This window comes from Callospermophilus lateralis, unplaced genomic scaffold, assembly GCF_048772815.1.
Source record: "Callospermophilus lateralis isolate mCalLat2 unplaced genomic scaffold, mCalLat2.hap1 Scaffold_289, whole genome shotgun sequence".
In the NCBI taxonomy this organism is placed as follows: domain Eukaryota; kingdom Metazoa; phylum Chordata; class Mammalia; order Rodentia; family Sciuridae; genus Callospermophilus; species Callospermophilus lateralis.
Window position 1 is genome coordinate 26,416 of NW_027513563.1, and position 72,089 is coordinate 98,504.

General features: G+C 36.8%; 3 pseudogenes; 1 reads left to right on the top strand and 2 right to left on the bottom strand.

The window, feature by feature from the left end:
- Positions 1-208: 208 nt before the first annotated feature.
- Positions 209-56,047, bottom strand: LOC143637788 (recQ-like DNA helicase BLM; annotated as a pseudogene).
- On the top strand, positions 45,136-45,213 carry LOC143387420 (small nucleolar RNA U3; annotated as a pseudogene).
- Positions 56,048-62,611: 6,564 nt separating the features above from the next.
- On the bottom strand, positions 62,612-64,955 carry LOC143387417 (recQ-like DNA helicase BLM; annotated as a pseudogene).
- Positions 64,956-72,089: the final 7,134 nt, after the last annotated feature.

Here is a 72,089-nt window from a genome sequence, read left to right on the forward strand (position 1 = left end):
GGATGTGGCTCAGTGTTTGAGCACCCCTGAGTTCACTCTCCAATTAAAAAAAAATTATTCAAAAAATAAGAATGATCTCCCCTAAGCATTTATTTAAATATTAATATATAAGTAAAAATTTCAAAATGGCATAATAAGACTAACAGCTCTATATTCACAGATGGTCAGATGCTGACAAACAAGATCTATGTACATCAAGACTTGGTTGTTATGAGAATGCATATGAAGGCCTAAGAAATGGTCTATTTATAGGCTTTGGTGGCGCCATAATTCCCAATTTTCTTCTGGCCCCTGATGCTGCCTGAGAAACATGCAAGGCTGAACTGGATCCCATTATGTTGGAGGATTTACTTTTATAAGATATCTTTCTGCACGTGGTAGTCCCCCTAAAAATGTGACAAAGGAAAAAAAAAAAGAAAATTAAAATGGTAAACAAAAACAAAAGTGACCAGTCTTTTTCTTAACCTGCTTGGAGCCATGATCCATGATTTTCCTTGGCTTCATGTTTCTGTAACCCTGGGTAAGGTAAATTTCCTTTATTAAATATACAGAAAATTGAGGATGTGTTTTTACTACTACTGTAGCTAGGAGTAAAAACACATCCTCAATTTCTTGAAGGAAAAAAGGACCACTGCCCACCATATAAATTTATCCTAAATTTGTCCTTCTAAATATCAAGGATTCTTTTTTAATTCTGTGATTTGTGACCAGGCCTCAGACCCTCTCTCTCCCTACTCCTTCTTCTGCCTACAATCAGAGCCACTCTGCAGAGAACAGAGTTGAGATCCATACACCCAGATCTATTCTGATCAAATAAAAGAAATCTTTCTTTTTTTTTTTTTTTTTTGGTGGTACCCGATCCCAGGGGTGGTCTATCACTGAGCCACATCCCCTAGCCCTTTTTATTTATTTTTTTAAAAAATAATTTTTTAGGGGCTGGGATTGTGGCTCAGCGGTTGAATGCTCACCTAGCACCTGCAAGGCCCTGGGTTCGATCTTCAGCACCACGTAAAAATAAGTAAATAAAATATATTGTGTCCAGTTACAACTAAAGAATAAATGTTAAATATATATATATATATATATATATATATATATATATATATATATATATATATATATTTATATATATATATATATATATATATACATATTTTTTTTTTTTTAGTTGTTGATGGACCTTTATTCTAATCACTTATTTATATGTGGTGCTGAGAATTGAACCCAGTGCCTCATACATTCGAGGCAAGTGCTCTACCACAGAGCTACAACCCCAGCCTGTGCTTTTTATTTATTTATTTATTTTTTAAAACTAATATTTATTTTTCAGTTTTTGGCAGACACAACATCGTTGTTTGTATGTGGTGCTGAGGATTGAGCCCGGGTCGCACGCATGCCAGGCGAGCGCGCTACCGCTTGAGCCACATCCCCAGCCCTGCTTTTCATTTTTTGAGACAGGGTCTCAATACGTTACCCGGCCAGCTTTGAATCTCTGATCCTCCTGCTTCAGCCTCCACAACAGTAGCTGGGATTATAGGTATGGGCCACCATGCCTTGCACATAAAAATACTTTAAAAATCCCTGACCAAGAGATATCCTGGAATTATCATACTTGTTCAGTCTTGACCAAGGCAGCTTTGTGGGCGAGTGGAGATGAAGCAGAGCTGGGCTCCTGTTCATGGTCCTGCTACCACAGCCCCTTGGTTGGCCAGGAGAAGCAGGGATAAGCCTCTTCTCACCAGACTTAGCCCAGAGGAAGGCTGAAGATGTGGTTCCCTGGGGAGGGGCAAGCATCGCCTCACCCAGTGGTGTCTGCTAGGACCACATAAACCAGAAGCCACCTTGCTTACACCTAAAGATCTGCCAGTCTCTCCTCCCACTCCACTGCCCCTTAAAACCTGGTAAGAAGCCCCTGAAATAGCCTATTACAAAGTCCTTCCACCACATTGCTTCTCTTGCTGATAACAACTTTCTTTCCCCCAAATAAAATCTAAACCAAACAACTATGAGGTGAGGCCTGCATAATAACAGAGCAACACAAGCAGCATTATCTAGAGAAGCCCTTCCTGCTGCTCGGCAACCCACCCAAGTGCCAAGTTTGGCCCACCACTACTTCCATGGCACCAGGGCAGGCGGTAGGGCTCCCAGCTCTGATTTGGGGGCCAAGAATCATGGCCACAGGCTCTAAGAGATGACATTCTCATGGGGCTGGATGAAAAGTGATTTTTCAACGTTTTAAATCTTCCTCTAGGGCAGATCTGACAAAGATCTGCTAAGGCAGCAGAGAGCAGCCTGAAGTTTTCCTATGCTGATTTCCTGCTGAGAAATTAAGCCCGGAGGAAAAACCTGCTGTTTATGTTGATTTACAGAATGAATCTGCCAACAGCAGCCTCCATTTCACTGGGGCCATCCATTTTCCTCCCACTCAGACATCCAGGAACACAACTGGCTCATTGTGTGTTATCCTGGAGATGTAAGACTTGGAGGGCAGGATGGAGAGTTAAGGTCTCTGGCAAAGAGCCAAGTTTATTCTCTCTCTGTGCAGGGAGGGACTCTCAACCAGGTGAGCAGACTGGGAGCTCAGAAACCACCTCTCAGAGAAGCCAGTAGAAACCAGGAGAGTGGAGTGCAGATACAATGAGGCTGTGGCAAGGGGGAAGAGAGTTACAAAACGCACTGGTGTCAGCCAGTGAGGATTACAAAGAATCCCATCTTAAACACACAGGCTAATTAGAACCTGGCATGGAAACTGGAACTGGCTTTTGAACAAGTATGAGTTTGACTACTTCTTAAGTTAGGTTTGAGGTGACAGAGTAAAATGCTTCACTCTAAGAAACAAACTTTGTGAAAATTAATTAAGGGAGTCAACAGCGGTGAATAATATAACAGGGTTTTGCTTTGTTCCAATAAGTAAAATTGAGAGAAGAGATCATGCATGTTTTTGAGGAATTTCCATAGACTAAGTGCAGAAATGAAAGTCCTCTAGGCTTGCCTGGTCCTACTTCTGAAACTGAGACCTGGCTGGACCTGCCTCAGGCAAACCCTCCCCACGTCAGCCAGGCAACAGCTTCCCTACCATAAACCCGCTGGGGTTGGACCAGAGGCTTTTTAAGGTCTTCTGTTCTGTGTGAATGAGGAAATGAGTATTTCCCAAGGCAGAGGAATAAATGAAGAAAAAAAGAAAATGTCCTCAGTAAAGGATATCTGCCGGTCACTTGCACATTAAAACCCACAAAATTAAACTAACATTTACAAATTCCTTCAATTTTTGTACTCTGGCAGAAGGATTAGCACATACAAGATGTTTGTTTATGAACTTAACAAGAAATGACAATTGGGTAACATTTGCCTTCCTTTCTCTTCCCCCATTCCACTTTTGTTTTTTATTATACAGAAGGAAAAGAGGTAGAAAAACCACAAAAGCAAGCACAACAGATTGCAAAATTTGACTGCAGACTGGTTGCCCTCTCTCTCTGCAAGCAATTCTGTTACAATATACAGTCATTTTGGAGCCACAATCAGCCAGACTGATTGGAATTGTTCATCCTGCGAGACCTTACCTACAAGGCAGAAGGTGGAGGTGCCCTGGCAGAAGTCAGGAAAGATGCTACTAAAAACTATGCATTATAAGCATGCTGTCAAGATATGACCATACTAGCTTTTGTTCTTTGCTTGGCATACAGACAGCCCTCAGAGAAGACACATCCCAGCAGAGCAAAGTGGGAAAGGGAAGATAGAAGTCATTTATGTGGACCGCCCCCAAGACGCCTGGCTTGCTTGACCTTTTGGTTTCCCCACTGTGGTCTCTTCTCTGCAACTCTTGCAGTGGCTCATTGAATGGCAGTTAAGAATAGTAGGGAGCATCTGCATATCTCCAGGTGGAGGTTCATAGAGTTCTGCTGCCATGAAAAGCAGTGTAACAAGTACTGGCAGAAACATAAAAGCCAGAAGGGCACAAAACCCTTTTCTATTTATTTAACCGGAACATGATTTATGGTACTTTTGGTGGAAAAATCTCTTAAGAAGCACAATTATCCAAAAACAAAAAAGGTTTCTAAGGCAAGGTCAAAATTGGAGAAATTTTGTTGGGCACAGTGGTATATACTTGTAACCCCAGCTGCTTGGGAGGCTGAGGCAGGAGGCCAGTCTGGGCAACTTAGTAAGCCCCTGTCTCAAAAATAAAAAGGGCTAGAGGGCTGGGGTTGTGGCTCAGTGGTAGGGCACCTGCCACCCATGTGTGAGGCCCTGGGTTCGATCCTCAGTATCACATGAAAATAAATAAAAATATTGTGTTCATCTACCACTAAAAAAATATTTAAAAAAAAAAAGGGCTAAGGATGTGGCTCAGTGGTAGAGTGTTCCTGGGTTCAATCAAACAAAACAAACAAATTGGAGGAGCTGGATGGGAGGGAAAAGGAGGGGGCAGGGGATTAGCAAGGATGGTGGAATGTGATGGACATCATTATCCAAAGTACATGTATGAAGACACGCATTGGGTGTCAACATACTTTATATACAAACAGAGAGATGAAAAATTGTGCTGTATATGTGTAATAAGAATTGTAATGCATTCCACTGTCATTTATTTAAAAATAAATTAGAAAACATTAGTCATAATCAATTTAGGAGTAGATGGTTTAAAAAGTCTGGAATAGGGCTGGGGATGTGGCTCAAGCGGTAGCGCGCTCGCCTGGCATGCGTGCGGCCCAGGTTCGGTTCTCAGCACCACATACAAACAAAGATGTTGTGTCTGCCGAAAACTAAAAAATAAACATTAAAGAATTTTCTCTCTCCTTCTTAAAAAAAAAAAAAAAAAGGTGTCCTCATTATTAAATTGGCTTGAATTAACATTGGGTACAAGAACCAAGCTTTAAAAAAAAAAAAAAAGTCTGGATTAATGTTTTTGTTTTGGATCAGACCTTAACCCTCAGTTCATTAGCTGGAAAGGCAACATTTAACAATGGCTAATTTTAATAAATGCTTCAAAGCATTTATATATACTTGTCCTTTTCTCCCTTATACTCTATGTTGTAAAAGACATCAAAGAACATACCCTTTTGGCTTGAAACCACCGTAACTACTTTTTCTCCTCTTAGACTTTTGGGAGATTGGCATCTTCTTCCTCTTTCTTTCATTTCTGGTTTTATTTGTAAAGTAGTGAGAAGACACAGGTTCTTCCTCATCGAGTTCCTCAGGATCATTCTTTCTGGGGCCTCTGTTTTCTGGAAGGCTTATCCCTGGAGAACTGTCCTTGGCTACAAACGGGAAATGCAGACATTTACAGGTGATATGGAGCTGGCCCATGTGTTCTACTGTCTGTATGAAGATACACAGCTTCACAGTTCAGACACACAGATACACAGTTCAGTCGATCCCCAGCTGCTTTCCTGGTACCTTCCTGCCATATTGATTCAACAGTTCAATCAGGTTTAGCTCATATTCTACCTTTTGCAGCCTGCACTCCTATGATGAACTGGGCAGTTAATCCTGCTATAAATGTTAAACAATTTTATCTATGATTTTAAACATGCTGAAAAAATAAGCCCAAAAAAAGGGAAACATAAATTATATTCTGCCTTGGCTTTGAACAATAGTTTCTTAATAAATGGGTATCAGAAAATTCTAAACCATATTTCTTCATAGACAAAAGCTACTTCTTTGCATTATTGTTGTGAATATTTCACATCTTCTGCAGGAAAAGGGCCTGTATGAAAGCACACATTTGCAAAGAATACCTATGGTAGTTTCTATAGGTATCTGTATTTGAATGCAAGGCATCCTTAAAGGAAGCTGCTCTGGTGTGCCCTCCAGGCCACCCTGCTGCCTAGTCGGATGGGTAGCATGGAGGGCTTGGGATTCCAACCCTGGTTCATATGGGAAACAGATACAGCACAGGGGAAAAAGCACTGTCATACTAGTTGTGTGACTCTGGAAAAATGAAAAGTTTCACTCTCCTCATCTGTAAAATGGGGGTTGTAAGAATGAGATGGTATAAGACAGTGAAGCTCTTGTCACAAAGTGCTTAGAAGAGGGAGTAATAGTCACCACGCTGTTGGGATGTTTCCCTGAAGCAGCCCTGTCTGTGTGCACAAAAGCCCCTTCCAAACTAGTTATGACATGAAACAAATGTGAAGCTTCTACCAAGGATCACCAAATATAATTAGAGCATGGCTTTTATTTTATTTTTTTGTGAGGATGGAATCCAGGGTCTCACACATGTTAGGCTGGTGCTGTACCAATGAGCTACATCCCTGGCCCCAGAGTGTGGCTTTTAATGAAATAATTATCATATAAAGGAATTTATGAGGAACCTACTTTTTAATGGATAAAAAACATTGTAAAATGAAAGCTTAAAGTACATGTTCATTTATTTCTCTTTTTGCTCACCATTTCATTAGCCTGGAGAAGATTTTCCTTTGCTTATTACAGAAAAAGGAAAACGTTGAACTTGGCTGGTCTGTGAGGTCTTATTGAATGGCAATATGTTAGTGGAGGGCAGACATCTGCCCTTTTTCTATTTCCTGCAACAAAATATTTCCTTGTTCTCTGTTTTTTTTTTAGTCAGTACATTCCACAGCCAGTGATGAGGCCCTACAGCACATGCCTAAAGCGACTTTTGGGAGCATCTGTTAATGATGCCCTCACTAGGGCATGTTCTTTCAATGACTAATAACAGTAGCATTCTGAAGATTTGTTCATTTTTTCCAAAGCATTTGAACCTCTACATTTTATCTCCAGATATACTTGTTACATAACATGTTCCTTCCTCAGATAAGGACACTGAAGCACAAAGAGGTTGCTGGTGGTTTGCCAAAGATCACAGAATAAGATAGTGACAGATATGAGATGGGCACCCAGGGCTGCTATTTCTTGGTACTCACTTTACCAGAACCAGCAATGACTGGGCCTAATGTTCCCTTTGGGGCCCTATTAGCAAGTTTAATAACTGAATAAACACTAGTGTCCTCTCAGAAGTGCCTCTATACCACTGGGGCTGTTCTGAGGACTTGAACTTCAGTGTAATAAGGTGTAAGAATCATTAACAGAACCCAGAAACCACATAATTCTAATCCAGAGAGATATATCGCTTAACATTAAAACAGGTTTTATAAAACACACATTTGCTGAATACCGAACCTGGCAATGTCCACTCAGAGTATTTCTGTAATATTGGAATCACTTCTGCACCATATTTTTCCAGCTTGTCTTCAGCAACACCATCAATTTGAAGTAAAACCTCAGGATCAGAAGATAAAGATTCTGTGCATGGGTATAAAATTAGGAATTTAAATTACCACCCATAGAAAATCCACTGAATTCATGCTCATTCACTCTTTCAGTTCATGTCTGCTAAATGCCAGCTAACTGCAGAGCACTGGGCAAAAAGCACATGGGTCGATTTTCTGTTTTCTTGTTGTGGTGCTGGATATTGAACTCAGGCCCTATGCATGCTAGGCAAGCACTCTACCAACTGAGTGATATCCCCAGCCCACACAGGCCGCTTTAGGCAAAGTTAGTATCACAGAGGCAGCAGACAGGCCCAAAGGGCAGAAGCCATCATCCAATTCCAGCAGGGAGGACACATAAACCAGGGCAGTGAGTGGGAGAGGGCCATGGGCTTGGGGGAAGCTGGAAGGTAGGATCTGGGCAATGTACTCAGACTTTAAACAGACTCTGCTCTTGCCACTATTCCCACTGCCAAGATTTGCCCAGCTGCAAGACTGATGTCCCCTGTATTTGCTGAGAACACCCACATTTCTATTTCCAGCTCTGACTTCTTTCTGGCACTCCAGACTTGTACACCCTGCCCAAGAGACCTAACCAAATGCTATTGCCCCCAGCCCAAATTTGTTCTTCATCCAGTCTTTCCCATGTGGAATGCAGCAATGAGCAGGCAGTTCAAAATCCTCTACAGACAGACAGCACATCCATCTTGCAACTGGACAAGTCTGTCATTTTAAAGGTCACTCTGGCTGCTGTATGGAATATAGACTGTGAGGGAAAGATCGAAACTAGGAGCCTGGTGGGAGCCAGTGCACGAACAAGTAACGATAGAACAATCTAGAATGTAGGAGTGGAGTCAGAGAGGAGAGACTTGGTTAAGTTTTGGAGGCTGAATCTGTAGCATTTGTTGTGTGGCTATGGGGAGTAAGGGAGTAATAATTCCTATTTATCTGACTTGAGCAAAGGATGGATTTCAGATCCTTTCCAATCTGTGATTTTCACATCATTCCTATGTTTAGAGGAAAAGCGATAGACTGTGGGACAGAACAGAAGGTTTATGAAGGGGGCTAGTGGAAGATGAAGTGGGAAAGGCAAGTAAAATGTAGACCCTTGATAGAATTTATATTTTATCTGTAAAGCTGTTGTAGTTTTAGTGGTTTTTGGAAGGATTAAGATGTACATAGTGCTCACATCTGGACATAAGGAGACCAGTTGAGAAACTACACTAATAATCTTGGGAAAAAATGCTGTTCTTCATTGATTCTAAGTCACATATTTTTTCACATAGTAGCATTCCGGAAGTCAAGATGCATCCTACAATTGCTGATGGCCATTGGCAGCTATCTTTTGGTTGTTGCTGGTCCAGGTAACTTGGTCCCAGCTATTAATACTGTTGACAGGTTAACAAAGTCACTCTATTATTGGTATCTTACATATATCACTTTGCTACATAACATCTTCAAAAAGTTTGTACTGTGATTAGCATTAAAAAAGCAACTATTAAAAAAAACTATGAATGCAGAAAAGCTGGAGACACAGTAATCGGGAATAAATTTGGCATTAATTTACTGAGTCTTTGAGGAAATGACCACAATTTCAGTTTCTTTCAATTTTTTTTATGTGACCTAAAAAAAAAGATGCCTAGGGGTTGGGGTTGTGGCTCAGACGAAGAGTGCTTGCCTAGCATGTGTGAGGCACTCATCACCACATGAAAATAAAATAAAGGTACTATGTTCACCTACAACTATAAATAAATGTTAAAAAAAAAGAAAAAGAAAAAGAAAAAAAATGCCTAGAGCAGACGAAGCAGTATTACATTTTTGTTTCCAGAAGATGTGCAACCTTTTGTTGATACCTTTTGGTGGGCTGGGGTGTAGCTCAGTGGTTGAGCAGGTGTTTAGTATGGACAAGACCCTGGGTACAACCCCCAGTACCATAGCACACAACAAAACAAACCAGAATGAGAAACATTAGGACCTGGACACCTGAGTGAAAGAGTGATTTGGCAGTAGGGGTAAGAATGGAAGAGAGAGGTGATGATTAAGAAACTCAAAGCAGGAAGAAATGTGCACCAGTCAATTATATGAACAACTTATTTTTCAGAGACTTTACTACTGAAATTCTAAGTTGATCTATTTCAATCCATGGAAACAATCAGTAAGTACTTCTTAACTAAAGACACATCAGTATGCTAGATCCAGATTCAAAGAAGCATAAATCATGATTTCTTTTTATAAAAAACTTAGCTCTTCACAACACTGTCTTTTGCACATGGAAATGAAGCTAAACATTATAAGGCAGGTAAATAATCAGCACAAATAATCGACACCTGACTTTACATAATACAATTAACCTCATCTTTTAACATCTAGCATTAGAGCAAAATATAAATTTAAAATCATACCACACACAATATGATATTTATATCAAAACACACACACAAACACACATTTTTTTTTTGGCAGTGCCATGGGTAGAATCTGACCACTAAGCTCTCCCCTAGTCCTTAAAACTCTATTTTGTGTGTGTGTGTGTTTGTGTGTGTGTGTGTGTGAATCCAGTGTTTTTTTTTTTTTTTTTTTTTTTATAAACCACTAAGCTACATCCTTAGTCCTTTTTATATTTTTTGAGACAAGGTTTTGCTAAGTTGCTGAGGCTGTCCCCAAACTTATTTTCCTCCTGCCTCAGCCTCATGGGTCCCTAGGATCACAGATATGCACCACTACAGACCTGGTGGAACTGTGTATGTCTTCAAGAATTATGATTTTATCTCAAGAATGAGTTTAAATGGTTAAAGAGCTTTCAAAACAGAGATTAAATAAAATAATTAAATAGACTGGACATATTTATCACTCAAGAAATTCCTTAGTAAGGTGAATTTTACCTTATTAATCTGTGCCATGTAATGAAAGGTACACATGCACCTACCTGCAAGCTTCTTGAGAGTAGCAGTATTAAAAATATTGAAGTAATGGACACCAAAAACTTTCCCCAGAGATTTGCAGACTTCTGTAAGTTCTCCAAGACATTTCTTAACCATCTCTTCCCTCTCAGATACTTTTGCCACTAAAGCTTTTTGTTTTTTCTAATTGCTGAAATTTTCCATTTCCATAAAATCTACCTTTGTGAGAAAGAAATCATAGTAGATAAATGAACACTTGCTTCCAAATAGGGGCTTTATTCAATGATTAACTGCATTTATTTATTTATTTTTGCATTACTGTTCTTCTAAGTAGACAATAAGCCCCTTTGGAATAGGGGCTATGGATTCTCCATTTTTCTGTCTCCAGGATCTGGTATAGCATAGTTTCTTAAAAAAATGCTTATTAAATGATTATAGGAAGATTTAGTGACCCCAAAACCCATTAAATTCATTTTGACAGATGTCAAATAACTTGAATTCAATTTTAAGCTCTTTCCAATTAAGAAGTTCAGAATATGTTCCTATAGGACAGCATCTAGAAATGTGGTATTGGTAAGCCTTGGGACAGACACTGCACTTTGCAGTAATATACTTTGGTCCACTCACTGTGAGATAATAAAATAAAACAAACATTTAAAATGGCTTACCTTTAAATGCCCATTTAGTACACTCTGGGCTTTAGTTCCCAGCATTATATAGGCAATTGGTTCGTCATTGGCATTGATATATAAGTCTTCATCCAAAATCTTCTCAAGTATTAGCTTTTTAAAAAGTCTTTCAGCATTGTGACGTGAATAAGCAGATCCCTTTCCAAATATACCTACTGAATTTTTGCACTCTTACTCCCTAAAGGCAGAAGAAGTTAGATGAGTAAATATAGATATACCAACATGCTTATAAGAAGCTTAAAAAGTCATAGATCATCTATTTCATAGGAAAGTCTGTGGTACAAATCAACACTCATTTCTGTATAAGAATATCTGAGTGAAATTCTAAAATTTCTGTGGTTGCATGTACTTTTTATTTTTGGTGCCAGGGATGGAACCCAGGGCCTTGCACATTCTAGGAAAGTGCTCTGCTACTGAACTACACCCTAGTTCTTTTTATTTTGAGACAGGGACTTGCTAAGTGGTAGAGGCTGACCTCAAACTTGCAATCTTCCTGCCTCAGCCACCCAGGAACTGGAATTACAGGCATATGACATTGTGCTTGGCAGCTATCACTTAAAATGTTTTTATTTTCAGCCAGGGTCACCATTTGAAATTTATCTACTGAATCCCCACTATGAAAGACCATTTATGTTATTCCTTTCACTTTCTCCTTCCCCAAAATTTGTTAGTAATATCCTATTTATTGGTTCATCTTTTTTATTTGGTACCAGGGCTTGAACCCAGGGGCACTAAATTGCTGAGGCTGGCTTTGATCTTGTGATTCTCCGGCCTCAACCTCCCAAGTCACTGGGTTTAGAGGCATGCATGCCTGGACATCTATTGATTGACTATTTCTGTACCTTTAGAAAGAACTCCCCACAAACATCCTCCCCTCTATAAGAGGTTATGTGCACACGAAGCCCTTCCATACTCCTTTTATCCTACTTTTATTTTAACACGTTGAGATTAGCATTTACATGCTGGCCTGTCTGTAACCATGGTTAAGTCTATATGTGGATTCTAATTACTTATTTTATGACAAGTTTCTTCCATATTTGGAACAATGTCCTGGCTCTTATGCAATCCAAAGGAAAATGTTTACTTCATCCATGTAAAATGGATTATTTTTTATAAGTTTTATCAATTATTCAAAATCAAGTTATGATTTCTTTTGTTTTATATCTGATCTTGGCTCTTATATAATCTCCCCCTTGGAGTTTCCAGACCCTTCTCTTTTGTTGGTCAAGAAGTAATGTTTGGGGCTGGGGATGTGGCTCAAGCAGTAGCGTGCTTGCCTGGCATGCGTGCGGCCCGGGTTCAATCCTCAGTACCACATACAAACAAAGATGTTGTGTCCGCCGTAAAACCAAAAAATAAATATTAAAAAAAAATAAGAATGGGATATTGAACTCTCCTACTATTATTATAAAAAAAGAAGTAATGTTTGTGTTAATCACTATAAACAATAAAATTTTTTTTTTAATTCTTTCTATATACTGATGGAGACTCGTTATTCTTGACCTTCTGTTACAATTTGTACAGATTGCTACTGGCCGTATAGCATAGCCGTTATGATGGGATTTTTTCTCAGTGGACTCACAGGTCCGTGCCACTATCTAATGTCTTGTGATGTGTGATCATTTTGTTTAGTTCCCATGATTGCTGATATTAATCTGATGTTAGTCTGGTTTTAGTTCCTGTTTTTTCTTTTGAAAGCTTAAGATTGTCTTTGACGAGTTTTAGATTATGCCACCGTGGCATAAAAATTATTTTGAGCAGAAGGCATTTGAGTTCCTGAAATCTTTTATCTGCTAAAAAGAAGAGTCTGTCCAAAGAACCCCAAAGAACTCACTTGTCATCAATTCCCTCCCTGGGATAAACCAGAGAAGGTTGATCTTATAAGCAAAGATGAGAAGTCTGTACACCATACTTAAACAGACATGGCCACAAAAAATGTCCTATCTCCCATCTAATCTCTGAAGGGCCCATTTACCTACCTTCTTTCCTTTGTACCAGGGTCTGAACCCAGGGGTGCTTAACCATTGAGTCATATACCCAGCCTTTTTTATTTTTTGGGACAGGGTCTCACTAGGTTCCTTGGTGCTTCACTAAGTTGCTGAGGCTGGCTTTGAACTTGCTATATCCTCCTGCCTCAGCCTATGGAGCTGCTGGGATTAAAGGTGTGTGCCACTGGTCCTTTTACCTCTCCTTTTTAATTTTTTTACATTTTTTATTAGTTGCTGATATTTATTTCTTTATTTATATGAGGTGCTGAGAATCAAACCCAGTGCTTCACACTAGTATGGCAAGTGCTCTACCACTGAGCTACAACCTCAGCCCCCAATTTTCCAATCATTTTGCTTGGATCTTAGAAGATTTTTTTTTACTTTATTTTCCAACCGTTCTTTTAAATTTACTTTGTCAATTCTGTTAAGTGTTTAACAGCTCTTTCTTATGCTTTCTTTTCCATAATATCAAATTGCTATTTAAATCTTTGTGGTAATATTAATTTGGAATCTTCCCTTCTCTCTCCTTAAATTACTGCCTATTTTCTAAATTATCTCTGTCTCCCAGGGAGAACTATTTTTCTTATTTATTTCCCTCTTCCTTCCTTCTCTCCCTTTATTCCTTCTCTCTCTCTCTCTCTCTTCTGTACTGGGGATTGAACCCAGGGCTATTCTATCTCTGAGATACATCCCAGCCTTTTTAATTTTGACAGGCATCACTAAATTGCTGAGGCTCGCCTCAAACTTTCTTTCTTTCTTTTTTTTTTAATTTTTTAAAATTATTATTATTTAAAAAAAAATTTTTATTGTTGGTTGTTCAAAACATTACATAGTTCTTGATATATCATATTTCACACTTTGATTCAAGTGGGTTATGAACTCCCATTTTTACCCCGTATACAGATTGCAGAATCACATCAGTTACACTTCCATTGATTTATATATTGCCATACTAGTGTCTGTTGTATTCTGCTGCCTTTTCTATCCTTTACTATCCCCCCTCCCCTCCCTTCCCCTCCCCTTCCCTCTTCTCTCTCTACTCCTTCTACTGCAGTTCATATCTCCCCCTTGTATTATTTTTCCCTTTTCCCTCGCTTCCTCTTGTATGTAATTTTGTATAACCCTGAGGGTCTCCTTCCATTTCCATGCAATTTCCCTTCTCCCTCCCTTTCCCTCCCACCTCTCATCCCTGTTTAATGTTAATCTTCTTCTCATGCTCTTCGTCCCTACTCTGTTCTTAGTTACTCTCCTTATATCAAAGAAGACATTTGGCATTTGTTTTTCAGGGATTGGCTGGCTTCACTTAGCATAATGTGCTCTAATGCCATCCATTTCCCTCCAAATTCTATGATTTTGTCATTTTTTAATGCAGAGTAATACTCGCCTCAAACTTTCAATCCTCCTGCCTCAGTCTCCAAATCACTGGTATTACAGATGTGCACCACTAGGCCCATCTGAATTTTTTAGATGTTTAATTTCAATTAACTAAAAAAGAACAGATGACTTACCCAGGAAAATATCAACCAGCATGTTCATAGTAAATCTTCCAGAAGGACCTACATGTTTTATATTTCTTGTTCCTTGTGATGAACTATACTCTTGAACAAAACTTACAATATTTTTTACATCATCAGTCACATCTCTTGTTTTATAATCCTATGAATAAAAAGATTACTTTCTGCTATAGTTAATATAATTACAGATAGATTACGACAGTTTAATATTAACTGTAGTAGACTCATAACTCATTTCTAGACCAAAACTAAGACTAAAAATTAAGGAAGTTTCAAATGTTTCTTCTTGCCAAAGTTCTAGTACAATTAGTATTCTATCTACTTTATTACTGTTTCACAAACATATCTTGTCTTTCAACTATCTGCCAGCACTCTGTGGGTTAGAAAAAAATTATAAATATATAAAATCCTTCATACCTCCTGAAACAGTGCTCTATTATTTCCCATCAGTTCACTGTCTCATTTCCCTCACGTGCCCCAACCTTGCCCACTTTTTGAGTCCCCATTACTGATGATCTTTCACTTCCACTTATCCTAGTTTTCTGTACTAGCAATACTGAGCACACTTGTAATTCTGAAAATCTACTGTCTTTGGATACATGACTTCATGCATGCTCTAGGCAAGCACTGTACCACTGAGGTAGGCCCTAGTCCTCTCACTCCCTTTAACCCTTGTTCACTTGCCACTTCCTGACAACCTGAAGTTGAACAAGTTTCTTGTGTTATATCAACAATCAGTAGTCTTTCTGAGGTCCCATCCAGAAAAGTCCAGAGAAACCCCTCACTCTAATATCATCCCTGCCTTAATTCTTGGTGACTTCAGTATGTAGAGATGACTCTCCAATTTCTGGCCGTAGGTATCTGGATTTCCTCTGCTCCAATGATTCTGTCTTCCAACTACATCAGCCACTTGTTCTCATGTCACACCAATAATGGCAACTCTTCATTCTCAGACTATCTATCCTATCTTTTAACTCATGCCATCTAGCACTCTGACTCCAACAAGCCACTGGGGCAGCCTAGCCAATGATCCTCCACCTCAGATGTCCTCCAAACTCAGCTTAAATTTCACAACAGTTCTTATTATCATTACCTCATGTCCATCCACCTGCTTTTTGGTCAGTTCATGGCATTACTTGGCAATACACGTTAGGTCCAACACACCTGTACCTGTGTCTGAACTTAGCTGGTCAAACACATAAATTATGTAGAATATCTTTATTTTCATATATGACCACAAATCTCAATTGGACCTTTAATGTTGTAGGTAATTATTATATATCCCTAGTGTATTATTCCTCATTTTTTTTTCTTTTCTTTTTTTCCTTTGGTACTAGGTATTGACCCCAGGGGCACTCAACCACCGAGCCACATCCCCAGGCCTATTTTGTATTTTATTTAGAGACAAGCTCTCTCTGAGTTGGATAGGGTTTCACTATGTTGCTGAGGCTGGCTTTGAATTTTTGATCCTCCTATCTCATCCTCCTGTGCACCACCATGCCTGGAGCTCCATTTTTTTTTAAATATTTTTTTGTTATACATGGTCACAATATCTTTATTTTTATGTGGTGCTGAGGATTGAACCCAGTGCCTCATGCTTGACAGGTGAGCACTCTACCCATGAGCCACAACCCCAGCCCCTAATACTCTTTTTTAAATACCTGTATTTCATTTGTTTTATTTTTAATGTGATGCTGGGGATCGGACTCAGTGCCTCACGCATGCTAGGAAAGTACTCTATCACTGAGCCACAACTCCAGCCCAGACCTCCATTTTTTTAAACCATAGAAACCCACAAACTATGGCATATCATCTAGGTGTGTTGTGTTTTTTTTTTTTTAATTTTTTGGTAGTTGTGGATGGATAGCATGCATTTATTTTATTTGTTTATTTTTATGTGGTGCTAAGGATCGAACCCAGTGCCTCACACATACAAGTGCTCTGCCACTGAGCCACATCCCAACCCCTGGATGCATTTTTAAAAATAAAATTTAACTGGCACAGTAATAGAACATGACTGGAAAATTGATATATTTATTATGGATGCTTTTGGGTTACAATGGCAGAGTTGAATAGTTCTAGCAGAAATCAGGTAGTCATAAAGTCTGAAGTATTTTACTTTCTGTCCCTTAATATAAAGTTTGCTATTGGCCATGGTGGTGCACACCTGTAATCCCAGCTACTCAGAGATCCTGTCTCAAAAATTTTTTTTTTAAAGTTCTGGGGATATAGCTCAGTGGTAGAGCACACCTGGCTTCAATCCTCAGAACAGGGGATACGAGGTCACTTGGAGAGTTGTCTATATTCAGTCTCCAATTTTTGCCTCATTTTACTGAAAACAGTCAAGTCAAGGTCATTAAGATTTCTGCAATGCTAAATCCTATGCTGAATTCTCAGTCCTTCCTGTACTTGACTTAGCAGCAGCACTTGACATGATTAGCACTTCCTCCTTCTTGAAACACTTCCTGTACTTGGTTTCCTTGGCTTTCCTCTTACTGCTGCTCTTTCTTGGTTTCCTTTCATAGTTCTTCCTCTTTTCCTCAACCTCTTAGGAGCCATGGTAAGTCTTTGGTTTTCTTATGTTCTGCCTGTTTTTTTTTTTTTAAAGTGCTGAGGATTGAACCCAGGGGCACTCTACTACCACTGAGCTACATTCCTAGCCCTTTTTTATTTTGAGACAGGGTCTCACTAAGTCGCCTAGATTGGCCTCAAACTTGTGATTCTCCTCCTTCAGTTTACCGAGTAGCTGGGATTACAGGTGTGTGTCATTTTGCCTGGCCCTTCTGCCTCAGTTTATACTCATGAAGATATTAGTCTCGTGGCTTTAAGTATCATCTATTAATTAATGCCAACCACTCCCAACTTTACATGTATCACCAACCTCTTAATAAAATTCCTGAATCAAAAAGACCTATGTCATTCATGTCCAAAACTGAACTCTTGATCTTCCTTGTCAAATAGCCTTCTGTATTTTGACTAAAGGTAACTCCATTCTTGTAGTTCCTCCAGTCCTTTAGCCTTCATTTTGCTCTTCTGGCCCTCCATTATACCTCTTCCTGTCACAGACTCTCAACCCTGCTCAGACATGGGGCTTCCTGTGGTCCCTCTAGTGCTCCAGGACTACTCTCCACCTCAGGGCCTTGGCTCTGGCTAATGCTTCTGCCAATATGCTCATATTCAGAGAGCTGTTCAGCTAACTTTCATTTCAAGTTTTTGCTCAAATGGGCCAACTTGTCTAATATTGCATTTTGGACCCCACCCATTGTTTTTGTCTTCTTACTCTGCTGAACTTTTCACCAAAGTTCTTTTCCTTAACATATTCTTGTTGTGTATATTACTTGCTATCAGCCTTCCCCTATTAGAATGCAAGCTCTACAGGGCAGGTATTTTTATTTATTTTGTTCAATAATGTGTCTTAAATTCTTAGAAAAGTGTCTGCTATAGAACAGGTCCTCAACAGATATCTATTGATAGAGTAAACTGATTAGCGCTGTTTATAGGGTGGAGTGGGAAGAGACTTGTGAATCTGCAAATTCTACACTGAGAGAGTAAACTCCCCTGTTTTGGTCAGTGCTGCAAATCTCAATTGCAGCAATTACAATTATATGAACACATATGTCTCTCCCTTCCAGACTATGAACTGGTCTACAATGTGTTCATTTGGGAGTCTCCAACATTTTGTAAACATTTTAAAAGATATGAAATGTGAAAATATTCTATCACCAGTCTTGTAGACATTAAAACATAAAATTGCCATGATAGGTACAATACGTACCTAATGATTAAATTTAACAACCTCCCAAGGTTATTTGAAGACAGATCATACTGAACTCAGAAGCCATTGCCATTATTAGTATTATAATTGTTTTTAGTACTGGGGATTACCTGGGGTGCTTTATCACAGAGTTACACCTTTAGTCCTTTAAAAAAAAAAATATATATATATATATATATATATATATATATATATTTAGTTGTAGCTGGACATAATACTTTTATTTTATTTGTTTTTATTTTTATGTGGTACCAGGGATGGAACCCAGTGTCTCATGCATGCTAGGCAAGTGCTCTACCATTGGGCCACAATTCCAGCCCCCAGTCATTTTTTATTTTGAGATAGGGTCTCATTAAATTGCTGAGACTGGATTTGAACTCAAGATTCTCTTGTCTTAGCCTCTCTGGGATTACAGGTGTGTGCTACTGTGCCAGTGCCATTCTTTGAGGGTTAAAAAAAAGAGTAATTTAAAGTACTAGAGTATAAACACAGTACCTACTAATGCTACTCTTTCAAGATTTTTTTTTTAATTGTATTTTTTGTGGACTGGAGGTTGAAACCAGGACATCACACATGCTAGGCAAGTGCTCTACAACTATGCTATAGCCGGGTGCATTTTAAAATTTTATTTTGAGGCAGGGTCTCACTAAGTTGCCTGCCTCAGCCTCCCAAGTAGCTGGGATTACAGGTGTGTGTCTTCCAACTGACTGAGATCTTTAAATATAGGTTATTGTTGATTTAAAATATTCTACCTGCCCATGTTAGATCATTTGGCATGTTTATGAATTAATGATATTTCTAAAATATTCTGTAAATATCAGTGCACATATGTAACCTCAATATTTTGAACAGGTGGATGTCTAGTATATTTTCTTAATAGTCTTCTAATTCTAAAAAATGATATTCTATAAAATATTTTAAGAGGGCTAGGGTTGTGGCTCAGTGGTAGAGTGCTTGCCTAGCATGTGGGAGGCCCTGGGTACAATCCTTAGCACCACATAAAAATAAATAAATAAAATAAAGGTATTGTGTCCAATTACAACTAAAAAATAAATATAATATAATATAATATGTGTGTGTATATAAAGAATTTTTCTTTTCCTAATTATGATATGGAGGACAAGCCCTTTCTCTTGTCTTTTGTGGCCCATATTCTGGGATCTAACTTGTGTTTCCTTTTTTAAGTTTTAAGAGAAAAAAAAGAAAAAAAAAAGCTGGCAATTTCCTTAATTATTAAAGAATTAAAAACAAAACTAAACTAAACAATAACTCATTTTACCTTTGTTTTACAGCAGTTATCACAAGAAACATCCGGGTATTTCTTACAAAAATCAGGGTTAAATCCATTTTCTCCGAAGTAAGCTAAAAGCTGTATTCTCCTGCATTCTGTTATATTTTCACAGTAATGTACCATGCTATACAAATTATTGAAATGAGTCTCTCTTGTATGATGGTTTCCATCTTTTTCCACTAAAAGGGATGAAAAGCATAGTAAAACATACTTATTACATTAGAAATGTAAAGAATAGCACAGAAATACTTAGAATTATAGAACTTTAATACTAAATAAGAAAATTGTTATTATTGGCATTCTATTAGTATAACAGTTTCTTATTACAATTAACTGAGATTTATGTTTATCTCAAGATTTCAATTTAATTTTATAGAATTACATTTTAGATTTTTGTTTTCAAATTAAAAAAATTTTTTGGTGGTGGAGACTGAACACAGGGTGTCCGTGTTCTTACCACTGAACCATATCCTCAGACCCTGAAATGGAAAGATTTTTTTTCAAATTTTCATTATTTCCAATGATGAAGGCTAGACTTATATTTCCTATATTATCAGATAGGCATGTACTCAAGTTAATATCCAAAGAAAGCATGGCATAGAACTATGGCAGTGGGTTGTACACCTTCTTGAGTCTGTGAGGTCTAAGCAGTTAAGCCAGTGGCTCCACAACTATATGCCGAGGACTAGAGGTGTAGTTCAATGGCAGAGCTTTGGTCCAGAGTGCACAAGGACCCAGGTTCAATTCCTAACACCACATGTAACAAAACCATTGTGCAATGAAGCCTGGAGTGCTGTAGTGAACTCTTAGGTGTAGGTTATTTTAAATTTAAGGCAAACAACAACAACTGACATTGTCGAATACCACACAAACAATTTGAGGTACTTCATGGTTTTAACATTAGATTCTGCTTTACTTTTTCCAATAACATCATTATCTTTGTGAAGCTAAAAATTTGACAGTTGCTCTAATAAAAACAAGTACCTCAAGAAAAATGAATGTTATCTTGTTTTTCTTTGTCTCCATGCTGGGCTGAGGACAGAACCAAGGGCCTTATGCATGCTAGGCAAATGTTCTGCCACTAAGTCAAATCCCTGACTCAAGAAAATGAATGTGAAACAGAAAATGAGAGTGGTAGTGCTCAATTTGATTCTAAAATTTAAAAACAGCAAGTACATACTTTCCATTAGTAAGTGATATAGTTACTTAAGAATAAAATAAAAATCAGATTTCTTGGGCTGGGGATGTGGCTCAAGTGGTAGTGTGCTCGCCTAGCAGGTATGAGGCACTAGGTTTGATTCTCAGCACCACATGACACATAAAAAAAAAAAAAAAGTGAAGATACTGTGTCCAACTAGAACTAAAAAATAAATCTGATTTCTTCCAGTTTATTAGTATTATTCTTCAAATAATTTAATATTTAATATTAAATAATATTTCAAATAATTTAAGTCCTAATTATGAGTCAAAATAATTACAATTTAAATATTTATACTAAACTATTTGAATTTAACAATATAGATGCTCCCTGACTTATGAAGAGGTCACATCTTGATAAACCCATTGTAAATAATTTATATAGCTTTCATACCATTGCAAAATCGAAAAATTATCATTTAATCTATCACAAGTAGGAGACTGTACGGGTTTTGTCTAAAAATACAAGTGGGCAAACCAAGTGTAAACAAGGGATTTTTTTGGGTTAATACCCATTTTGGTATAGTGTAAGAATCTTGAACTTTGGCATCAGATGAAAACGTGCTTAGTTAGGGTTCTGCATTTATTAGTTCTGTATCTCATTTTTCTTCTCTGTATAATGAGAAAATAGTCTTATCTTTTAAGGTTGTTGTGAGAAAAAAAAATGAATTGATATGTGTAAAGCATTTAAAATAGCATGTGGCAAGTGCTAACAGTATATTATCTACAACAATTACCATCCCTGCACCACAGCCACTACTCCCACTGCTCCTACTATTTTGGCTACTGCCTCAGAGACCTTGGGGGCAAGTCAAAAAATCTTTCTGAAGCTTGGTTTTCTCATGAGTAGCTCTACCTAAAAAGTTAGATGTTGCTTATAATCCCAGCAGTTCAGGAGGCCAAGGCAAGAGGATGACAAATTCAAGGACAGTCTCAGCAACTTAGCAAGGCCCTAAGCACCTTAGAGAGATCCTGCCTCAAAACAATATAAAAATGGCTGGGGATGTAGCTCAGTGGTTAAGCACCCCTGGGTTTAATCCCTGATACCAAAAAAAGCTAGTTGTTATGGGTAAATAAGGTAAGATGATATAGATTTTGACACAGTGCATAGCATGTACCATGCTGAGTATCTCTGCCAGAGTGAGAAAGTGATCTTAAAAATAGATATTTACAAAATATATTCAATTATCACATCTGAGTATAAAGATAGGCCCAGGATATAATAAAATTCTAAAATATGTATTTATTTTGACCCAAGAAAGACTTGGTCTAGAAATATTTCCTACATAAATAACTGCAAAAATGCCTAAAGATATCAGTACGAGGGTATTCAATACTGCATTGTTGACAGCAGTAAAAAACAAGAAATAATCTAAATATCTAATAAGAGGAGACTGGCTTAATAAACATGAAATTACCAGACTATGGAATTCTATGTAGCTAATTTATTCATATTAATTCTAGGGATAATTACAATCTAGTATTGACTGAAAAAAGGACATATTTATATATATCTTTATACATATACATACATACATATATGTGTGTGTGTGTGTGCGCGCGCACGTGAGAGAATGTATAATGTAATTCCATTTATATTTTAAAATACAAGCATCTGGGAAAGGTAAACACAAATACAAGATGTTGCCTGCCTTTAATGGGGGAGGAGGGATGAGAGAGGAGAGGGATATCTAGGAGACTATTGGTTGTACTCACCCCCCCCCCCCGCTTTTTTGAGAGAATCTCTCACTATGTGGTGTAGGCTGGCCTCAACTCCTGAGCTCAAGTGATCCTCCTGCCTTGGCTTTCTTGGTAGCTAGGGCTATAGTTACGTGCCACAATACTTGGTTTTGTTTTATTTCTTAAACTGGATGGTAGTTCATGAGAGTTTATTATTTTCTCCTTTTTATCTTTCTTTGAAATATGTTTACATGCAAGTTTAAATGAAAAAATTGGGTCTAGAAGGATACAAAAGAAATCAACAATTCAAGTTGTTTCTTGAGACAAGACCACAGGCATGATTTAGCAATTTCCTGCCTTACACATGTCTGTGACATTTTACATAATAAGCATGTATTACTTTTACAATAAAAGTGAACTAAAATAAAATTTCAATTTATATAAATACCTCTATTTCTCCATGATTATTTAAGGAAAACTGGACCCAAAGTACCACAATAGTAGGAGTGATTAATCTCATGACATGACAGAACATGACAGAATGTCTCTAGTAGAGCTCAGCTTACTCATTATAAGCCTCTTCAGTCTGGTCACATCATGATAGGTATAGAAAAGCAGGCAGTGAGATATTTCTCCATTTCGTCCAGCTCTGCCGGATTCCTGGCAGTAACCTTCCACAGATTTAGGAAAAGATGCATGAATCACAAATCGCACATCAGGTTTGTCAATCCCCATTCCAAATGCAATTGTTGCACAGATAACCTGATGTAAAGCAAAGGCCCATTAGATTCATAATGCATTTAAAGGAACATTTTAATAATGGATGTTTCTGAAAGCTCTATCCCTTATTTTACTTTAAAATGCACTCTACTTGACAAACTTATGTCTTAACTTGGTTCCACGATTTAGCATGACTAAGACAAGATTTTCATATTGATAACTTGCAATTTTATTAAGCCCATGAAGAGTAAGAGAAGCTTAGTGTGGTTGGCACTTTCTTATGTGAGTTGGTTTCACTACATGAGAGATTAATTGCACTCATTAGCTCTTCAATGTCTTGTCAGTGTTTGTTTTGTTTCTGATATGGAGGTGTGTGGGGGTTCTGTTCATATTGCCATGATATCCAGGCCTGTGTACATAAGTAATACTATCATCAGGGGCTCCAGGCTGTTCCCAGGGCTCTGGCTCTCAGAGGTCATTGCTGCTAGCTCCTTGATTATTCAGGACAATAGTGCTCTCACCTTCAGTTTTACCTGTGTCACCAGCTGAAACATACGCTGACTCTTTTTATTCATCAGTTGATTTCAAAGTCAAGGTTGTGAAATTTTAATTAAATCTCATATGGATAAAAGTCGGAGCAGCTTATACAGGAGGGGAAAAAAGGAAAAAAAAAAGGCCAGGGTCTATGGCTCTTGGCCCATACAAATCACTTACTGGAAGCAAGGTGATGGTTAAATTTTAGGAGGTTGACAAATCAGTTTTCAAGAATATCCATTTCAGTTGCAAATTTAGGACCTATTTAACCCAGACCAAAATGCTATATCTCCAGGCAAAATTACATTATACAAATAAAGCTGTAAGTCTTTTTTTAGCACTTAAAAAAATGAATTGCTACTGCAAGAACAGTATTTCAAAAGCAATGAAAATATCTGGCAGCCAGACTGAGGCTAATGACATGATTTTAGTAACTGTGGGTACCAGAAAGGAACTGTAAGCTATGGGGTATGTGGACAGAAAATGGGCACATTTATCAACATTGGAAATGGCAGTGGCCTGCACTCTAGGTTAGTTATCCATCTAACTTATGGTACTTTGATCAAAAGGAAATCTCCTCAAAAAGTGAAAATCTATTGTGTCCTCTGGTGACGGAGAGCAGGCGGGGAAGTTGCGCAGTGAGATGTGCCTGCCCAAAGCTCTGCAAATGTCGTTTACCTCGAAGCCTGGTGATTCTCCTACTGCGAGGAGGGCACATGGCTATGAAGCACATCCTGAAGGCTCTGAGTGAGGCCACAGTGATGCTGACTCTTTCTGAAAGCTCTTATTTCTTTAACTAGGAAACTGGCTTTGACATATTACACTTCCTTCCTTATTTTGGTGTTGTTTTTAAACTTCAGGCTAGATTCATTCTTTTTAAAAAAATTTTTAATTGTAGATGGACACAATATCTTTATTTTATTTATTTATTTTTATGTGGTGCTGAGGATTGAACACACTGCCTCACTCATGCGAGGCAAGCTCTCTACCACTGAGCTACAACCCCGCCCCAGGCTACATTCATTCTTTTCAAAGAAAAACACTAAATTTTATTTTTATTCTTTTTTCCCCTATATTGGGGATGAACCCAGTGGTGCTCTACCACGTAGCTATATTCTCAGCTATTTTTTTATGTTTATTTTTTTAGTTGGACAATACCTTTATTCCATTCATTTATTTTTGTGTGGTGCTGAGGATCAAACCCAGGGCACTGTGAGTGCTAGGCGAGTGCTCTACCACTGAGCCATAATCTTAGTCCCCCTCAGCTATTTTTATTTATTTTTAAAAATTAGGGCTGAGGTTGTGGCTCAGTGGTAGAGTGTTTGCCTAGCATGTGTGAGGTGCTGGATTTGATCCCCTGCTTTAGACAGGGTCTAAGTTGCCCAGTCTGCCCTTGAATTTGCAATCCTTCAGCCTCAGCTTCCTGAGTTGCTGGATTATAGAAGCATGTCACCACTCCAGTATAGATCTCACCAATTTTTAATTCCTCCCTTGTCATTTATTGTTTGTTCAAATCTTTCAGTCTATTTCTGGATTTCTGTTCCACTCATCTATATATAATGTACTACAAACCAGTAATGTGCTATTTTTTTTTCAAATTCTTTTAGTTTTTTTCATTTGACTGTCTTCCATGCAAACTTTAGAAAAAGTTTATACAAAGAAAAAAACTGAAATGTGTAATTATTTCAGTGAAGACAAACCAGTTTTTCTAAACTTTTTACATATCTGAAAATGCCTTTATTGTTTTCAACATATATGACAGTGAGCTGGGTATGAAATACTTTTGTCCAAGTCTCCCCCGCCCCCCCCCGCCCCGTATTGGGGACTGAGCCCAATAGCGCTCTAGACTTTTATTCTATTTTTAATTTTTGACAGGGTCTCACTAAGTTGCCCATGCTGGTCTGAGTTTGCAACCCTCCAGATTCAGCCTCCCAAGAGATTAAAGGCATGAGCCACCATGCCCAGCTACTCTTCCCTCTTCTGATTCTGAAGACTGTCCTCCTGTTTTTGATATTTTTGATTTCTATTTCTCCCCTGCCACCTTTTTTTGTGGTACTGGGGTTTGAACCCAGAGATACTTTACCACTGAGGTAAATCCCCTAGCCCTTTTATTTTTATTTTGAGATAGGGTCTCACTGTGTTGCTTAGGGCCCTGCTAAGTTGCTGAGGCTGACCTTGAACCTGTGATCTTCCTGCCTCAGTCTCCTGAGTCACCTTTATACTCTAAATCATCTTCATTATGTTGTTTGGTAAGATAGAATCACAGGAAGCCATGGTAGACAAAATAAGCCCAATTTCTAGCCAGTCAGGTTTGTCACTGGGTGGATCCTATATTTGGGATGCAGAACTCTGATGGTGCTGAAGGGCTGCAGCAGTATGGCTCTACATTTAATATTCTTAGGCTGGATCCCTATTCCTTGTTGCTAATATATCACATTTAAAAATTTTTTCTCCCTCAATTTTTGTCTTTTATTCCCTCTAACATTCTCAAGTTAAAGTTATTGACTATATCCCTGATTGCTTCTCAGTTTTTTGTTTTTTTTTTTTTTTTTTTTTTTTTTTTTTGTACCAGACATCTAACCCAGAGATTCTTAATCACTGGGCCACATCTGCAGCCCTATTTATTTATTTATATATTGGTACCAGGGATTGAACTCAAGGGTGCTTAACCACTGAACCACTTCCCCAGCCGCCCCCCCCCTTTTTTTAAATCTTTTTTTTTTTAAATTTATTTTTTAGTTCTCGGTGGACACAACATCTTTGTTTGTATGTGGTGCTGAGGATCGAACCCGGGCCTCACGCATGCCAGGCAAGCGCGCTACCGCTTGAGCCACATCCCCAGCCCTTCCCTAGCTCTTTATAAAATTTTTATTTTGAGACAGGGTCTCATTAGGTTGTTTACAACTTCACTAAGTTGCTGAGGCTGGCTTTGAACCTGCGACTCCCCTGTCTCAGCCTCCTGAGCTGCTGGGATTAGAGGTATGTGTCACCACGCCTGGCATCCTTTTTATTTTTATTTTGAGATAGGGTCATACAAAGTTGCTCAGAGCCTTGCTAAATTGCTGAGGCTGGCCTCAAACTTGTGATTCTCCTGCCTTAGCCTCTTGAGCTGCTGGGATTATAGGTGTGAGCCAACATGTCTGGCTCCTTCTCAGTCTTATTTTGATGTTTTCTATCTTTAAGATAAAAACAATTTGCATTCTACATGCACAAGTTTGCTAATATACCAGAAAATATTATTCCTTTTGTTTGTTTATTAAAAAAAAAGTTACCTGGCAGCCATCCTGATTAATCCACTTGTGTTGCACTTCATCTCTGGCAGAATCACTGAGGCCAGCATGATAAGCAAGAGCAGCAAGACCATTCTTCTGTAAAGTGTCAGCCATTGTGGCACATTCCCTCCTGGAGAGGCAGTAGATTATCCCTGAGTCATCTGTCAAGAAACCAAACCGATTGTGAGAAGTGAGGACTTTTAATATAAATAACAATACGATTTACACTATGTTTTTAGAAATGTTAAGAAACATAAACAGATTTCTGTAGTGCACTTAGAACACAGGATGATCACACAGAATAACTCAGGAAAAAAATTCATACAAAGAAATAAGTTGCGACTTAATTTTTTTTTTTTTTTTAGTTGCAGATGGACACAATACCTTTATTTTCTTATTTTTTTATGTGGTGCTGAGGATTGAATCCAGTGCCTCACACATGTTACATGAGCGCTCTACCACTGAGCCACAACCCCAGCCCAAAATGCAACTTTTAATTCTATCCCTGCTAATGCCTTATGAGATGAACCTGGATTAATCCTAGGCTCTATTTCACACTGGCTCTAAAATGGGAAAGCTCCCTTATACAAGCTTATAGAAAACACATGACAATATTTATCAAAGAGTCTTAAAAATACCTCTGACCAACAAACTACAGTGATGCAGCCACATGAATGTTCATAGCAGCACAATTCACAATAGCTAAATTGTGGAACCAACCTTCAGTAGATGGATAGGGCTGGGTTTGTGGCTCAGAGGTACAGTGCTTACCTACCATGTGTGAGGTCCTGGGTTTGATTCTCAGCACCACATAAAAAATAAATAAAATAAAGTTATTGTATTCAATTACAACTAAAAAATAAATATAAAAAGATAGATAAATAGATAAAGAAACTGTGGTATATATACACAACTAAATATTACTCAGCAATAAAAGAGAATAAAATTAAGGCATTTGCAGGTAAATGGATAGAGTTGGAGAATATTATGCTAAGTGAAGTAAGCCAATCCCCCAAATCCAAAGGCCGAATGTTTTTTCTGATAAGTGGATGCTGATCCATAATGGGGGTGTGGGAAGAGAGAGGAGGAATGGAGGAACTTTGGATAGGCTAAAGGAGAGGGTGGAAAAGGGAGGGGAAATGGGAGTAGGAAAGATGGTAGAATGAGATGGACATTATTACCCTTGGTACATGAAGACACAAATGATGTGATTCTATTGTGTGTACAACCAGAGAAATAAAAACTGTGCTCCATTTGTATTCTGTGAATTGAAAAGCACTCTGCTGTCATGTAGAACAAATTAAAAAAAAAAAGATATATACCTTTGACCCAGTTTCCTTCTAGGAAACTAACCTAGGAAATAAAGTGATATATGGACTCACACCAAAAGTTTTGTTTATAATTTAAAAATTAAAAAGATTTTAATGGGAAACATTATGGGAATAAGGTTGTGAAATAAAATATACTGTATCAAGTGTTTTTTTCCTTTTATGTCAATATCATTATTTATTAATTTAATTTTTATGTGGTGCTGAGGATCGAAAAAGTGCTTCACACATGCGAGGCAAGTGCTCTGCCATTGAGCTATAGCCCCACTCCCTGTATCAAGTGTTTTCTAAGAAAAAAGATAAATTGACCTATAACATCTTAAAAAAAAGTGTTTTCTGAGTTATAAAAGGCATGCAAAAATGCCTTTTATAACTTTTTTTAAACTCTTTTTTTTAAAGAGAGAGTGAGAGACAAAGAGAGAGAAAGAGAGAGAGAGAGAGAGAGAGAGAGAGAGAGAGAGAAAATTTTTTAACATTTATTTTTTAGTTTTTGGTGGGCACAACATCTTTGTATGTGGTGCTGAGGATTGAACCTGGGTCACACGTATGCCAGGCGAGCGTGCTACCACTTGAGCCACATCCCCAGCCCCGCCTTTTATAACTTAAAAAACAAAAATGGAGCAAACTGTTATGAACTTCAGAATCTCATTTTATTTAATATAACTCAAAGGCAAACACATTTGGGAGAAGGCACTACAATAAAGAATTATATTCATACACTGATAGAAGCCATAGAAAGCACTGAAACCAAAATGATAATATAAGTGTGTAGGAGGAAATATTTAATATATTTTTTTGTTAAAGTTTATTGTTATCTAACCAAATGAAATTTCATAAATTCTAGAATTGAAAGAGTTACAATATTCTGGTCTATAAATAACAAGTTAAGTATCATCATTAAACAAAAAGAAATGTTTAATTTGCTATTTTATGTATTCTATTGTGGTACTAAAGAGACACCTATTACTTTTAGATATCACATAACTGTACTCACATGGGTGATGTTTTCGGATCCATTCTAAGCAATCAAATGCTACCTTTTTAGTTTTTTTTGGTAATACATAGTATTTCAGATTATGTCTGTTAAAGCTCATGCTGAACCTAAAAGAAATGCCAAACACAAAATTTAGTTGTTATGAAAAATATAGATCTAGCCATTGGCATGAACTGAAAGTATACCTCAAAATCATTAACCCAGATGAGATGTTATTAGAAGATGGGGCATTTGGGAGAGAATTAGGTTATGAGGGTGAAACCATGAATGAGACAAGAGCCCTTATAAAAGTAGAGACCTCACTAGTTTTAGGTGTGGCTATAATGAGAAAAGTATCATCTGCAAACCAGAAAGAGGGACCACACCAGATGGGATCTGCTAGTACACTGATCCTGGACTCCCCAACCTACAGAGCAATGAGAAATAAATTTCTCTTATCTCTGCTACCTAGCCTATGATATTCTGTTCAGTTAGCATGAACAAAGGCCAACATCTTCAAAAATTAAATATTGATTTTCCACATTCCAAGCCTAATTATCAGTTTGTCTTAAGGTGAATACTACCACTGGAAGCTTATATAACAGAACACTGAAATGGAGGTTAGATTAAAGGTTAAAGAAAAGAATGGTTGGTGAGTGTGGTGGCACACACTTGCAATCCCAGCAATTCAGGAGAGTGAGGCAGGAGAGTCTCAAATTCTAGGCCAGCCTGGGCAACTTAGTGAGACCACATCTCAAATATAAAACGGGTTAAGGATGTAGCTCAGTAGTAAAGTGCCCCGGATTTAATCTCCAGTACCAGGAGTAGGGAGAAAGAATAGTGATAAGGAAGGAAGCTCTATGGCATTAGATGATAAAAAATTAGGATTATAGAAGAGGAGTGTACCTGAGTGGGAGTGTGGGAGTGTACCTCAGTGGTATAGCAAAGGCTTAGTATGCTCAAAGCCCTCGGTTCAATCCCCCAACATGTGTACACGCACAAAGTCAGACACATGGAGAAACATAAGATAAGTCAGAAGCCCAGTCTCCAAGGTGAGGCTGACAAAAAATGGAGATGATAATTAAAAAAACATTGAAGTGGGGCTGGGATTGTGGTCAGTGGTAGAGCACTTGCCTAGCATGGGTGGGACCCAGGTTCCATCCTCAGCACCACATAAAAATAAAAGGTATTGTGTTATGTCCATCTACACCTAAAAAATAAATATTAAAAAAATATTGAAGTGATTAAGAAAATTACAGAGGAAATACACACTTTTAGGCTACCAATGTTCCTAAATTTTGACTTATGCTAAATAACCTTCATGCACTTATATGAAATGTTAATTGCAGGGCAACAGAAGGAGCTCTGGATCCCAAAGGGAACATGGCTGGCTGACACCAGTGCTCCTTCTTTTCTGGCCTACCACTCTTGGCACCGCATTTGCTCCCTCATGCTTCCTTAGGGAGCTCATTCTTTCCATTACCTTCTCTCTTATATTTCTCCTTTTGCTTTTCTTCCTAAGGCAAATTTCTCAGAAGATACTTATATCTCCAACCAACTAACCACAAACTGAATTTCAATTCTCATCACTTTCATGCTGACTTTTCCTTCTTTCTTTTTTTGATACCAGGGATTGAACCCAGAGGCATTTAACTACTGAGCCACATCCCTAGCTCTTTTTAATTTTATTTTGAGACAGGCCTTGCTAAGTTGCTGAGGCTGGCTTTGGAACTTGCAATTCTCCTGCCTCAGCATCCTGAGTTGCTGGGATTTTAGGTGGATGCCACTGTGCCTGGCCAGCAATACTTTTGGCATTTGTAGGGGTTGCTTTAGGCCTTATTCTCTCTGATCTCTCCCTACTCCACCTTGTTGGCTAGCCTTACAGAAAACCCTCTATTAGCACTCATGACTTCACCTTCTGTGGGAATTTCAACACTTATGTCTCTGACTTCTCCATCTTCTTCTCCTTATGCTTACTCCTGAAGTGAGAATCACCTCCCACCCTGCAATGCCTGGCTCTCTTCTTTTTTGCAATATCTCCTTCAGCAGTCTATTTTATTTTATTTATTTATTTTTTAAATCTTTTTTTTGTTTTAATATTTCTTTATTTTTTTTAGTTATCGGCAGATACAACATCTTTTTGGTATGTGGTGCTGAGGACCGAACCCGGGCCGCACGCATGCCAGATGAGCGCGCTACCGCTTGAGACACATCCCCAGCCCAGCAGTCTATTTTAAACTGCACCCAAATGTTATTTCAATGAGTCCCAACTCTTGCCCTCAACTTAGACCTCCTTTCAGAGTTCTGAACCATATTCCAATATGATTTTAGATCCATGATCTAAAATTGAAGCATGCATTCTCCTAGGAGTACACAAAGACTTTCTAAGGGTAAATGAGCAAAGATAATTTTAAAGCATCTGGAGCCTCAGGTTTTGTTTTAATATTTTTTAGTTGTAGATGGATACAATCTCTCTCTCTCTCTCTCTCTCTCTCTCTCTCTCTCTCTCTCTGTGGTGCTGAGGACTAAACCCTAGGGTGCCTCACATGTGTGAGGCAAGTTCTCTATCACTGAGCTACAGCCTCAGCCCTGGAGCCTCAGTGTTTTTTTTTTTTTTTTTTTTTTTTTTTTTTTTTTAGTGGAGAGAGAGAGAGAGAGTGAGAGAGAATTTTTTTTTCTTAATATTTATTCTTTAGTTTTTCGGCAGGCACAACATCTTTGTTTGTATGTGGTGCTGAGGATCGAACCCGGGCCGCACGCATGCCAGGCGAGCGCGCTACCACTTGAGCCACATCCCCAGCCCTGGAGCCTCAGTTTTTACATGCAGTTAAGACTGATCTGAGAATGCTTTTCCAGACCAGACATCTTGCAGGCTCATCCTTTTCCAGTCTTCCCTTTTATAACTGTCCTCCCAATTCTGAAATACAAACCAAGCAACCCCACTTTTTTACTCATTTTAAATTTTACCACCATGACTTGTTTCAGGAGGTTAAAAACCTCCAGGACACCAAACAAAGCAAAATGAAATATAGTACAGATGTGGGTGAAATTTTCTTTAATCAAAGAACCAGAAATCTTGTGAGTCTTCTGTCTTTACGTTTTACCTATTTCTGTTAAGGGTAAAGAATAACATTGGAAATGAAGCATTTTGGCACTCATTGGAGTTCTGATTTCAAATAGACTGAGAGTAAAGTAGTGAAGTAAAGATGATCTCCACCTTTGGATGCTGTTTTATCCCTGACCACTGTCACTTTGTGACTTGTGAAACTAACCGTTAAACAATAATTCAAAACCAGCTTTTATTTATATGTACAGAACAGCTGGAATTCTTTTAGTGTTTCAAATGATAGAGGATTATGTAGCAGACTGGCAAAAAAAAGATGATAGATAAAAGAATGATACATTCATTGGCTATTATTTTTTTTTGTTGTTGTTCTGGGGATTAAACCCAGATCCTCAGGGATGCTAAGCATGTGTTCCACCATTGAGCTACATACACCCTCAGCTCTTTCTAGGACTGTTTTCATTATTCATAGGCAATTATTTACAGTTGCTATTACAGCAAAGGAAACTGCAGTCCAGATAAAATTATGGCATAAAAGACCTGCCTTACAACAAATACAAATGATGAAGAAAAATCTTAAAATTTATTTGAGCTGATTTGGACTATGGTGTACAAGTATTCCTGTCCATATGAATATTGAAGTGATGATGACTTTCTCTGCACTTAAAAATAGTTTTATCTCAGAAAAGTGTTTTATTTAGTAAAATATTAAAAATAGTTTGGGTCAAAAGGAGAGATGAAAACATGTTTAAGAGAGCCTACATCCTGGGAGCAAATCTTTACCTAGCACACATCAGATAGAGCACTAATCTCTAGGGTATATAAAGAACTCAAAAAGCTAAGCACCAGGGCTGGGGATGTGGCTCAAGCAGTAGCGCGCTCGCCTGGCATGCGTGCAGCCTGGGTTCGATCTTCAGCACCACATACAAACAAAGAAGCTGTGTCCGCCAAAAACTAAAAAATAAATATTAAAAATTCTCTTTCTCTCTCTCTCTCTTTAAAAAAAATAAATAAATAAAAAAGCTAAGCACACACACACACACAAAAAAAATCCAATCAACAAACGGGCCAAGGACCTGAACAGACACGTCTCAGAAGAGGATATACATACAATCAATCAACAAATATATGAAAAAATGCTCATTATTTTTAGCAATCAGAGAAATGCAAATCAAAACTACTCTTAATTTCATCTCACTCTAGTCAGAATGGCAGCCATTATGAAGACAAACAACAATAAGAGTTGGCAAGGATGTGGGTAAAAAGGCACACTCATACATTGTTGGTGGGACTGCAAATTGGTGCAGCCAATATGGAAAGCAGTGTAAAGATTCCTTGGAAATCTGGAAAAGGAACTTCCATTTGACCCAGCTATCCCTTTCCTCAGACCATACCCAAAGGATTTAAAAACAGCATACTATAGGGACACAGCCACATCAATGTTTATAGCAGCACAATTCACAATAGCTAAACTGTGGAGCCAACCTAGATGCCCTTCAGTGGATAAATGGATAAAAAAAATGTGGTATATATACACAATGGAAAATTACTCAGCAATAAAAGAGAATAAAATCATGGCATTTACAGGTAAATAAATGGCGCTGGAGAAGATAATGCTAAGTGAAGTTAGCCAATCCCAATAAAACAAATGCTGAATGTTTTCTGATTTAAAGAAGCTGACTCATAGTGGGGTAGGTAGGGGGAACATGGGAGGAAAATGAATTCTAGATAGGGAAGAGGGGAGGGAAGGAAAGGGAGGAGGCCAGGGATTAGCAAGGATGGTGGAATGTGATGGACCTCATTATCCAAAGTACATGTCTGAAGACACGAATTGGGTGTCAACCTACTTTATATATAAACAGAGATATGAAAAATTGTGATATATGTGTAATAAGAATTACAATGCAAAAAACAAAAACAAAGTACATGTATAAAGACAAGAACTGGTGTGAACATACTTTATATACAAAGATAAGAAAAATTGTGCTCTATCTGTGTAATAAGAATTGTAATGCATTCCGTTGTCATGTATTTAAAAAATAAAATCAATAAAAATAAAAGTAAAGAAGACATATTCAGAAGGATGTGGAATCAGAATTCTCATACTCTGCTAATGGGAATGTAAAATGGTACAGGTGCTCTAGAAAACAGCATGGCAGTTTCTTTAACAGGTGAAACACACAGCCAGGCACAGTGGTGCATGCCTGTAATCTCAGTAACTTGGAAGGCTGAGGTAGGAGGACCACAAGTTCAAGGCCAGTGTCAGCAATTTAGTGAGACACTCAGCAGCTTTGCAAGATCCTATCTCAAAATAAAAAAACTAAATGAAAGACTGGGGATGCATCTCAGTGGTTTAAGATCCCTGGTTTTAATCCCTAGCAACAAACAAACAAACAAACAAACAAAACAAAAAGGCAAAACTCAGAGTTATCATAGAACCCAACAATTCCACTCCTGGATATAATATACCCAAGAGAAATGAAAACACATGTCTGCATAAGAACTTGTACATTTATGTTCATAACAGCATTATTCATAATAGTCAAAACATAAAAATAAGCTTAATGTCCATCAATGATAAATAGACAGAAGAGAATGTCATATACCTATACAAGAGAATATTATTTAGAAACAAACCTTGAAAATATTATGCTAAGTAAAAGAAGAAAGTCACAAAAGATGACATAGAGTGATTCTGTTTATAGAAACCATCTATCTCCCCATAGAGGGTAGATCAGTGGTTGTCCAAGACTGGTAGGGAGATGTGAGGGGCAAGGTTATTGGACTGCATTTGGGTAATGGGTTTTTTTGTATCAGAGATTGAACACAAGGGTGATTAACCCAGCCCCTTTTTATTTTGGGACAGGTCTCAAAACAGTTGTGTAGGGCCTTGCTAAATTGCTGAGGCTGGCCTTGAACTTGCAATCCTACAAGTTCAATTTTTTTCAGATAGGGTCTCACTAAGTTGCTTACTGTCACGCTTAGTTGCTGGGGATGGCCTTGAATTTACAAAAAAAGTCTCAGCTTCCAGAGCAGCTGGGATTACAGGCATGTGCTAATGTGCCTGGTGGGTAACAGTGTTTTTGAGGGGTGATAGAATGTTTTAAAACTGTGGTGATGTTGCACAATTCCAAATATACCACATGCTACTAGATTGATTGTAAACATGTGGATGGTAAGATATGTGCATTATATCTCAATAAAACCATTATTAAAAAAAGATCTGGAACATAATTTGAATTTTTTTTCCATTTGTGACATAATTGAAAATACAATTAAGTTAATTTAGATTGTGGGGATGGGTGCAAAATTTTGTGAACATACAAAAAATCCACTAAATTATACCTTGTAAATTGATGAATTTTATCATGTGTGAATTATATCACATTAAAGATTTTTTTAAAAACCATCTGTATTCCACTGTATCTTGACTAAGTTTATATTGTATTAAATGTTGCAATTAAATATTATCAGGTTCAGAGTATCAAATTTGTGTCATTTGAAAGTGAGGTGTGAGAAAATGCAGTCAACTTGTGCTCAGCTGTTGTTGCTTTTGAAACTGAGACAGTTGTCATAGGGCTGTTTAGAGTTTATGTGAATTAAATTAAAAAATGTTTTTGGATAGTTGCAGATGGTCAGAATGCCTGTATTTGTTGTTTATTTTTATTTTTAAAAATATATTTTTTAGTTGTAGATGGAACACAATACCTTTATTTTATTTTTTGCATGGTAGGCAAGTGCTCAACTTAGAGAGACCTTACCTGGGGGAAAAAAAAAAAAAAAAAGAATGGGGATGTGACTCAGTGGTTAAGCGCCAAGTGCCCCTGGGTTCAATCTCTAGTACCAAAAAATAAAAAGCATATTACAGCTGGGGATGTGGTTCAGTGGTACAGCATTTACCTGGAAGATATAATGCCTTGGGTTCAGCCCCTAGCGCGCGAGCGCGCAAGCGCACACACACACACACAAAACAGCACATCAACCATTGTGTCACAAGGCATGGTGGCACATCATGTAATCTCAGTGACTTGGGAGGCTCAGGGAGGAAGATTCCAAGTTTGAGGCTAGCCTCAGCAACTTAGTGACACTCTGTCTCAATTTTTCAAAAGGGCTGGGAATACAGTTCAGTGGCAGAGTATCCCTGGGTTCAATTCCTAGTGAAGGGGAAGTTAAAAAAAAAGCATTAAAACAAACCACATTTTATAAGGTATACTGAAACCAACAGGATTTTGATTTCCCTCTTTCAAATATATTAGATATAAGTAGAGGGTTTTTATTGAAAGATTGACAAAAATACTTAATAGCCATTAGATAGTTCCTAGTAAAGACTTTTTAAAGGGTATATTTACTGGAAAAAGTAAAGTGAATAACTAATGATTTTGCTTATTTTGCCCAATAGCTTCCAACTTTTTGCCTCCCACGAAGTTTGACAGACCTAACTGAGTGGTCAGCTGGAAGATCATTAGAAATAATTTTTGATGACATCATGATGAGCTATCATAAAATGCCTTTCATTTCCATCCACATGTTTATGTAAGCAACATTTCTCAGCCTTATAAGAAATAAAAACTTATTCAATTCATCCATAGATATGTGAACTGAAAATTAAAAAAAAATATTGTCTCATTAGGAAACATATTCTCAATCAAACTTTATGCTTAAGATTTTTTTTTAGTTGTCATTGGACCTGTATTTTATTTATTTATATGTGGTGCTGAGAATCGAACCCAGTGTCTCACACATGCCAAGCAAGCACTCTACTACTGAGCCACAACCCCAGCCCTTAAGAACTGTCTTAAAAATATATTTAAGTTATCCAATCAATTATGTATGATGAATGATTTTATTTTATTTTACCTCTAGGGACTGAACCTAGGGGTGCATTACAACTGAGCTATATCCTCAGTCCTTTTTATTTTGAGACAGGGTCGGGTAAATTGTCAAGGATGGCCTTGAACTTGCAAAATCCTCCTGCCTCAGCCTCTCAAGTCACTGAGATTACAGGTGTGATCCGTTATGTTCAGCATGACTAATGATTTTAATAATTCAAACCAGATGAAAATTCTGGCATAAAATTAGAAGACAATTATATATATATATATATATATATATATATATATATATATATATATATATATATATATATATATATATAATTTTTTTTTACAGTTAAGAATGACAGAGTAAGTAAAAATTCTGTGGGGGGAAAATAAATGGAAAATATGAGTTCAAAGAGAAAAATTAGAAAAGTGTAAAATACCTGACAAATAAACAGCAAACTTTTTTTTCTTCCCTATTTCTTCTTCTTCTCTCCCCCTTGTCCTATATAGCGCTGAAAACTTGGTTTATGTAACTGATTAAAAATGAACAAAACAAAACAGGGTTGGGGATGTAGCTTAGTGGCACAGTACTTGCTTAAAATGCCCATGGCCCCCACAAAAAAGAAAACCCAGAGACTGCATTTGTCATAATCAGGTAGAAAGAGCTTAAAAATAGTGCCTCTTAGAAAAAGAAAAAAATGCCAGGTATGGTGGCATATACCTGTAATCCCAGCAACTCAGGAGGTTGAGGCAGGAGGACTGCAAGTTCAAAGCTAGCCTCAGTAATTTAGCAAGGCCCTAAACAACTTAGTGAGACTCTGTCTCAAAAAACAAACAAACAAAATATAAAAAGACTAGAGATGTGGCTCAGTGGTTAAGTGCCCCTTGGTTCAATCCTGGTACAAAAAAGAAAAGAAAAGAAAAAATGTTATTGATCAGCATATAAAAAATTTCTAGCATATGGTCTAATAAAGAATCTCAACTATATCTTAAATATAGTCTATAATACATAGAAATTATGGGAGCAAAATACCCCCAAAATTTTATACAAACACTTCTCTTCAAGTGAGAGTAAATTAAAATACTGAATTCCAAATTTTGTGATCACATACACACAATTCTGAGGACTCTAAAATTCTTGCCCTTCAGTATTATGTACTATATAAAAGTGGTATTAGAAACAAAATGTTTTAGGCTGGAACCAAATAACTTAAAGGCTGGAAGAAATCCAAATTGCTTTGGTACCTGTTTTTGATCAGATAATTTAGAAGCTGCCAGTTTAATCTGCAAAGGCTCTTGCAGGTATATTAATCTCATGAACCACTTCATATCCTTCACATGGAACTTTCAGTTCTGCTCTTAACTCTGTGAGAGATATTGTTGTTATTTTTATTTCTTACACTATTGATAGAGCCAACTGGTCTGTCTTTTCTTTTTTTTAAAGAGAGAAGGTCATGCTATGTTGCTCAGGTTGGCCCTGAATTCCTGGGCTTAAGCAATCCTCCTGCCTCAGTCTCTTGAGTAGCAGTATGTCATCATATCAAAATGTTATACACTCACAACACACACACACACACACACCCACACACACACACACACACACACACACACACACACACACACATTTTAGACATTGATTGACATTTATTTTATTCACTTATTTATATGTAGTGCTAAGAACTGAACCCAGTGCCTCACATATGCTAGGCAAACACTCTATCACTGAGCCACACCAAAGCCCCATCTTCTTTTTTGAAAAACAGGGTCTTGCTATGTTGCCCAGGTGAATCTCAAACTCATGACCCCAAGTGATCCTTTTGTCTTGGCTCCCTAAGGAGCTAAATTACAGATGTGTGCCACCATGTCCAATTTGTCTATTTTCAAATGAACAAAAGCTGTTTTCTGTTTTGTCATTACCTCTTTTGGCATTCCACATTAATGTCTATACCTTACTGAAAGCAATGTTATCAAATTAGAAGGAAAAAATATTTAACACTTTTTTTCTTTTTGGTACCAGGGATTGAACCCAGAGTCACTTACCACCGAGCCACATCATCAACCCTTTATTTTGAGATAGGGTCTCAGTAAGTTGCTTAGAGCCTTGCTAAGTTGCTCAGTCTGGCTTTGAACTTACGATCCTTCTGCCTCAGCCTCCTGAGCTGCTGGGATTACAGAAGGGCGACACTAAACCCAGCACCATAAACACATTTTAAATAAAATATTTGCTGAGTGAAAGAACCTAATGAAGAATGCATGACTCATCAAACTCAGGTAGAAGTACAAAATAATCCAGTACAACTTGAATCCACACACAGGAATAATTTAACTCCTGAGCCACATCCCCAGACCTTTTTACTTTGAAACCAAGTCTTGCTAAGTTGTCTAGGCATCACTGAGGCTGGCCTCAAACTTGCAATCTTCCTGCCTCAGCCTCATAAATTGCTTGGATTAGAGGCATACGCCACTCCTCCTTGCTGGAATAATTTTTATAGTGGCTTTGGTTATTAAATAATTATGGATTTGATGGCAACAAGAAGTATGTTGTGGCTCAGATGAAGACAAAGTTAAAGGTACTTTATTACTGGGATACACCAGGGTCCATAGGTGCAACATGCAAATTACCCCCATTTCCAGAGTTGGTGTTGGGATAGAGTTTTACTTTTGGTAAGTGAAGAAAAGCCCTTAGGCCCTAGTTGCCAAACTGTTGCACATCGGAATCACTTGAGGATTAAACAAATGAACCAAAAAACCCAAAATACAAACAAAACAAATCCCACCTTGGATCCCAGAGCCAAATATTCTGATTTAGCTGGTCTGGGTACAACATGGGTACTGAGACTTTGGGCTTCACAGGTGATTCTAATGTGCAGAAACTCTGCTAACCACTGCCCTAAGGTTTTAAAAATATATGACTTTAAGTTGTTACTTACACCTGAGGCCTCACAATCTTCAGCTGAGTGAGGATATCTTTCTGTACTCTGGGATTTGCTGTGGCAGTAAGAGCCATTACTGGAACAGAAGGAAACTTCTGACGAAGCATATTCATTCTTTTGTAATCTTGACGAAAATCATGTCCCCACTAGTTGAAAAAAATACTGCTTTTCAGATTATTTAGCTTTTCTTTATATAAAAAGAACACTAGTGAATATAAAGAATCACTTTATTCTTCAATGAAATAGTACAACAGTTCACTCAATGTGGGGTTTTCTCGAATTCTGAAGATATACAAATATATACTATTGGTAGCACAAATTTAATGATTTTCTAAAACATAAAAACAGTATGTAAGCCAGGCACGGCGGTGCAGGCCAGTAATCCCAGCAGCTCAGGAGGCTGAGGCAGGAAGATCATGAGTGCAAAGTCAGTCTCAGCAAAAACAAGGTGCTAAGCATATCAGTGAGATCCTATCTCTAAATAAATTATAAAAATAGTTCTGGATGAAAATATGTTCACCATCTCTAGCAGAGAAATGCAAATCAAAACCACCCTAAGATACCATCTCACTCCAGTAAGATTGGCAGCCATTATGAAGGCAAACAACAACAAGTGCTGGCGAGGATGTGGGGAAAAGAGTACACTTGTACATTGCTGGAGGGACTGCAAATTGGTGCGGCCAATTTGGAAAGCAGTATGGAGATTTTTTGGAAAGCTGGGAATGGAACCACCATTTGACCCAGCTATTCGCCTTCTCGGTCTATTCCCTAAAGACCTAAAAAGAGCATACTACAGGGACACTGCTACATCGATGTTCATAGCAGCACAATTCACAATAGCAAGACTGTGGAACAAACCTAGATGCCCTTCAACAGATGAATGGATAAAAACAATGTGGCATTATACACAATGGAGTATTACTCTGCATTAAAAAATGACAAAATCATAGAATTTGCAGGGAAATGGATGGCATTAGAGCAGATTATGCTAAGTGAAGCTAGCCAATCCCTAAAAAACAAATGCCAAATGTCTTCTTTGATATAAGGAGAGTAACTAAGAACAGAGTAGGGACGAAGAGCATGAGAAGAAGATTAACATTAAACAGGGATGAGAGGTGGGAGGGAAAGAGAGAGAGAAGGAAAATTGCATGGAAATGGAAGGAGACACTCAGGGTTATACAAAATTACATACAAGAGGAAGTGAGGGGAAAGGGAAAAAAAAAACAAGGGGGAGAAATGAATTACAGTAGATGGGGTAGAGAGAGAAGAGGGGAGGGGAGGGGGGATAGTAAAGGATAGGAAAGGCAGCAGAATACAACAGACACTAGTATGGCAATATGTAAATCAGTAGATGTGTAACCGATGTGATTCTGCAATCTGTATGCGGGGTAAAAATGGGAGTTCATAACCCACTTGAATCAAAATGTGAAATATGATATATCAAGAACTATGTAATGTTCTGAACAACCAACAATAAATATTATAAAAAAAAAAAAAATAAAGGCAGAAAAAAAATAGTTCTTGGGAAGTGGCTCAGTGATTGTGTGCCTGGAATTCAATACCTGGCACCCTCCACTGGCAAAAAAAAAAAACAAAAAAACCCCCAAAATACAAAAAACAAACAAACAAAAAAAACCCAGTATTTACCTGACTCACACAATGGGCTTCATCAATAACAAAACGTGCCAAGAGCTTCCTCTCATACAGATTCTCCAGAGTGGAAATCAGCCAGTTACTGGCACAGACCTGGCCCAGAAATACACGAGACATTTAAACACAGCACTTGAATAGTTTTGCTAAGTTCCATTACAGTTAAGCAGTATTAAAACCCTGACATAAAATTGGCTGTTATTTCAATTCATGAAGAGAACAGCAGAAGTAATAGAAAATAGCAAATCAGATATTTTAGACATTCACCCATGTTTAGCCAACAGTTTACTTATTAAGTTACATTTTTCTGCCTGAATACATGGTCCAACACATGTTTACACTGTTAATGGGGTTACAGATATGTGTTATGTTTGTGCATGTTGTTTGAGGAAAAAATCACATGTGTGTATATATTGTACATATAGATATAGGTATGTATGTATTTTGTAGCTTTGTCCATGACAAGGCCTAGTAGAAATGACATCCCAGTAGCAACAAGCACATGCAGCACCCACATCTTGAAAGGGACACAGGAAGAGGACATAGAAGCCAGCTTGATGGAGCACTCTCACTGGTCAAATCTAGAACAAAGAGAATGTCAAAATACAGAATGATAATTGATTGTAACCCACTGAATAAATTAAGAATCCATGAATTCATACTGATAGAAATAAACACGTTCAATTAAAGGGAAAGCTTTTCCTTGTGATACAGTACCTACTATAAATCAAAATTTGGCATCCATTACAGTAATAACTGACCTGGAAAGAGTCATCAGTGGATGCTAAGATTTGTGGGTAAAACTTTGATGTCTAGCAGGGTACATACATAATCTCAAACTATCCCATAACAGGATATCTGCTAATTACAAAGGTGGGCAGGGCTGGGAGGAGTAACTATGATGGAGAAGTCCGGCTGGTGCCACCTTAACCAAGTGAACAGTCACCTAACATCAGTAATAGAATGGATCAACATCAAAGCTCTCCCAATAGGCACATAAAATCTGTCACATCTGTGCTATCCCTGCCTCAGTGAATGGCATAAATTTAATCATGAGGAAACACAAGATAACTCAACCTAGGGGCAGTTCTCAAAACACAACTAATCTTTAGATTTCAAAATGTCAAATTCATGAAAGACAAAAGAGAGAAATTCTTTAGATTAAAGGAGAGTAATCTTGGGTTTTCTTTTGCTAGAAAGGACAGCAATATTGGGGAGAATGTGTGAAACTAGAAGAAGGTTTAAAACTAAAGTGATAATACTGTATGAATGTATATTTCCTCATTTTTTCTTGAAGGCCTTGCACATATTAAGCACATGGGCTACATTCCCGGTCTAATGTGCATGTCTTGATTTTGATAACTGTTCTAAGGTTTTATAAGAAAATTCCTTATATTTAGGAAATACATAGTAAAATATTTAGGGTTAAAAGAATATTATGTCTGCAGCTTTTTTTTAATTTGTTCTTTTTAGATATTCTTGATAGTAGAACGTATTCTGACATGTATACATACATTCATACATACATACATACATCAAGTATAACTTCCCACTGTTGTGGTTATACATTATTTGGAGTTTCACTGGTCATGTATTCATATATGAACATAGGAAAGTCACGTCTGATTCATTCTACTGTCTTTCCTATACCCATCTTTTCTCCCTTCCCTTCATTACCCTTTGTCTAATCCAATGAACTTCTATTTTTCCCTCCCCACCTCTGCAATTTACTTTTTTTTTTTGGTACCAGGGATTGAATTCAGGGGCACCTAACCACATCCCAGCTCTTTTTTGATATTTTATTTAGAGACAGGGTCTCACTGAGTTGCTTAGTGCCTTGCTACGTTGCTGAGGCTGGCTTTGAACTCTCAATCCTTCTGCCTCAGCCTCCCAAACCACTGGGGTTATAGGTGTGCAAAACTGTGCCCGGCTGCAACTTACTATCTTTTTTTTTTTTTTTTTTTTTTTTTGGGTGGTGCTGGGGTTTGAGCCCAATGTCTTGTGCACGTAAGGGAAGCACTCTACCAACTAAGCTATATCTCTAGCCCTGCAACTTACTCTAAATCAAATGTTTGAGGAAAAAAATAGAAAGAATGATAAAGTAATCAGAGTGAAATGTTTTCCTTTAGGGTTTCTGGGTGAAATGTTTACAGGAATTCTTTTTTTTTTAAAGAGAGAGAGAGAGAGAGAGAGAGAGAGAGAGAGAGAGAGAGAGAGAAAATTTTAATATTTTATTTTTTAATTTTTGGCGGACACAACATCTTTGTTTGTATGTGGTGCTAGGGATCGAACCCGGGCTGTATGCATGCCAGGTGAGCGCGCTACCGCTTGAGCCACATCCCCAGCCCTACAGGAATTCTTTGCAATATACTATACATCAAAAATGATGTCAAAGTTTTAAAAATATATAATTCTAGTTGCTTTAAATATTATATTTAAAAATAATGATATAAATACACAAACCTTCTCTGGAGTAACATATAGAAGTTTTATAATTGGGTCTTTTTTTGATAATTGGAGATAAATACTTTTAGCTTCTGAGTCAGTCTTATCACCTGTCAGATATGTAGCTGGAATCTAAGTGTAAAAGTAACAAACATTTAAATTTTATACATTAATCTGACAAGAGTTTATTTACTTTTAGGTTTTATAAATATTTTATAAGTCATATCAGATCTATCAAAGGAAATGTATCTCACTACAATAATAATGAGGACACACATTTTATAAAAACCCTTATTAAGTATAACTTACAACAGCCTTCCCATTGCTTATTCACTTTTTTAAATACTTATTTTATAGTTGTAGTTGGACATAATACCATTATTTATTTATTTATTTTTATGTGGTGCTGAGGATCAAACCCAGAGCCTCACAAATGCTAACTGAGTGCTCTACTGCTGAGCCCCAGCCTCAGCCCCAGCCCTGCTTATTACCTTTTCTTTGATTTACTTTTCATTTTTGTAAATAAGATAAATATGAATTTAGTGTCCAAGAGATTTGAGTCCTATGTATGGCTATATTAATATGAAGAATATAGTAGAATGTAGTCATATATTTCCGTCAACTGAGCCCTGAAGAAAAAGGATATATGTATATGGGCATGCACATATGCATGCACTTCAAGACACACTGGAAAGAGAACCATGCTGATCCAGCTACCATAAAAAGAGAAATCTCTTTATATTAGTAAAATATAGACTAAAAGCTCTTACTAAAATAATTCTCATAAAAGAATAAAAGATTGAATTACACACCATTATCTGTATCAGAATTTTCAAATGCTTGTGTTTAACTGTACAACTTAACTGTTATGCTTTATTATTACAATTCATGAATTATTTAATAAAAAAAGTTATCTACTACACTGAAACATAATTCAGTAGAAGGTACACTTTTATTAGTATTCGTATGTTATAATTTACATCCAAGGAAGTCAACTTTTGGACTTGATCTATTATTAGTGATCTCAAGGGAGAAATGACAATAGTGACTCCTGGAGAAACACAGGCAGGCAGCTGGTAACACAAACTTTTACCACCTCCTAAAAGAGAAACGAAAAAAAAAAAAAATTTGTCAGCAAGACCATACTTTCAGGGGTCATTTCTATAGTTTGTTACTGGAGAAGTTTTTCTGATCATGTACAGTACCAATAAAATACATCCTATGCAATCATGCTACATATACATTGTTTTATAAAGTGTTTTAATATAAAAAAACATCTGTCAGCTTTTATCTTGAGAGAATGAAGGTAAAAGTTATAAGGGAAACCACATATAATAATCAAAATAGTTGATAGGATATCAAGTGATATTGTTCATGGTCCAATGTGCTATACCCCTGAGCCAAACTATTCAAGCAGTTAATTAATTAATTAATTTTGGTGCTGGGACTGAACCCAGGGATGCTTTACCACTGAGCCACATCCTCATCCCTTTTTGTTTTTCTATTTGGAGACAGAGTCTCATTAAGTTGCTTAAGGCCTCACTCAGTTGCTGAGGCTGGCTTTGAATGAGCAATTTAAATAAAGCATAAAAATATCTTTTAGGACTTTTTATACGCAACAGCAAAAGCATGAATCAGGGCAAAAATACTTAAATACAATGGAATTACTTAAAAGGTCTACCTGGGACACTTAAACATAGCAAGTTTTTTTTATTTCTAACAATCTAAGAGATCTCTAAAAACTATGATCCTAGGATTAAATAATTTCTTCTTAATTTATTTGTTAAACATTTTTTAGTTACAGATGGATATAAAAACTTCATATTTATTTATTTATTTATTTATCTATCTATCTATAGTGATGCTGAGGATCGAACTCAGTGCCCCACATTTGCTAGGCAGGCTGAGCCACAACCCCACCCCCATAAAATTTATTTATTTATTTTTAACACACACACACATTTAGTTGTAGTTCGATATGATACCTTTATTTTATTTATTTATTTTTATGTAGTGCTGAGGATTGAACCCAGAGCCCCACATATGCTAGGCGAGTGCTCTACCACTAAGCCACAATCCCCACCTCTAAAATTTATTTTTTTAAGAACTAGAATATAATAAAATATACAAAACTGAAAATCAAAAACACATTGATCAGTATGTCTCTATGATCCAGAAGTCACTTTCAAGATCTCAGCTTTTTAAAATCATTATGGGCCTTTTGACACTGTCATAGCTTGAACTCCCAGTACTCTCATCAGTAAGAATAGTCCCAATCTCCCTTTGAAATAAAATAAAAGGAGAAACTACATTTGTAGGTATGAGCAGAAGATGAAAAGAAATTTCAAAAGACCAAGACAATTGTTGCTATGTAACTCTCATTCAAATCAACAGGACAGTAAACCAAATTATTTGTTTGTTTTTTGCTTGCTGTGCTGGAGATTATGATAACAAGGCACCTGCCCTAGGCAAGCATTCCAGCCCAAAGTACACATTTCAAGCTGACTAAAATGATTACGTAGCAATTAATTTTCAATTTTACCTATCTACTAATGGCAGAGGCTGGAGCTAGGCAGTTTTAGGACCTTAGCTTTTTTCAAACTATATATTATATTTCTTCTTTTCCATATGAATTTCATTTTGGTATATATGTAGAAATGTCAAGGAAACAAAAGGATACTGAGAATAAAGAGACCTGCTTATTATTTATTAATAATCATAGTTGTATGTGTGTTCATAGTTGTAGGACTATGAAATGCTATTTAATCTTACTTGTCCTCCCTCAATTTTATCAAGTGTAAAATGTACTAGATCAGTACTTAAACTATTTTTGTCTAAAAGAAACCTTATCTGAAATGTGTGTGTGTGTGTGTGTGTGTGTGTGCACGTGCACGTTTGTGTGCACATGTACATGTAAGCGAAGAAGTTGAAATTAAGGAAGGACCTTAATTTACTTTTTTTTTTGCAGTTCTAAAGGGCCAACCCAGGACCTTGCATGTGCTAGGCAAGCATTCCTCCACTGAGCTACACCTTCAGTCCACTGAGAGGTCTTAAAAAACATCCCCTTAAAACCTTAAAGGACCATAAAATCCTCTGAGAATCAGTGAGTTATACCAGGGTACTTTCCAGTAATAGAGTTTTTTTTTTTTTTAATATTTATTTTTTAGTTCTCAGCGGACACAACATCTTTGTTTGTATGTGGTGCTGAGGATCGAACCTGGGCCGCATGCATGCCAGGCGAGCACGCTACCGCTTGAGCCACATCCCCAGCCCTCCAGTAATAGAGTTTTTAAGTACTAAATTAAGAGTAAATAGAAGGTAGAGTGACAACATGTTAATAAAATTTGAAATGCTGATTACTAAGCTTATATCATTTAAATTTCATAAAACAAGGCAAGCAGAAAACAGAGGACTACAAGTAGGGACTGAAACTCCAAATTCTCCCTACTTCCTAACCAAACACTTCATTTCATATTCTTATATATATGGCTACAAATCATAGGACAGCTGTTATAGCTTTACTAACATAACGAAAAGTCTTGGACTTTTCAAAACTGGAGCCAAGAAAAAACAGCATTCAACGCTTTACATTTAATCTTCATGACACTGTGAAGCAAGAACTTTATTATTTATCCCTATGGATACAAAGGAAATGGGTAAAGGGGGTGAAGTGTCTTGCCCATGGTCATGCTGTTCATAAGCAAGAGCTACACTTTAATCCCAGGCTACTATACCAAACCTGATGAAATAAAATCCCAAATGGTTCTGATTTTTTTTTTTTAGTTGTAGATGAACATAATATCTTTATTTTGTTTATTTTTTGTGGTGCTCAGGATTGAACCCAGTGACTCACACGTGCTAGGCAGGCAAGCACTCTACAACTGAGCCACAACCCCAGCCCTAGTTCTGGTATTTGATGGTGATTTTTTTTTTTTGGTTCACTTTTCAAGTCTTATTTAGATTAGAAAAAAAGAAAAATTCTAGATCAAGTCAAATACAATAAATTTTAAGTTAAAAATGGTGACACAAGCGTATAATCCCAGTGATTTGGGAGGCTGAGGCAGGAGAACTGCAAGTTTAAGACTAGCTTGGGCAACTTAGTGAGATCCTGTCTTAATCAATCAGTCAATAGAAAAAAAAATAAAAAGGGCTGGGGATGTAGCTAAGTGTTAGAGCACTCCTGTGTTCAATCTCCAGCACCCATCCTCCTACTCAGAAAGAAAAAAGATCTTAAAGAGCTATAAACTTTATCCTGTCAACAACTAGAATAGATAGGAGGTGAAACACTTTCTTACTATGGCATGGGAGGTTTAAGAGGTCCCTGAACGATAGAAATACTGTGTAGGTCTTCTTTTTATTTCTATTAAAGGGCTTTCATTTAACATCTGCCAATGGATTCCTGCCAATTTATATCTAAAAATACATACCAGTGGGCATTAGGATAAAGCAGTCTTCACCAAGCAGTGTAGCATTGATCGCCTCTAGCTGATTAGTTCTAAAATTATGCAGGCCAAATTTTTTATGAAAAATCTTCATCATTTCTTTTGTATGAGAAAAACTGAGACCTTGGAAATGCTCGTGTTTCAGATTTGTAGATGCTAAATTCTGCGCCAAGTTGTCTAGAAAAACAATGTTAAGAAAAATCAGTGCATTCAGGTAATAACACAGTTTTAGCATTTACCATTCCCCCTGCAGGATCACTGTTTACCTAGTTCTGTCCAGCACACCTTAACTGTTCACATGGTTTCCTTTCCAAAGAGTGTGAGAAAATCCCCTGACACCCCCGGGTCCTCCCTGGTGCTTTTTTTTTTTTTTTTGGTACTGAGGATTTAACTGAGGGGTGCTTTACCAGTGAGCCACATCCCTAGCCCTCTTTTTTTGTTTTATTTTTATTTTTTAAAAATAATTTTTAGTTGTTGATGTATCTTTATTTTTTATTTTATTTATTTATATGTGGTGCAAAGGATTGAACCCAGTGCCTCATGCATGCTAGGCAAGTGCTTTGCCACTGAGCCACAACCCCAGCCCTGTTATGTTTTATTTTGAGACAGGGTCTCATTGAGTTGCTTAGGGCCTCTCTAAGTTGCTGAGGCTGGCTTTGAACTTGTGATCCTCTTGCCTGAGCCTCCCAAATCCTTGGGATTACAGGTATATGCTACCACACCTGGCTTTCAGAAAATTCTTAAGGGAACAAATCAATTATTTTATTGACTTCTACAGTGTCTATCCCTACTATTTATTCTCTTTCTCTTCTTTCTTGACCTTTAAGTTAATCATGAGTTTTCCTCTTGCTTCATTTTTATGTTTTGTGGTCCTGGGGCTTAAACCCAGGGGTCATGTACACTAGGCTAACACTCTACCACTGAGCTACATTGCCAGTCCTTCAGCATGTTAGGCCACTCTCTTCAATTTAGTTATATACCTTGAGCCCCTCTACTGGATTTGCATTCCCTTTTCGGACTCTAATTTCTCTTCTTATCTCTTAAATTTGGAAGGCTTCCAGGTACCTGGAATTTTCCTAGTCCTGTGATCTTAAACATAACCTACATGCATAGAAAATGCCTGGATGTCTTCTGATACCTTACTAAGTTCCTATCCTGCACACATCTCCACTCATCTGCAAGACATTTCTACCTGAACGACTTAACAACACTTTAAGGTCAACCAATCTTAAAAATAGCCGTCCTCAGCTTTTCTCCAACCTGACTCTGCTTCTTGATTCCCCTATTTCTGTGAATGGTGTCATAGTTTTCTCAGTCACTTCAGTCTTGAGGGTCTGAAACCTCAGAGTCATCTGAACTTCTCAGATTCTTCTTTCACAACGTCTCTCACATCCAGTCCTGGCTCTTCATCCTCTCTGTGGCAACTCTGGCTCAGTAGTGAACAAAGGTACTCATGCCAGCTCTGGCAGCTACCCTCACCCCAACACTCAACTGTCTCAAAGATGATTGCAAACACCAAGTATGACACATTCTAACATACCAAAATAAATCCATTAATGACTATTTTAAAGGTCAATGGCGTAACTGCAAGTACAACCTCCGAGTATTAAGTCATCAATGGCAAAAATAGAAAAGCTGTAGTTTATAAAACTCTGCCCATGTATACTTGGTTCAGTTAAAAAGCACTATGTAATAACTTTACAGGGCTGATGTAAAGTTTTAAAATTAATTTTGGCTTCATTCTGGATCTTTAAAGTGGCTAAATTCACTCCTCCAAAAACTCATTAAACTATTAGCTCCAAGAGGGGAGGAAATATTTGTTATCTATCTTTAGAGTATTACCAGACCCAGCACAGTACATGGCACATTGTGAGCACTTAACACGTATTTGTTGAATGAATGAATGAAAAAGATTCTAGGCTGAAAGTAATCTGATGGCTTTAAGAAATTTCTGTGGGGGGATAGGAAGGATAGTAGAATGAAACAGACATTATTATTACTATGTGTATATATGTGACTGCATGACCAATATGATTCTGCAACCTGTACACTCAGAAAAATGAGAAATTATATACCATCTGATTCAAATGTATGATATGTCAAGGTCATTATACTGTCATGTGTAACTAATTAAAACAAATAAAAAATTTAGATACACATACATTTTAACATATAATTTTTTTCTTTATGCCCATAAAACTTGACCTTCATGATGAGCTTTATTGTTTTAGGGACTAAAGATGTTAATTTAAAGGCAAAGCACATTTGTAAATGATTTTGGGGCTTTACTACAATAGGTTATAATTATACATTTTATAAAACTACAGCTGCTACAGAGACAAAAGAGCATCTTGCTTTTGAAATTTCGATTTGTAATGCATATTATCAGTAGAAATTTGCATAGAAACAATGTAGTTTTCAGGCAATGATGACTTTTGCTATGTTTTTTCTTATACAATTCCTATTTTGGACAGTTTTGTTTTCCTATAATATTTAAGCATTCAATTTATTTTAAACTTACCAGTGTGATTCTGAATTGATTCTGAAAAGCTTTTATTTTGAGCAGTAGATGCCCCTGAAAGACAGTTTGTCTTGGCTGAAGAAATCTTCTCTGTTACTGATTTAATTGGTCTACCTTCCTTGATAGGGTGATAGGCAGCTGTGGAGGATTTGCTGGCTGTTAAATTATGCATATATTTTCCCAGTCCTCATCATCATCAAAGTCATCTATGTCAAAATTATCAATATCATAGGAAGCCTGGATTTCTCCTTCTAAGTCATTTTTTGAAGCAATGTTTTTATTCTGATTTTTTATAGCCGTGCTTGTAAGAACATTTCTTTCATTTCTTTTTTCTATCCTTGGTGTTTCAGCCCAGTTGCCACTTACAAAGGACTTCTGTAAATGGGAAGTGAATAACGGTCTTTCAAAGAGATTCTTCAAGGTGTCTGAGGATTCTATCTTCTCTGGGGTAGTGGTCAGTAAACATTTCCCAGTGGAAAGAGAATTTGAGGGAAGGTGTGGATAGTTTAACTCCTTAACAGAATCCCCCCTTGGGCAGAAATCACCCTCCACTGGGTTATCAACTGAAGCAGGCCTGTGTCTCCACACTGAACCAAAAAGACTGACATCATTTCCATTAAAATCTGCTTCAGCTAGGAGTTTCCTTCTGAAGAGAGAAAAGAAAACAACCCATTCAATGTAACTAGTTTACTATGGTAGGTCACAAAATAATTTTTAGTTTTCAACCCAAACAGAAATTGTGGCAAAATATCTCATTTTTCCCAGTCTCAAAAAATTTGAATACAAATGCAAAAGGAATAGTTTGAAAAGCAAACAAATTTAAAACACAGAAATATGACAATTATTCTTATGTAATTCCCAGGTCAGAAAGGCTGGCCTGGCCCTATCCTTTTTTTTTTTTTTGGTACTGGGGATTGAACTCAGGGACACTCAATCACATCTCCAGCCCTATGTATTTTTATTAGAGACAGTGTCTCACTGAGTTGCTTGGTGCCTCACTGTTGCTGAGGCTGGCTTTGAACCTGCAATTCTCTTGTCTCAGCCTCCCAAGCCACTTGGATTACAGGCATGTGTCACTGCACCCGGCTTTTTTTTTTTTTTTGGATGAGTAGTGGAAATGAATTTGGTATTTTTCAGAATGAGAAAAATCAAGATACCTTATATTCCGCTGTTGAAGCAGCTCATTCCCACAATTCAAGGCTTTCAGATCATCAACAGGAATCATATCAACTAATTTGCAGATGTGGTCCATCACATGAATAAGGTGCTGCTTTAAATTTATCTGTCTAGCTATAAAACAATTATGTTATTAATATTTTTTCTTAAAAACAATAAAGACTTAAACTTTTAAGTCACACATGTAAAATGTGAAACCATAAACAGCTATATAGTGTTCTAATATCTGCCTGTGAATTGAGATCAGATTATCTCTAATGAGAGCTCATAACTGTTTTCATTTAATTTCATGATAATATTTCTCTTAGGGTAGCAAGGTCATTGGAAGATACAAATGTTTATCAATTCACTATGATTTTTTGATTAATTACACATATAAATGTCATTATATGTAGGTAAGGGCTGGCAGGCAAGAGCCCCACTTGTTTTGGCCTGCCTGATTGGTCCAGGCTTTCCTTGAATGCTCACAGCATGATACCTGGACTTTTTTGGAGGCCTCCTCTGTCCTACTCCTTCAGTGAGCATCTGCTATAAGGTAGCCCAAGGAGAATGAGCTCTGGAAATCTTTCAACTTTCACTGAGAAAGAGGACCTCTTTTCAACAAGCCTGAAATGCTGATGGTGGCCATCTTTGCTACCACCCAGGAAGGACAGACAGCTTGAGAATAAAACCTGCATAAGGGAAAGCAGAAAATAAAGATGAAATGAGATGAGATATGGCTGAGATAGAGAGATGTGACAGAAGAGTGGAGAGAAAAGGCAAGTAAGTGTATGGGAGAAAACATGATTATAATGTTTGGAATTCAACCAGCAAGCTCCATGCGCTTTGTTTTTTAAAAAATAAATTTCAATTTTTTTTATTAAGCCATATAGCTAGGAGATAGAATTTCAAAGGAGTTAATGGAAGAAAACAAATAGTCTAGGGTAGCAATAAGAAGCAAAGAAGATGTCTGCTCCACCTCAAGAGCTTGTGATATGTAGGAGGAAAAAAACATCAGTTTGGGGGCTTTAATAGAAATGGTATTTTGGGGTACGAGGAAAGAAAGAGATTACATGTTCAAAGAGAATGAGGCCACAGAGGCTACCACCAACAGCAGGAGCTGTTGGCGAAGGCTTTAAAGGGCAGGAAGGAGAGGAGGAGAGGAAGAGAGAAAAGAACAGGGGAGGACAGAATAGTGTGGGGACAACCATCTGCATGAGAATGATGTGGGAAATTTGGGTTTCTACTGGTGACTGTGAGGAAGTAGGGATGTGAGGTATGAGATGATAAAAGAAGAACTGCTCAATTCCTATGTAACTTTTGTTTTCTATGCGAGGAGAATGTGTACTGGCCTGAAGATAGTGAAAGTCAAGATAGGCTCAAAGATAGACACAAATACCTTCCCAGTTGGGAAAGAGCTCGGTCTGCCTGGTGGACACACTACACCTCAGACTACATAGGAAATCCATAAGTAAGATCTCAGAGACCCTGTTGCTGATATAAGAGGCATCTAGTGAATAAGAGTTGATGAAAAATTAAGGCAGACATTATTCTAATTTAAAAAAAAATGTTGAAGGTGATTGTCAAAAGTTACAGGCTGGTGATCTTAACGTAAGTTCAAATAAAATTACATATCTACCTACTCTAGAGCTGATGCCCATCCATTCCCTCTTGCTGCCACAGACCTTGACCTTTTTGGATTAAGACCTTGTCTTCTGCATTCCATGGAAAAGAAAGAAAAACATAATTGGAAGGTAGATATGTAACTTGTTGAACAGGAAGTGGTGATGAATGGCCTAATGTCAAATAAGACAGAGGCCTCTAGTAGCATTCCGTAGGGCTCTGTCCATGCCCCTATCCTAAGAATGATTTTATCAGTGAAACTTAATGATACAGAGACAAACACAGTACAGTGGTTATCAGTGTGAGCTCAAGAGCCTCAAGATTGCTGGGTTCAAATTCCAGCTCTGCTGCTATCTAATTCTGTGAACATATATAATTATTTAACTCTTCTGTACCTTAGATTCCTTACATGTATGATGAAGATAAGAGAACTATCTCCAAGGGCTGGTGTAAGGACTGAATTAGTGCTGAGGAGATCAGATGTTTCAGGAACATCCCTAACAATATATTCAGAGACCAAAATAAAAGACACGAGCAGACAGAACAGAAAACAGTACAAACATGCACATACACAGCCCCCATAAGAAAAAGTTCAGCATCTGTTAAACAAGAGTATTGCGCTTCATCGAAATATTCAGAGAATAAAAATAGCTCTGGGAAGTTGAGCTGATAAAAATGAAAAATTTCATAGAAAAGTTAGATAAAACAGAGAAAATCTCCTAAAAAGTAGAAAAGCAAGAGATGAAAGATAAGGTAATTAATGGATGTCTAACATACAAATAATAGAAATTCTAGGAAGATTCAAAGAGAAGAAAAAGACAATAAAAAATAAATAATACCAGAAAAACTTACAGAATAGAAGTACACAAATTTCTAGAACGAAGTGCCTCTGGCAGCTGGGGACAGTGGCACACACTTATAATCCTAGAGACTCAGAAGGCTGAGGCAGGAGGATCAAGGTCAGACCCAGTAATTTAGCAAAACCTTGTCTCAAAATTAAAAAAAAAAACAGATGGATGGGAGGTGGGGAAGGAGAAAGTGCTGGGGAGTGATAGTGGCCAAATTACATTGTTGTATTGTGTATGGTGTATATGATCAAATACCCCATTAGTATATACAACTATTATGTACCAATAAAAAAAATGTGGGGAGAAAAAAAGATCTTTTCTCCATCTTTTATCCTATAAAAAGCTAAAAAATAGGTGGGTTAGTGGAACAGGAGGCTGAGACAGGATTGTGAGTTCAAAGCCAATCTTAGCAAAAGCAAGTCACTAAGCAACTTGGTGAGACCCTGTCTCTAAATAAAATACAAAACAGGGCTGGGGATGTGGCTCAGGGGTCAAGTGCCCCTGAGTTCAATCCCCAGTACCCATCCCCCACCCCCCAAAAAAGTTAAAATATAAAAATAATAAAAGAAAAGAAAAAGAAAGTGCCTTTGGGAAGAAATTAAGGGTGGAAAAGGGGACTTGTGTTTTTCAACTTATGAACAACTGGATTATTTATACTAGATATTTAATAGAAAAATTTTAAAAAGTAAGGCAGATGTGGAAGTGTACAGTTATAATCCCAGCATTTGGGAGGCTGAGGCAGGAGGATTCCAAGTTCAAGGCCATTCTCAGCAATTTAGCCAGACTCTGTCACAAAATAATATTTTTAAAAAGTTGGGGATGTAGCTCAGTAGTATAATATTTCCTTAGTATATGCAAGGTTCTGGGTTAAAAAAATCCTCAGACCCTACCACATGGCTCCCCAAAAAAAAGAGAAACAAACAGAACCCCTCAGAAATAATTGAAGCAAACACGCAAAAAGTACTACATTTTCATCAAGACCAGGCTCAGAGCACATACACACAAGGGAGAACCAGGAGAATGAAAGGTCTAGAAATCAATATGTGTAAGAGTTAAAAAGATTCAACAGTATTTTGATTGGGGAGAGGGACTTCTAAGATTCCCTCTGTATTTACCTCACTAGGATTAAAGTTATAGGAATGTGAATTCTGGAAATGTGAGATGATTTTTTTAACAAGCAGTATTTTCAAGGTAGAGATGAATCTTGTGAAACTATGACCTTATGCATGTTCAAGAAAATGCTAGTTAACCAATGAAGAAGAAGAATTCTATGATATTAGAACAAAAGGCACAGAAAAATTTGCCATTTTAACTATACAGGATGAAAATATAAATCTTAACTTTATAAACAAAAGTAAGTAGCTGAAATATGTGATATGTCTCTAATGCTTTTTGTACCATTGCAGTCTTTATTAGTTTCTGGATTGGGCTCCTGAGTAGGCATCTTCTCTGGTTTTGATAAAACATCTTTTGATGTACTGAGAACATCCTTCTCTCTGTCAGAGGCATCAAGATCCTTTAACATACTTAAAAAAAAAATTAAACCAATCATACTGTAGACTTGACCAAATAAATGTATTATTTTTTCCCTAACAGTTTTCCTTTTTCTTTTTTGATACTGAAAATTGAACCTAGGGGCATTTAACCACTGAACCACATCCCCAGACCTTTTTAGTTTTTATTTTGAGACAAGGTCTTGCTAAGTTGCTAAAGGTCTCGCTAAATTGCTGAGGCTGGCTTTGAACTTGTGATCCTTCTGCCTCAGCTTCCCAAGCCACTGGGATTACAGGTGTGTACCACCACACCCAGCTATCCTAACATTTTTCTACAACTGGTTAGACAGTATACAACAGATAAGAAAAATTATTTTATATCTCCTCTATTCTAAAGCCTCTTTAGATGTTCCTCAAAGTCTTTCTTATCTGGTCCCAGGATACTTTTCAACTTTTATCTCCAATTATGCCCTTTCAGTAACACCACCAGGCTCCAATCACACTGCACCATTTATATTCCTTACAAATGCTGCATTGTCTATTTTAAGGTTTTTGCCTCTGTTCTTCTCTCAATTTTAAAAAAAAAAAACCTGCCATGGTAAACAGTTTTTCTTTTTAATATTTTTTAATTGTTGATGGACCTTTATTTTTTTTATTTGTTTGTATGTGGTGCTGAGAATTGAACCCAGTGCCTCACGCATGCTAGGCAAGCGCGCTACCAATGAGCCACAACCTCAGCCCAGTGAACTCTTTATACCAAGTAATATCTATTCTCATAGGTCCAGCCCAAGTGTTACTTCTGTTTTCTCCAGCAAGTGGTTACTAACATTTCTTTCTTCTGAGATTCCAAAGCACTTTATCTCGACTTCTTATATAATGCCAATATGTATGTATGTATCTGTTTTTGTATATATAATTATTTCACATAGAATATCCAAAAATATATCAACTATAAGCATGGTCAGTCTAATGGGATAGAAAAATAACAAAATAAATTAGAACTGAGTGTTAAGAAGAGGATACTGTGGAAACCCAAGGAAAGTTAACATTTTTTGGAGTTTGAGAAGTTTTTGTTGAGGAGATGGGATCTGAGCAAAACTTCAGACTATGAAGGAAAGATTAAAAAAAAGAGTATCTGTTCACTTGATATCCAGGAATCAACTGTGTTTTCCTAAAGCAGGATTTCAAAATGCAATTTTCTAACGAAATCAAAACAGTGATGAATAACTTTTTATATTGCTTTTCAAATAACAATATATAATTAAAAAGGTCGTATTTTTAGCAGTTCTTTCTTATTGGCCTGACTCATTAGTCTCAATGGAACTCTGGGTTATTACAACAGCATAATTGGAGATAAAACTGAAGGGAGTGGTCTCATGCCTGCAGTCCCAGACACTCTAAGATTAGTCTGGGCAAGAGGATTACTTGAGTTCAGGAATTAAAGGTCAGCCTGGGCAACATAGTAAGACCTTATCTCTTTAAAAGAAAACAAACAGAACTGGAGTTGTGGCTTAGTGGTAGAGTGTTCAACTAGCAAGTGTGGGGCCCTGGGTTTGATCCTCAGTACCACATATAAATAACTAAAAAAATTTTGTTTTAAAAAAGAAAACAAACAAACAAAAAAAACATAGCTGAGAAAAGGTAATTTGAGGTCAGAAGATAAGGAATTTTGAGGGCCAGCTAAACAGGTTTTGAAATAGAGGAGATAATACATGATCCTCTGTACTGTTACACACTGTCCATTCAACCTCAAAATTCAGGTTATAATCAGCATTAAAAAATAAAAGAGGGAAAAAAAGAATGCACATAAAATTTAAATGTATACTGTACCTAAAGTATCATTTGAGGAAATTCTATTTCAGTTTTACAAAATATACAAATATGTATACTAGGTTACAATGGAAAATGTAGAGACAATCAACCTTGCAAATACTCATTTTCCAATTGTTAAAAGTCTTGGTGAAGCTATTTATAGCATTACAATTCAATAAATTACAAAGTCATTAAAAGGACTAAAATATGTAGCAATATGGAATATGCTTTTAAAATAATCTTTTGTTTTATAAATTTTATTTTAATTTTTAATTAAAATTAAATAAAATAATCAAAATTTTAATTTTAATTAAAAATAAAGTTTAAAAAAGTTTTTTAAACTTTAAAAAGTTGTAAAAAGATTATTTTAAAGCATATTCCATATTGCTACATATTTTTAGTCCATTTAATGACTTTATTGAGTTTTAATACGATGTGAACTTTTGCTCAGTTTTGTAACTTTCTATACTTCTGTATGAATTTTTATCAGAAAGGAAAGGAGGAGGGAAGTTCTTAGGATTCTTTAGTTTTGTCATCAAATGGTAACCATACAAATTTCTCCCTCTTCTTCAAACATCCCAACACATCTGTTAAAGACAAACCAAGAGAACTAACCTAGGTCATACATAAAACATCTCATTCCTTCCCTAACTAAGATGATATACTACAGGGATCTGTTTCTCACCAAAATATTGATTAAATAATATGGTATATACTCCACTACTCAAATGGACTGAGATTTCAATTGGAGCAAGTTGGTAATAATGTTAATTAGTATTTTATGCTACTGAGCAATTGTGTCACTAATTTGTTAAAATTCAGTGAATGACAAATACAATGGTCAATTCTCTCTTATAGGATAAAGAAAGTAATATATTATATGCTGACTCATTCTCAAATAATGCATTAACTTAGTGTCATTTCAGTCCAAGAGTTCATAAATATATTTTTTTTGAATATAGTTCTCATGTCAAAATCAACTGCATAGCCAGATTACATACATACAAACATATACCTGTAATCCCAGCCTCTTAGGAGGCTGAGGCAGGAGGATTACAAGTTCCAGGCCAGCCTCAGCAATTTATCAAGGCCCTGACACAAAATTAAAAGCAAACAAACTACATAAAATATTTTTGGAGGTTCCATATAATTAGTGAGAATGAGACTTGACATTTAAGAACACTACTAATTGCTGGGTAAGGTGCTATACACCTAAAATCCCAGTGATGAGGCTAAGACAGGAGGATCACAAATTTAAGGCCAGGGGGCTGGGATTGTGGCTCAGCGGTAAAGCACGGCCGGGACCTGGGTTAAATCTTCAGCACCACATAAAAATAAAGGCATTGTGTTGTGTCCACCTACACCTTAAAAAGAAAAAAAAAATAAGGCCTGCCCTGGCCACTTAGTGATAGCCTGCCTCAAAATAAAAAAATAAAAAGGACTGGGAAGCTGGGGTTGTAGCTCAGTGGTAGAGTACTTGCCTAGCACGTGTAAGGCTCTGGATTCAATTCTCAGCACCACATAAAAATAAAGAAATAGAATAAAGGTGCTTTGAAGAAAAATTCTGAAAAAAAGAAAGGACTGGGGATACAGCTCAATGGTAGCATGCCCTCTGGATTCAATCCTCAGTACCCACTTCCCACCGAAAAAGACTACTAATAACTTACCTGGAGATTTTCTGATGCTTTGGCCTTGTATTTATGATCCTCCTGGGTAGGTGGGATTACCAGTATGTGCCAAGGCACCCAGTTCTTAAAATCACATTTGGTCTTACTTTCTCTTGTTCTTCATGTTTCAACCCAAATCCTTTCAGCTCTACTTTTTATTTTTTTTCATTTTCTTGAGGTATAGTAATAAATTCAGTGGTGCTTTACCACTGAGTTATATCCCTTTATTTATTTATTTATTTTTTTGGAAACAGGGTCTTGTTAAGTTGCTGAGTCTGGCCTCAAACTTGTGATCCTCCTGCCTCAGCCTCTTTAGTTGCTGGGATTACAGATGTGTGGCACTGTGCCTACCTTTTTTAAAAAATATTTTTTTAATGTCAATGGACCTTTATTTTATTTATTTATATGTGGTTCTGAGAACTGAACCCAGTGAGTCACAAAATGCTAGGTACCCTGGTCTCTACCCACTAGATAGCAGTAGCACCACCTCTCCAATATATCTCCAGATAATAGCATATGTCTCTGGCTGGAGGGGAGGGAAGGAAGATGTAGATTTAGTTTGACATGGCTTTAGCCTTCTGAGTCCTGTTGTCCATGAGTGCTCCTTAGTAACCCTATCTCCCCATGTACTTTTCCAGCACACTATAAATCACCAAAACCACCAGAGTGATATGTGTAGCTTAGTAATCCTGATCTATCTCCCCATGTACTTTTCCAGCACAGTATAAATCAACAAAACCACCAGAGTGATATGTATAGCTTTACCACAGGATGCTGGTACCATCAGTGTCAGGAATGTGCCCAACCTCCTCTTTTTTAAATATTTTTCAGTTGTAGATGGACACAATACATTTATTTTTTATGTGGTGCTGAGGATCGAAACCAGTGACTCACGTGGTAGGCAAGCACTCTACCACTGACCTACCCAGCCCTATGCCCACTTTTTTGATCTTAGCTTGAGATAAATCAAGCACATTGCAAGTTGGCTGAAAGTCATGTTTGTCCTGACCACAATATGAGCCCCCTTTGACTCAAATGGTAGGGATCCTTTCTGATAGGTAAATTAGAGAGCACTAATGTGATATGCATTTGAATCTAAAAGATACTTATTCTCTTTTGTTTTACTTATTATTACTTTTCAGTTCTCTCTTACCCTACAGCAACCTTGATGAGATTGATATAAAAGAAATTTTACTCTTGGTGAATGGTATACCAGTAGCTCTAGCTACTAGGGAGGTTAAGACAGAAGAGTTAAGTCTAGGAGTTTTGGGGTCAGTCTGGGCAACATAGCAGGACCTTTCTCTTTAAAAAGTTATTTTTTAAAGTCTAATATTTATAACCATATCATAAGGTGGCTTACTTCCATGGTTAATCTTAGGACATTTTGGACATCAAATAACTAAGACCTATCCAGAAAATACTTTGAACGTAATTTATAATATAGCCACATATCACATGATGTTTTGTTCAACAACAGACCACACACAGGATAGTGGTCCTGTAAGATTAAAATGGGATATATTGTGTAATGGTGCAACTTATTACTCATATGTTTATGACGATGAATACTATGCAGTATATTTGATGTAATGATAGTAAACAAACATCTGTTACTGGTTAATGTGTTTACTATGTTATACTTTTTTTTTTTGAGACAAGTTTTCACTAAATACTGGACTCAAACTTATAATCCTCCTGCCTTAGTCTCCTCAGTAGCTGGGATTTCAGGTGTGCATCACTGTGCCCAGCCTACTATACTATACTTTGTATTGTTATTTTAGAGTGTATGCTCTCTACTTATTCCATTTGTGTTACTGTCCCTGAACACCTTCCAGTGAGACAAGAAACGCAAGTAGAAGACGTAAGTTACTATGTATTTGCACCTCAGTTATCAACAAATGTTTAAAAAGTAAAAAGAAAGCTTACAGAGTAAGGATAAAGCAAAGAAAACATTTATGTACAGCTATACTATGTGCTTATGTTTTAAGTGTGACTACAAGAGTCAAAAAGTTAAGAAATTAAGTTAATAAAGTAAAATATTAGTGTGCTAAGATTAACTTATTATTGAAGAAAAAAAAATTAAATAAATTTAGTGAAACCCAAGAGTATAGAATTTATAAAGTCAATGATACTATAATGTCCCAAGCCTTTATAATCACTAGCCACTTAGTGACTCACCCAGAGCATTGTCAGGCTTATAAGCTCCATTCATGTTAAGTGTTCTATATAATACCTGCTTTTTTTTCTTTAAATCTTCTAGATCATATTTTATAACGTTTTCTATATTTTATAAATTTTTAGATACATAGATATTTAGCACTGTAGTTACAATTATCTATAGTAGTCAGTCCAGTAGCATGCTGTACAGATTTGTGCCTAGGAGCCACAGGTTACACCTAGGTGTGTATAAGGCTGTACCTTGGGTTTATGGAAGTATCCTCTGTGGTGTTTGCATAACAATGAAATGGTCTAATATCACATTTCTTAGAATATATTGTCATTAAGTGGGCCTGGCTATACTTCAGTAGCATGATTAGATCATATTATACATCAATATTTGGTGTATAATTTATGGTAACAAGCCCTTAAGGAATTATATAGTAGGAAGGCTTAATCTCACTTTCCAGTTCTATCAGTAACTAGCCATTTTAACCTTGGTGGACCTTATTTTCTTCATATATAAAATCACAGACCTGTCGACAGTATTAATATGAAAATCATATTAGCAGAATAAAACTTTCCAATTCATCAGTATGTCCTACCTCAAGAATGTAGCCAACAGATTATTCAACAAGCATCTCACTAGGTCCTAAAGTCCTTAAGGATAAAAGCTCTATCTATTCTTACTACTATTCCCAATGCTTAGCTTTTTTTTTAAAATGTTTATTTTTTAGTTGTAGTTGAACACAATACTTTTATTTTATTTATTTATTTTTATATGGTGCTGAGGACCAAACCCAGGGCCTTGCATGTGTTAGGTGAGCACTTTACAGCTGGGCCACAACCCAATCCCTCCCCAATGCTTAGCTTTAAATTAAAAAAAAAAAAAAGTCAACGTAAGTATAAATTGATAAAATAACTTTTACCTCTTTCATCTCCCAAATGAGTTTTCAAAGAGTAACTTTCCTGAGTATTGTCATTTATAAGCGTTTCAGAAACAGGGTCATCATCGATGCAGATCACACCACTACTTAACCATTCCGAGTCATCCTTCTGGTCCTTAGCCGAATCAATTTGCTGGCTTTCAGAGGATGAGGGAGTCAAATCAGTTTTTACTGTATTTGTTTTATGAGGCTATGGTTTTATAAAGTTTCTCTTAGCCTTTTTTGATTTCTGAGCAGTGCTTACTCTAACAAAGTGATTTTTGGGTGGTGTAGAAAATGTTTTTGAAGTATCAAAGTCATCCATATCATCCCAATCATTCATAACGCTGAAAGAATCTGGTGAAGAACTAAATTCTAATTTCTTGAAAACAGCATTGCAGGGGGTCTTTATTGCTGGTGTGTTTTGGGTAGTATATAAAACTTCCTGTGGAATCTGCAACATATTAGGCAATAATGATTTTGAATTAGTAGCCTTGGTTTGCTGTCCTGCTGGAACATTTTTAAAGAAGTCATTGATCATGGTCTGCTGATTTAGGTTGTGGGACAGAGATTCATTAAAGGAAAAGGCCTCTGACACATTCACGTCTTTATGACTTAACACAGGTGTTTTTGCTACGGACACACTAGTTACAGAAGCTACAGATGCATCATTATCTGAAGACAATTTCTTCTTAAAAGTAAAACCCCTGAAAAATAATGGAAAAAAAACGGATTAGATAAATTCATTGGTTGGTGGTGCTGGGGACTGAACCAGGGCTTCTTATATGCTAGCAGGCTTTCTACAACTAAGCTACACGCCCAACCCCCAGATGAATTCATTTTAACAAACCCCACTCACACAACAATAGTCTTTTTTTTTTTACTAATTCATGACAAGTAATATTAATTGCATTACAAGTAGGCAAAAAATTTATTTCCCTCTGTAATTTTAAAATTTATTAGACAACAAGTTATAATTCGTATGCTTTGATTCTTCTCATTCAGGGGCTAATTATTTGGTTTTGAGAGTCCCCAGGCCATTTCCACACTCTATTCTTGGGCTACTAGCCCTAGCACCTCCAAAAGGAAGGAATAACATTTGTGTAAAGAGAACCAAATGTAGCTACCTTTTGCTACTCTGATAAAAATTTTGAGGGAAAAAGAATTATAAATTACTAGCTCTGATGAGATCTGAAGAAGAAATAAAGGAGGCAGGAATCCTGAATATCTACTAGGTTTAATGGCATGAAAGTCTTGGCTTTAAAGCCAAGCACCCAGAACAGTGTCTGAAAATGGTAAAGGCACAGTATATACATAATACAAATTATTGTTAGTTATCATTAGGAGTGTAGATTATAGCTTACAAAACTGAAGAGATGTAGTTTCATTATACATTCTTTTGGAAAGGAAAAGAAATTATGTTAAAATATTATATATACCTATCACAAATTCACATAAAAAATTCATTATTTCTTTACTGAAAAAGTATAATGTGCCAGGAACTCTGTAAAGGTGCTGCACAATTATTACTTGATGCTGGTAAATAAATGCTAACATGAACTTGCAAAATGGAAAAATCATTGAACCTCTCAGCTTAATTTCCTCATATGCACAATTAAGAAATTGAGGCTGGGGTTGTGGCTCAGTGGTAAAGTGCTCCCCTAACATGCACGAGGCACTGGGTTCGATTCTCAGTACCACATAAGTATTAAATAAAGATATTTTGTCCACCTAAAGCTAAAAAATAAATATTAAAAACAAAAAGAAAGAAAAAAGAAATTGAAGTGCTAGGGTTGTAGCTTAGTGGTAGAGCACTAGCCTCGCATGTGTTAGGCACTGGATTTGATCCTCAGCACCAAATATAAAATAAATAAATAAATAAACAAAATAAAGGTATTGTGTCCATCTATAACTAAAAAAAGAATTCTTAAAAAAAATTGAAAAACGAGATCTTACTTGGTAAGACTCGATGAGTGAAGGGGGATAGGAAGGACAGCAGAATAAAATAGATATTATTATTGCTGTATGTATATAGGTGACTGTACGACCAATGTGATTCTGCAACCTGTACAATCAGAAAAATGAAAAATTATATCCCATTTGATTCAAATGTATGAATTGTCAAGATCATTGTACTGTCATGTGTAACCAATTAAAAAAAAAAAAGACATGATGAATTAGTGCCTATGACAGAAAAATAACCAAAATACTTATGAAGACTTGGGTTTTGAAAGACTTAATTTACTATTAAGTTTTCTAGCTGAGTGACGCTCTAGTTGCTCCTGTAGATTATTTAGAGGGACAGCAGCCATGATCCTAAATGGTGAGGGGGAAAAAATGTCAGTGAAGTTAGGAATTTTACATTAATCATGATATTTATCAAGAGGAATGCCTTGATTCAAAAAGGCATTGTTCCACCTATACCCAGAGTAATGACTTTTTTTTTTTTGGTCAACAATGTTTTGATATTTACATTTGGTGACACTTGAAATATATAATCTTTAATCAACTTGAAAAAAAATGACCTATTTTCCCCTCTTTTCCTCCATACACACTAAAATAAGCACACTAGATATCAAAACACCACCACCAATGAGTTTACCAGCAAGATACTTGCTTTATAATCATCTGGTTTCAACCTGAAAAAATACTCCTACAAGCACATTTCCATTCTTGTGTAACAAACTGTAGTGGTACTGAGCTATTATTTCCCAAGATAATGTACAGCTCAAGGCACCTAGCTGGGTGTTCTGGTGCATACCTATATCCCTCTGAGGCAGGAGGATCACAAGGTCGAGGCCAACCTCAGCAACTTAGCAAGGCCCTAAGCAACTCAGTGAGACCCTGTCTCAAAATAAAAAATTAGGGGCTGGGGATGTGGCTCAAGTGGTATCGTGCTTGCCTGGCATGCGTGCGGCCCGGGTTCGATTCTCAGCACCATGTACAAACAAAGATGTTGTGTTCGCCAATAACTAAAAAATAAATATTAAAAAAAATTCTCTCTCTCTCTCTCTCTCTCTCTCTCTCTCTCCTCTCTCACTCTCTCGTAAAAAAAAAAATTAAAAAGGCTAGAGATGTGGCTCTGTGGTAAAGCACCCAGGGTTTAAACCCCAGATGAAAGAAAGAGAGGAAGGAAGGAAGGGTTGTAATCTATGCATAGGAAGACATTTTAATTTTAACTGATAGTTATAACCCTTTTTCCCACTCTTATTTTTCTCTTCTTTCTTTCCCTCCCTCACTTCTTTCCTTCCCCAGGGCCTAGGCAAGTACTCTAAAATTGAGTTAAACCCTCGCTCTTCCCACTCTATCTTTACCAGAGATCTACTTTTATTTTTATGCCATATATCTTAGGAAAAAGAATTAAACAATACTAGATGACATTAATGGGAATATGAAGTTTTACAAAAATTTCATTTTACTCATTAATTATTAAAATAACCAATGTTTACGAAGAAATGATAAATGTTCAAGGTGATGGACATGCTAATTATAATTACTCTGTTTGATCATTGTACACTGTATATATTTATCCAAATATCACTGTACCCTTTAAATGTATACATTAGTATCAACTTCCAAAAATAAATAACAATGTTTATTAACTGTTTTAATTTCCATGGTAGTGAGAAGAAAAATTTAGAAACTGAATACTCACTTGAGAAATCTCACATATTTAGTTGGATGAGGATGACTATGGTATAGATTTCCTCCTAACTTCTCCAGAGGAAAGAATTATTTCTTCTACTGTTTCTTCAAGATGTTTTAGGTAATATAGCTAATTATTTAATAATCACTGAATAATTCAGCTTGGTATGTGAATTATATCTCAATGAAGTTATTACTAAAAATTTTAAAAAGTAGACAGGAGAGTATTATGAATTCCTACATACCTATCACCCAGATGCATCAATTATCAAATACATTCAATATTGTTTTTCTAGGGGGTGGGGGTTACCAGGGATTGAACTCAGAGGCACTGGACCACTGAGTCACATATCTAGTCCTATTTTGTATTTTATTTAGATACACGGTGTCACTGAGTTGCTTATTAGTTCCTCGCTTTTGCTGCTGGCTTTGAACTCATGATCCTCCTGCCTCAGCCTCCCAAGATGCTGGAATTACAGACATGTGCCAACCGAACCCTACATGCATACCCCAAGGTCCTCACTCCACCATTCTAGAAGCCCACCTATGAAAAGGGTGACGTTTGTTGGCCATTTGTATATCCTCTTTTGAAAAATGTATGTTTAGGTGATTTGCCCATTTTAAAAAGGGAATATTTGTCCTTCTTTGCTGTGGAGCTCCTTATATATCCTGAAAATTAATCCCTTGTTAGACAGATAGTTTGCAAATATTTTCTCCCATTCTATATGTTGTATCTTTACTCTGTTGATTATTTCCTTTGTTGCACAGAAACTTTTTAGTTTGATGTAATCTCACCGGTCAAATTTTGCTTTTGTTGACTGTGCTTTTGGGGGTCATATCCAAAAAATCTTTGTCCACACCAATGTTCTGAAATGTTTTCCCTATATTTTCTTCTAATAGTTTTAAAGTTTCAGGTCTTAAATATAAGTCTTTGATCCAATTTGAGTTAATTTTCATACACGATAAGGAATAGGGATTTAATTTCTTTCTTCTGTAAGTGGCTATTCAGTTTCCCCAGTACCATTTATGTTTTTTCCAGCAGCATTGCAGAGACTCTTTTTTCCAATATATATGCTTGCTACCTTTGTCAAAAATGAGTTGGCTGATCAGTAAGTATGTGAATTTCTAGGTTCTTTTTTTTTAATATTTATTTTTTATTTGTAGTTGCTGTGGGTATTTAAGGTCTTTTGTGATTCCATATGAATTTTGTGACTCCCCACTCTTTTTCCCTAGCTCTGTGAAGAATGCCCTTGGTATTTTACTAGGTATTACACTGAATCTGTTCATCACTTTGAACAGTATGGACATTTTAACAATATTAAGTATATAATATGAACATGGGATGTTTTTCCAGTTTTTGGTGTTCTCAAAATTTCTTTCTAAAGTGTTCTGTAATTTTCATTATAGAGATCATTAACGTCCATGATAAAATTTACTCCTGTGCATATGTGTGAGCACTTATGAATGGGACTGCTTTCTTTATTTCTTTATCAGCAATTTTGTTATTGGTATATATTAAAAAAAAACTACTATTTAAATCCTGTGACTTTAGTGAATTCATTCATGAGGTCTAACACTTTTTTGAACACCCCCGTGTCCCAAGAGGTAGTGACTTGCTATGTTTCCAGGCTGGACTTTAATTCCTAGGCTCAAGTAATCCTCCCAACTGAAACTTCTGAGTAACTGTGATTATAGGTGCACAAAACTGTGCCCAACTCCCCTCTCCATCTTAAAAACACTGATCTTTTATTGAAGCGTGTTCTCTCTAGAGTCCTGTCCAATGTGAAAGTCTTTCCCAGACTACAGCCCTCTCAGAGTTTCAACATCAGCCAAGCACTGCTGACAAACAGGCAGAGATACAAATAAATACATTCAGCCTCAAGACACTAAGCAGAACAAAATGGTCCATGGCATCATTACTTACTGTTTTCTACATTCCTTCTATATCTTAATTATTTTCAGATCAAAGTCAGCCATGGTATTATAATAGTAGAGATTTTCTACATTATATCATAGCATGATTTTATATGTCTATTTACTCATCCCAGTAATATAACAGTTTATTAATTATCTCATTACTATACCTTAATCCTAGGAGTACCTTTCCCAAGTTTTATAATGCACTACTTTTTGGCCATTACTCCAGTCAAAGTCCTAATCAAAGTCATGGTAGTGAAAAATAGCATTTCCCTACTGAAACCTTCAGTGAGAATGCTTTCATGAAGTTGGTTGAGTATGTTGTATCTTCACTCTGTTGATTATTTCCTTTGTTGTACAGAAACTTTTTAGTTTGATGTAATCTCACTGGTCAAATTTTGCAATAGGGTATGTCCAGGTTACATATTTTATGAAAATATAAATAAAATTATTTGAAACACATAAAAGCTTTTTTACCTCAAACATAAAAATCAATGATAAAATTAAGGGAGAAAAATTAACTGAAAACAAATAAATCTGAATTAAACTCAACACAAGAATCATAAGTACAACTTGGAAAATGATTAAAATTTTCCTTTACATATAGAAAAGAAGTTATGCCATTGTAATAGAATATAAATAAGCAAAAAACTGATTAAACAATACAAACCCTATAATGAGTAAAACAAACCAAGCTAAAAAATATATCCATACAAAAAAATAAATAAATAAATCAGTAAAAGATGGGATGAAAGAAAGATCATCCAGAGCTTGAATTTAAATACATACACAACACACACAAACACACACACACACACACACACACACACACAGCAAAAAGACTCCTTGGAGTAGTAAAAGAAACCAATGGCAAAGAATAAATGATTAAAGGAGTTCTGTTCGAACAATGTCTTGAATTAATAAAAAGAACTTAGGCCAGAAGTTTAGAGGACCTACATTTAACAACTACATTAAGATAATAAGAGATAGTTTTATGACATTTAACTAAAAGGAAAAAAAATTAAATCCTCAAGAAGTTATAAGCAGGGGCTGGGGATGTGGCTCAAGCGGTAGCGTGCTCGCCTGGCATGCGTGCGGCCCGGGTTCGATCCTCAGCACCACATATAAACAAAGATGTTGTGTCCGCCGAGAACTAAAAATAAATAAACATTAAAAAAATTCTCTCTCTCTCTCTCTCTCTCTCTCTCTCTCTCTCTCATCTCTCTCTTTAAAAAAAAGTTATAAGCAGGAAAAAAATCAGAATAAAAGTAACAAACAGAATTACTTCTACTTCTGAGCAATACAGAGAACATTTATAGGATTGTTATGGTTTGTATCTGGAATGTCCTCCCAATCAAAAGTTCATGTTTTGAAAGCATGATCCCTGATGCAACAAGGTTCAGAGGTTGGGTTTTTAGGCAATCATTAGGGCTCTGGCCTTATTAGTGAACCAATTCAAATTGCTGGATTAATCCACTAGCATGCCTTGGACAACCCCTGTCCCAAGCCCTTTCCTCCCGTTGTCCCCATCTCTCTCTTGCTTTCTCTCCCTCCCTTCATTCCCTCACTCCCTTCTCTGCTTCCTGGCTGCCACAAGCTGATCAGCTTTTCTAGGTTCCACTGGTCACACCTTTCTGCCACGAAGTTCAACTTAGTGGGCTGACCAACCACAGACTAAACTTCTTGAACCATGAACCAAAATAAATTTTTACTCATTTAAGTTGTTCTTGTCAGGCATTTTGGTCACAGTGACACACAGAAGTCTAACACAAAGATAATCAGAAAGTGCAGTGTGGTGGCATACCCCTGCAATCCCAGTAAGGAGGCTGAGGCAGAAAGATCACAAGTTTGAGGCCAGCCTCAGCAATTTATCAAGATCCATCTCAAAATAAAAAAGTGCTGGGGATGTAACTCAGAAGTAAAGCACCCCTGGGTTCAATCGCTATTATCAAAAACCAAAACCAAAACAACAACAAAAGACTACCAGGAAAAAAGGCCCAGGCAACTTTCAAGAGAAATATCTTTATGGAATTTAAAGGTGATAAAAAAGACTTTAGTCATTAGTTATAGTAGGTTTCAAATGTTATCTTTAAAACTGGCTATTAAGAATTGTTCAGGGCTGGGGTTGTGGCTCAGCAGTAGAGCGCTTGCCTAGCACGTGTGAGGCCCTGGGTTCGATCCTCAGCACTACCTAAAAATAAAAATAAAATAAAGGTATTATGTCCAACTACAGCTAAAAAAATAAATATATAAAAAAGAATTGTTCAAATAGTAACAGTGCCCTAAAATTTTAAAAAGTCATATGATCTGAATTAACTGGATCTATTAAACACATTGTAATAATTATTAATGGGAAAAGGACTATTGCTAGGAAGTACAAAATTATAACAACAAAAGTAAAATATAAAACAATCTTTAAAAAATAGTGGTGGTAGGGGCTGGGGATGTGGTTCAAGTGGTATCACGCTCGCCTGGATTCGATCCTCAGCACCACAGACAAAGAAAGATGTTGTGTCCGCCAAAAACTAAAAAATAAATATTAAAAAAATTCTCTCTCTCTAAAAAAGATAAATAAAAAAATAAAATAAAATAAAAAATAGTGGTGGGCCAGGTGCAGGGGTGCATGCCTGTAATCCCAGCAACCCAGGAGACTGAGACAGGAGGAGTTCAAAGCCAGCCTCAGCAACAGCAGGCAACTCAGTTAGACCCTGTCTCTAAATAAGATATAAAATAGTGCTGGAGATGTGGCTTAATGGTTGAGTACTCCTAAATTTAATCCCCTGCAACAACAACAACAACAACAACAACAAAAATACAGGTGGGCCAAGCATGGTGGCACATGCCTATAATCCCAACAGCTGGAAGGCTGTCGCAGGAGGATTGCAAGTTCAAAGCCAGACTCGCCAACTCAGCAAGACCCTGTCTCAAAACAAACAAACAACCCCCTCCCCAAAAAAGGGCTGGGGATATGGCTCAGTAGTTAAGTGTCCCCTGTGTTCAATCCCCTGAAACAATAAACAAACTAACAAACTTGAATGAATGGAGACTATGTATGACATATTGTTGTCAAAATTTATCTCATTATTTCCCACAAGAAAAGAAAATGTATTAATTATTGGATATCATATGGTCTCCAAGCCCATTTTCCAAGGATCTTTCAGAGGGTTTTTTTTCCACATAGGTTTAATTCATATTCTTTTTTCTCCCTGTTCCCCAGCACCTAGCCGCCAGTGCTGGGGATTGAATCTGAAGTGCTCTAACCACTGCACTACACCCCCAGCCCTTTTTATTTATTATATTGAGACAGATTCTCACAAAGTTGCTTAGGTTGGCCTTGCAACTTGTGGTCTTCCTGCCTCGGCCTTTTCCTCTCCTGGCAAAGGAGAGGAAAGCAATGAATGAATTATATAAGTTACAGATCTTAGAGCAAAGAATAACAATTCAAAATTTGAGAGAAATGTGGGCTGGTGTTGTGGCTCAGCCCACATTTTGATCCTAAGCACCACATAAAAATAAATAGATAAAATAAAGGTATTGTGTCCATCTACAACTAAAAATATATTTTAAAAAATTTTGAGAGAAATTGCAGAAAAGATGAAGAAGATAATAAAATGGCAAATAGTAAAATAAAATATAAAGGATGAAAGAAACATAAAGAAATGAAATATAAGAAAAACAGAACCATAAATACCACAGTATATTAATGATTTTAAAATCTAAATTAAATAGATTTTTTTAAATCAATATTGACAAAAACAAAATGAACTGTCAAAACAGAAGAATTTAAAAAATAGTTTTTAAAAAAGTATCAAAATTCATTCTATAAAATAAACATGATCGTGACCTTAAAGCTTCATTAAAACAAAATAAAAAACATGAATTCT